At 40.6% G+C, this 71,885-nt stretch overlaps 4 protein-coding genes across 8 annotated transcripts; 3 read left to right on the top strand and 1 right to left on the bottom strand.

Annotated features, from left to right (window-relative positions):
* Positions 1-42,501: 42,501 nt before the first annotated feature.
* On the top strand, positions 42,502-48,712 carry LOC109219239 (chlorophyll a-b binding protein of LHCII type 1). 2 transcript variants are annotated; one of them, XM_019383681.1, is made up of 6 exons: positions 42,502-42,723; positions 42,792-42,958; positions 43,343-43,489; positions 44,008-44,206; positions 46,314-46,406; positions 48,100-48,712. In XM_019383681.1, exons 1-6 carry the CDS (start codon positions 42,607-42,609, stop codon positions 48,400-48,402), a joined length of 1,026 nt encoding a protein of 341 aa, XP_019239226.1. In that variant the 5' UTR covers positions 42,502-42,606; the 3' UTR covers positions 48,403-48,712. The 2 variants fall into 2 exon arrangements, with proteins under 2 accessions (XP_019239226.1, XP_019239227.1); XM_019383682.1 differs by having other exon boundaries at positions 42,505-42,723; positions 44,074-44,206.
* LOC109219240 lies at positions 48,448-51,241 on the bottom strand. Its single transcript, XM_019383683.1, has 2 exons — positions 49,599-51,241; positions 48,448-49,460 (listed from the first exon to the last, which is right to left on the bottom strand). The coding sequence occupies exons 1-2, from the start codon at positions 50,065-50,067 to the stop codon at positions 48,955-48,957; spliced, it is 975 nt and encodes a 324-aa protein (XP_019239228.1). The 5' UTR covers positions 50,068-51,241; the 3' UTR covers positions 48,448-48,954.
* Positions 51,242-61,248: 10,007 nt separating this feature from the next.
* On the top strand, positions 61,249-64,228 carry LOC109219241 (galactan beta-1,4-galactosyltransferase GALS1). Its single transcript, XM_019383685.1, has 2 exons — positions 61,249-62,509; positions 63,141-64,228. Exons 1-2 carry the CDS (start codon positions 61,434-61,436, stop codon positions 63,499-63,501), a joined length of 1,437 nt encoding a protein of 478 aa, XP_019239230.1. The 5' UTR covers positions 61,249-61,433; the 3' UTR covers positions 63,502-64,228.
* A 1,912-nt stretch (positions 64,229-66,140) lies between these two features.
* Positions 66,141-68,322, top strand: LOC109219242. Of its 4 annotated transcripts, none has more exons than XM_019383687.1 (4): positions 66,141-66,329; positions 66,654-67,070; positions 67,574-67,612; positions 67,718-68,322. In XM_019383687.1, the coding sequence occupies exons 2-4, from the start codon at positions 66,672-66,674 to the stop codon at positions 68,024-68,026; spliced, it is 747 nt and encodes a 248-aa protein (XP_019239232.1). In that variant the 5' UTR covers positions 66,141-66,329; positions 66,654-66,671; the 3' UTR covers positions 68,027-68,322. The 4 variants fall into 4 exon arrangements, with proteins under 4 accessions (XP_019239232.1, XP_019239234.1, XP_019239231.1 ...); XM_019383686.1 differs by lacking the exon at positions 66,141-66,329 and adding an exon at positions 66,352-66,455; XM_019383689.1 differs by lacking the exon at positions 67,574-67,612.
* Positions 68,323-71,885: the final 3,563 nt, after the last annotated feature.

The following is a 71,885-nucleotide window of genomic DNA, read 5'->3' as shown; positions in this document are numbered from 1 at the left end:
GGGCCGTTGGATGGGGAGTGATGGACGGCCAGGATTGTGACCACGAAACGACGTCGTTTTAGTGGTGCAAGGGGCAGGCTGGGTTTGGGAGATTGGGCTATGGACAGGGGTGGGTTTTAATTGATTTGGGCTTGAATTAACGGGTAATGGAGCAAACTGACCTGGGCTCAACAAGATCAAATAGAGAATGGCCCAATTAATTCCTAAAACTGAATTAACTAAAAAGAACTAATTAAACCCAAAATGACAATTAACACAATTAATTAAAAACAAATTGAAAGAAAAATCACTAAAAATCAATGTTAAAATTAAAGAGGTGCACATTAAACTATTTTTGTGATTTCCCCTTTTTTATATTATTTTATAAAATAACTCAATTACTCAATTAATCCTACCATGTCAAATTGAATCCAAAATGCAAATGCCAAACATTTTTTGTATTTTTATGAATTAAAATGCACAAACAAAATGCAAACATAAAATGCCACAAAAATTCACAAAATTGCAAATAATGAAAAGAAATTATTTTGTTTTGAATTTATGGGAGTAGTTCATATAAGGCAAAAATCACGTGCTCACAGGGGGTGGCCACCGAGGCCGAAGGAAGTGATGTGCCCAGCCGACGCACATTCCATTCATGGCCGACGCTATTCGGTCTGGGAGATCGGCTCGTCAGAGGAGTGCTGCTCCCGGTGCTGGTTCCGCACCTGCCGTTGAGGGGGTGTCGTCGACCAACGTCGAAGGACCAGGCGAGGAAACGGAGAGATCGGACTCCGACATCGCTCAGGAGGATGTCGACGAGTTTGTGGGTGGCCTCACCCACGTGGAGATGACGTCGGATGGGTCCGACCGCCGCATTACGATTCCGGCGGCTTACAACTTGCTGTTAAACAGCGAACAGGCTGCTTCGGCCCTTACCCTGCTGTGTGCCGCCTCCGAGAGCAAGACGCTCAGTACCGTGGAGGATGCGGAGCTGTCACAGAAGGTTTCTGGCATGGCTTTGCAGGTAATTCCTTATTCCCTTTTGTCCTTCCGCGTGTTGTAAGACTTATTCGAGAGGGGACGCCGTGAGCAGAAACGGACGACCCTTTACAAGAAGATGCTGAAAAAGTATCGAAGGTATCGCTCTAAGCGTAGAGCGGTGGTTGAACGGGGGCAGTCCCAGTTGGAACGTAGGGGGGCCGAGCTGGAGGAGGCGGATAGCAAGTTGATGAAGGCCATAGCCCGCAACAGCGAGTTGGAGGAGCTTCTCAAAATGAAAGATGACGAGCTTGAGCTGAGCCGTGGGGTGGCAGCGGAGAACGTCGACCTGCAGCGGAGGGTGGCAGATTTAACCACCGAGCTCGACGCTAGGATGGCAGAGAATAATGGACTTTCTCAGCCTTCCTCATCTCGTCCTTCGCCTGGTCGGAGTATGCGTCGTAACGCGCATGAGATGTGGGTATTTGCGGAGGCCAAGCTCGACGTGTATAGGGAGCTTCATGCCGCGGGCCGGGCGATGGAGGAGGAGGTTCGGGCACGACAAGATGAGGCTCGTGCTACTCGTGAGGCTTGTGGTTATTACCCCGACTCTCCTGAAGGGGAGGGGCCTGCTTCTGAAGACGTCAACCGGCTCGACTCCAGCTCCTGGTACAATGATGTTTACTTCCCAGGGGGTGACGGGCAGTTGTGAACTTGTGTAGTGTATATTTTAGGCTTGTATAGCGTGTTGGAGCTCGTCCACGGGGGTGAATGTAAATATATTTTTGTTGCAATATAAATTTTATTTCTATTGCCTCGTCCATTTGGTGCTTCCCCTTTATTTTTCTTTTGTAATGTTTAACCTCCGTAGAGATTGTTCTTATCGTTCGTCGAAGGATCGTGTCGTGATTCGAATGAGGTTGAACCGATGTTCGACGGCCTTGGCCATAAGGATGTTGCTTCGACTGTCGTCGAAGCAGTATCCGTCGAAGTTCGAACGAGGTCGAACCGATGTCGATGGCCTTGGCCATTAAGATGTTGCTTCGATTGTCATCGAAGCGGTATCCGTCGAAGTTCGAACGAGGTCGAACCGATGTCGATGGCCTTGGCCATTAAGATGTTGCTTCGACTGTCGTCGAAGCAGTATCCGTCGAAGTTCGAACGAGGTCGAACCGATGTCGATGGCCTTGGCCATTAAGATGTTGCTTCGACTGTCATCGAAGCAGTATCCGTCGAAGTTCGAACGAGGTCGAACCGATGCCGATGGCCTTGGCCATTAAGATGTTGCTTCGACTGTCGTCGAAGCAGTATCCGTCGTAAGATGGAGATTCTCGTTCATTCATTGGAGACTTCTGTTCATTCAATGGAGATTTTTGTTCATTCAATGGAGATTTTTGTACATATAGTGGAGATTTTTGTGCATACAATGGAGAATACTGTGCCTATATTGGAGAGTAACGTGCCTATAATGGAGAGTAACTAGTGTAGTCCCTTCACTATATTGGCCCATGGCTCGTGTCGATTGGCCGATATGGTGAATCTGCGCTCCTGTTCCACCGGGTATCCCCTTTGCCGCCTCGTTAAAAACCTCCCCGAGAAAACCCAATTGGGACAAAACTCGGGTCAGGGAAAAACAGTACGACTCAGGAGATGCCTTTCAGAAGTGGAAGTATTTGAGGTGGGCGACGTTCCAATTGTTTTGGAGCGGTTTTCCTTCCATCGTTTCTAGTTGGAATGCCCCTTTGTTCGTCGCTGCAATGATTTTGTATGGTCCGTCCCAATTGGTTCCCAATTTCCCTTCGTTCGGATCTCTTGATGCTAGTGTTTTGGCTTTGAGGACATAGTCGCCAACTTTGAGTGATCTTTACTTTGGCTTTCATGTTGTAATATCTTTCCGCTTGCTGTTTCTGAGCTGTCATCCTTATATGAGCCATGTCTCTTCGTTTTTCGAATTCGTCTAGATCTTGTAACCTGCTTTCATCGTTATCCGCTCCACTGGTATGGGAATATCTCAGGCTTGGCTCTCCGATCTCGATGGGTGTGACTGCATCGGTCCCATAGACCAATGAATACGGTGTTTCTCCCGTGCTGGATTTGGGCGTAGTCCAGTAGGCCCATAATACTTCAGGTAATAATTCGGGCCATAACCCTTTAGCGTCTTCGAGCTTCTTTTTCAATATGTTCAATATTATTTTGTTGGAAGACTCGGCTTGGCCGTTGGCGGTGGGATGATACGGGGTGGAGAGTATCCGTTTGATGTGCCATTTCCCGAAGAATTCTGTTGTTTTTCTACCGATGAACTGGGGTCCATTGTCACAGCTGATTTCTTTAGGGATGCCGAAGCGGCATATGATATTTTTCCATATAAAGGCGATGACCTCTTGCTCGCGTATTTGTGCGTACGCACCTACTTCCACCCATTTAGAAAAATAGTCAGTCAAAACTAGAAGAAAGCGTACCTTTCCTCGTCCTGTCGGTAGAGGTCCGATTATGTCCATTCCCCACTTTATGAAGGGCCATGGCGAGGTGACTGAATGGAGGAGTTCCCCTGCCTGGTGTATCATGGGGGCGTNAAAAGTAAATGCAAGAAAGAAACAATTTTTCGGGAATTTTCAAGTTTTCGTTAATAACAACTGCAACTACAAAGCTACTAAACTATTTGTGTTTTTTTTCTTCGGAAAAGAGAAGTACAAAAACCAGACTCAAAAGCAGAAAGACAGACTCGATTATCTAGGAATACATCAAAGCTTCAAATCCTGGGGCCTGCGGGGCATCTCTCGGCATCGTCGCGGGCCTGCGTGCGAGACCCTTTTGCAACTGATCCAAATCATTCATGACCTGGCGGACGAATATCATCACGGAAGCGAAGAACGTGGTACGACCCATCCGCTCACCAGCTTGGCACTTCATGACAATGTAATTGGCAATGTTTCTGATTCGTTCCCTGATTTGGCCCTTTTCTTGGTGCAGCCAACTTATCTGTTGGGTACGAGGCTCTAGTACCTGTGAATCCTGGAGGTGAAGGTCTTGTAACAACTTTATTTCCTTTTCCATCTCAGCGATTAACCCATAACACTGTTCTCTCTCGGCCCAAAATTCTTTGTCCTGCTGGGCGGCCTTTTCTTCAAGAGTATTCATTTTTCTTTTCATGTTAGCAATGGTTCCCTCATAGTTCTTCTTCATTTGTTGTACAAACTGGGCCCTTTCCTCGGTCTTCTTTGCCCATTGTGCCCGAAGCTTTGCCACGTTTCCCTCGGATTTTTCCAATTCCTCCTGACAGTCCAGAACTTGTTTCTTCAAACCTTTTATCAATCTCTCATCGGATAGACTTCTTTCCCGATTCCTGGCATCTATTTTTATTTGCTGAATTTGGGCTTTGAGAGCTTCATTCTCCTGGGCCAATTTCTTCTTGTCACCTTCATCAGCGGCGGCCTGCAAGGTGTTTTCAAACTGGAGCTCCTGAACCTGTTTTTCCAATGCTCCTATTCGGGCCCTGTACTCTTTTTCCTTAGCTAACCAATCCCACTGCACCTGAGACTCGTTAGTAAATTGTTGCACATGTGGCCTTTTGGCGGGTCCTCGGGAATTTGAAATCTCTTACCAAACCAGACCTAGTATTTGGGATCTACCTCACCTTTGGCTCGGTCCTGTACTATAGTCTTGGGTTCAAGGTACCTGCACTCATTCCAAATTTTCCGAATTCTGCCTTCAGGGAATGCAGCTTTCGGGCCTAGCTCGATGACTTGCTCACTCAGATCTTTATCGTTGTGCACTGTCTGGAATCTTCCAAATTGCCGTAGAACTCGGTAAGGAGCATAAGGCTGTATGCTTCGAATACCGATCAAAAGAATATAAGGGACCTCCGCTGAGGTGTATACAACTTTAGTAGCAGGGAGCCATCCATAAGCCCTTTCAACTTTATCTGCGCTCAAGGATCTTAAGCATGACGACCAAGCCTCAGTACCCTCAGGGAATTCAATACCTGTCACCCGGGTCTCAAATTCTGCAATACAACTCAATCCAGTCAAACCGTAGTTCATATAGCCTGTGCGATGACAGAGGTGTTCCTGTATCCACAATTGTAAGAGCAAATTGCAACCTTGAAAGAATTTCTCCCCTTCCCGACATTTGGTCAAAGCTCGGTACATTTCTGCTACAATAAGGGGAACCACCGTGCTAGTAGGTTTTTTCATGGCAACATCTAGAATCCCTACCAAGCCAAGGTCTATGTGACCATCTTTTCTCGGACAAACCACCACTCCCAGAAAGGCTACCATGATGGCTAACCCCCGTCGAGCTTCCCATTTGTCTTTATTTCCAACATGTGTCAATCCTGTGTTAGGTTCCTCGAAACCTTTAGGGTTACCATACTGGTGATATAAGAAATGCAGTGTACAACACCCCTCGGCCAAATGCGGGTCTTGAATATCCCGGCTGATGTTCAATAACTCCAAGAACCTATGAAGGGTTACTGGTCGTGGGGCCAGTGGGTATCTACCTCGGAGGTTCCCATTGAGATCGGCATATCCGGCGATTTCTTCTAATGTAGGTGTGAGTTAAAAATCGAAAAACCGAAATACATTACGGTTCGGATCCCAGAATGGTATCAATGCCTCAATAATATCTTTCCTTGGTTGGATGCTTAGCAAATCAACGAGACCACCCAAACTTTTGACCACGGTATCTCTGCTTCCTTTTCCCAAATCACGCCACCACATGTGAAGTTTCAAAGGGATCTCGCTCAGGACTGAGAAGGTTTCGATGTTACTTGAATCCATCCTACACATTTATTAGGGGATTTTAACTATTTGTGCAAAAAGTCTTTATTTAGAAAGCAGGACTTGGATTTGCAAATACGGCCTTTCAGCACTTCTAGGAGGAAGATTTTAAGGCTGTGCCCGCAAACCATTGAAAAATGATTCAGGGTGGCTGTTCTTACAAAAACGGCCTTCCGGCGCCCTTTTGGGGACATTCGGCTTATTTTGACAAGAATAGCGTCACCCGACGAAATTAAAAATTTTGCATTTTGGGCTATTTTTGCAAAGGGAGGTTGGACCCGATAAGGGTTGCCTACGTATCTCACATACGGTGAGAATCAAACCAGCGTAGTTCGGGCAAATAAACCTATCTATTTTGAAAATAGGACTCTTTGTTTTCGTTGGCAAATACACTATTTCTGAAAGCAAAGTTCATTTTTTATGTTTTCTTGTTCAGTGGCAAATAAACAAACTGATTTGAAAAATAAAATTCTTTTTGGTTTTTCTTTTCCATTGGTAAACAAAACAAATTAAAGAAACTACTTTCTTCTTTTTCTTTCATTTTCTCAAAAATCCGGCAGCATTTCGGCACTACTTGGATATTGGTTTTTCACAACAAATGGTCACCCTCACTTAGTCCTGACACTGCTTATTTTCATACTTCACTCATTTAGACAACCCGGTCAACATGCAAAGCCGAGCAAATAAATGCGCAAGTAGCACGTAAGATGCATCAGGATGGTCCATTATTTCAGGTCACCTGTCCTAGACGGACCCAACCCCTGTGTTGAGTCCCCTAAGTCAAATGCACATGATGCAAACAAGTGTCCTACTAGGGATCCGGCATGAGGTTTTGTTCTTCTAGGTTTAAACCCTAGGTTTATTGGTCAAGACCTGGCTTACCCGAGCGGACGACTCGGGCCGAGGGGGAGGCAGCGTACCGGGGATACAGAAGCTCCGCCGGCTTTGCAACTTATCCCAACCTTGTTCTAAATGGGAAAAGACTTTAAACAGAAGAGAAGCTATACGAAGTGCACCCTTCTCCATGATGTAGAAGACTCAGAGAGAGGAAGGGATTCGCGACAGTTTATATACAATTCAACAAATATCAAAGCGGTAAAACAATTAGCACACAAGGCATGAAACATGTAGGAATATCAGATAAAGCCAAATATAACAATTCAACTGAGCTCGAATTCTTGAACCCTGAACCGAAATTCTGGGTTCTTGTTCCCCAGCAGAGTCGCCAGAGCTGTCACACCTCCTTTTTCACTTACTACACCCCGTGAAAGGTATAATAAAGGAGTTTTTCCAATTAAAGGACAATCAAAACGGGATTCGTTTATTAAGAGATTCAGAGTCGCCACTTGGGAGATTTATGGTGTCCCAAGTCACCGGTGTGAATCCCGAATAGAGGAAAGGGTTTGACTCTGTTTAACAGTCGCGAACCAGAAATCCGAGCAAGGAATTCTGTTAACCCGGGAGAAGGGGTTAGGCACACCCGAGTTCCGTGGTTCTAGCACGGTCGCTCAACTGCTATATTTGGCTAAAGTCTGATTTTAATACATGTCATCCTATGGTGCGAAAAAAAAATTGTTTAACAGCTTTTAATTAGTTTTTTATGAAAGTGAACGCCGTTTAAGAGTGTGTTTTTGGATCGCGTCACATGAAATGCACCCGGATCCTCAACACCTCTTATTCAACGTTTTAGGACTTGGATTTGGGTCACATAAATGTGCACCCGTATTTAAGAAGGTAAAATTATTAAAAAGCGCGCCTAAAGTGGCTAGCGTCTTCTTAACTTTGCGGGAAGCCATGAAAATTCGCTAAATGACATGTCCCGAATTTCTAAATATTTTTAATAAAGCATTTAATGGGGGGCCCGCAATTTAGACATTTTTATTTGGCGAGGCTCATCCCACTTTTTATTTAAAGGCCAATCCTAAAGTGGCTATATTTTTCTATATTTTTTCTTTGTCTCTAGTAATAAAGAAAAAGTCCTAATTGATTAATATTATAACATCCGGGCCCCAAGCTCAAGTCCGGATTCAAACAAAAGGAATAGACCGTTTAATNTTTTTGTCGTGTGGAAGTGTTCCGTCCTGCAGGTAGGATACAAACTGGTTGCGCCAGTCCCAAGTCAGGTTTAAAGAGAATACCTCGACATGGTCGATGGCCGAATGGAGGAGAGTCACCACATTTTCTTTGTTGATATTCTTGGTGGCTGCGGCTAGTTTAGCTAGGCTATCTGCCTCAACGTTTTGTGCCCTGGGGATTTGTTCGAAGCGACATTCGTCGAACTAATGCATCAGCTTGCGAATCTCTGACTGGTATTTTTGTAGCCGTTGTTCTTTGATTTGGTAAGTTCCGGTGACTTGATTTACGACAAGTTGGGAGTCGCAGTGGAGGATGAGCCGACGGGCCCCGTATTTGATGGCTAATTTCATGCCTGCAATCACAGCCTCATACTCGGCCTCGTTGTTAGTCATCTCGGGACATCGTATGGACTGGCGAATTACTTCGCTCGTGGGGACCTCGAGGACGAGTCCCAGTCCCGATCCTGAGGCATTCGCAGCGCCGTCAGTGTAGAGGGTCCAGAGGTCAGTACGGGCAGAAGCGCGGAGGGCTTCTTGTTCCACCTCTGGCAGTATCCCTGTACTGAGATCGGCGACAAAGTCGGCAAGTACCTGCGACTTGATGGCGGTTCTTGGGTGGTAGGTTATGTCATAGTCGCTGAGCTCTATGGCCCATTTGGCGAGCCTACCCGAGAGCTCGGGTTTGTGTAGGATGCCTCTTAGGGGGAAGGTTGTTATTACCTTTATGGGATGGCATTGAAAATAAGGTCTGAGCTTTCGTGAAGCCACGACTAGTGCCAGAGCCAATTTTTCGAGGTGGGGGTACCTCGTTTCGGCATCTACGAGTGTTTTTCTGATATAATAAATAGGGGATTGCTTACCTTTATTTTCGCGGACCAAGACGGCGCTGACAGCGACTTCGGATACTGCTAGATACACAAGCAGGCACTCGCCTGGGTCTGCTTTGATGAGCAGTGGTGGCGAAGATAGATATGCATTTAATTTCTTCAGGGCCTCGATGCATTCTTCGTTCCATTATAGTCCATGGTCTTTCTTCAGTACACTAAAAAATTTATGGCATCTGTCCGAGGACCGCGAGATAAACCTTGATAAGGCGGCTATTCGCGCCGTTAATTTCTGTACCTGTTTCTTGCTGTGCAGCACCTCGGGTATTGTGTCTATAGCCTTAATTTGGTCTGGGTTGACTTCGATGTCTCATTGCGATACGAGGAAACCTAGAAATTTCCCCGAGGCCACGCCGAAAGCGCATTTTTCTGGGTTCAGCTTCATCCCATACTGCCTCAGTATCTCGAAGGCCTGCTTTAAATGGTCGATATGGTCTTCCTTCTTAACCGACTTCACTAGCATGTCGTCGATATAGACCTCCATTGTTTTACCGAGTTGTTCCTTGAACATCTTGGTGACCAACCTTTGATACGTTGCACCCGCGTTTTTCAGTCCGAAGGGCATCACCTTGTAGCAGTACGTCCCTTGATGGGTGATAAAAGTTGTCTTTTCTTGGTCCTCTTCGGCCATTAAGATTTGGTTATAGCCAGAGTAGGCGTCCAAGAAACTTAGCAGCTCGTGCCCCGCTGTTGCATCGATCAGCTGGTCGATATGGGGCAACGGGAAGGAGTCTTTTGGGCATGCCTTGTTTAGGTCGGTGAAGTCTACGCACATTCTCCATTTCCCATTTTTCTTTTTAACCATGACCACGTTGGCGACCCATTGGGGGTACTTTGATTCCCTGATGGAACCGTTGGCTAGTAGTTTATCTACCTCTTCACTGACCGCCTCGTTGATTGCGGCGTTGAATTTCCTTCTTACCTGCCTTACGGGCGGATAAAGTGGGTCGACGTTTAGCTTGTGAGTGGTGATGTCTTTCGGGATCCCCGGCATATCTAAATGGCAAATAAATCTGCATGGTTAGTTAAGAATTCGTGGTACTTACCTGGGTCGGAGAGGTTGTGTCCGATGTAGGCTTTCTTTGAACTATCAGTACCGTCCAGTTGGACAGGGTCGAGGTTCTCGACTGTCGCCTTGCAGGCTTCTATGACATCTGGGTCCCTAATAACCTCTGTCGTTGGGTTGATTTTGGTTCCCGACATTGCTAATTGCTATGTTTTCGCGCTTGCTCCCTTCAGCTGTTTGGTATGTGTGCAGTCTTGGGCAATTCGGTAACATTCCTGGGCGGTACGTGGCTCGCCTCGAATGCTGAATATTCCCCATGGGGTGGGAAATTTGATTACTTGATAGAGGCTCGAGGGGATGGCCCGCATGGCGTGTATCCATGGACGTCCCATGATGACGTTGTAGGCCGTTTCCTGGTTCATGATGTGGAACGTGGTTTCCAGCGTGACTCCCCCCGCCAGGACTGGCAGTGATATCTCTCCGGAGGTTCGCTCTACTGCATTGTTAAAACCCGTTAGTGTTATGCAACGCGGTATTATCTTATCTTCGAGTCTCATTTGCATGAGGACTCTTGGGTGGATAATACACGCGCCGCTTCCCTCGTCTACCATGATTCTTTTCACATCGGTATCAGCAATGCGTAAAGTTATAACTAATGCATCATAATGAGGGAAAGACAAATCGTCGGCATCAGACTTATCGAAGGTGATACCATCTTCGAACTCATCATACCGTTCGTGAGCGATCGTGCATTTCAACTTGTGTGTGGTGGTGAACTTTACATGGTTGATTGCTGAGTCGTCGCCGCCGCCGACGATCATCTGTATGGTGCGCGCCGGAGAAGGTGGTTTTGGTGGTCCTTGGGATTGGTCGCGTCCTCTGGCGAAATTAGTCCTTCCTTTATCGCTGAGTAGCTCCTTCAGGTATCCCTGGTTCAGCATTCTGACCACCTCCTGCCGTAGACCTATGCAATCTTCGGTTTTGTGTCCTCTTTCCTGATGGAATTCGCATAGGACGTTCGACCTTCTTGCACTAGGGACTGATTTCATTTTTTGTGGCCACTGTACCTTCGTGCCCAGCTTTTCCAGTGCGTACACTATTTCTGAAGGGGAGACACAAAAGTTATGAGTGGATAATAATGGGGGCATACCTCTTTCATTTCGAAGCAGGGCGGCATGTCGCTCCACGACATCTGGATGTCTTGGAGGAGGCGGGTTAGGAGTTCTGACGTAGGGCTGGTGCCTTTCTCTGTTGAAGCGTGGGAGTGGTTCCCGTCGCCTGTCGTTGCGTCGGTCCCTCCTTACTTCTGATTGTACGGACGTTAGTCGTTGGGTTGGGCCGTTAAGGTCGTCTTCATCCGCTCTGACTTCGGCGCAATAGGCATTGTGAATCTCTTCCCACGTGGTGGGGGATACTTCATGAGCCGATTGAGCAGCTTTTTGGTTGCTTTGGATCCGTCTATGTTCAGCCCGTTTTGGAAAGCTGCCACCGCCATTCCTTCTGATACGTTTGGCAGTCCCATTCTTACCCTGTTGAATCGCGCCAGGAAGTCCCTGAGTCCTTCGCCCGTTGTTTGCCTGATGGCGAAGATATCGTTGACCCTAGCTTCGGCTTTCTTTGCTCCTGCGTGGGCGGTGGCGAACTTGTCCGCCATCTCTTCGAACGTCGATATCGATCTGGCCGGTAACTGAGAGTACCTTGTGAGTGCTCCTCTCGTCAAAGTCTCCCCAAACTTTTTCAGCAACACAGATGGCACCTGTTCTTTCGATAGGTCATTGCCTTTTACGGCGGTCACGTAATGAATCAGGTGATCCTCTGGATCTGTGGTCACGTCGTATATTTTCAAGTATGGTGGCATCTTGAAGGTTTTAGGGATTGGGTGAGGAGCAGCTTCCTCATTATATGGTTGCTCGACGAATCTTCCCATATCGCGTTTCGGCAGTAGCTTAGGGGCGCCAGGTATCTTGTCTACCCTCTCCTGGTGCTCCTTCATTTGATCACGAAGTGCTTTATTCTCGTTCTCCATCTCTTCCATTTTCTTAAGGATGGCTGTGAGCGCATCGTTGCTTGTATTGGAATCAGTGTGGGCGTTACCTGTTTGTGCAACGCTGGGCTCTCCGATGGTGGCGGCGATTTCTGCCATCGATGGATCTTTGACATTTCCCTGAGGTGGTTTCTTGAGCATGCTACTTAGAGTGTTCGTCAACAATTCCTCTAGTAGCTTTTTGACTACTGGGGGTGTTTCTTTTGCTGCAGATGTAGAAGTCCCTCTTTCATGCAAAATCGTTAGATCTTCGAGTGAGGAGGGTGAGATCTCCCCCTCCGGCATGTTACTTGGTGTTATATTCGCGGTATTTTCTCTACCGGCTTCGTTGAGTGGGCCTATGAGGTTGGTTGAGACGTCTGCTACCATCTTCAACCTTGACTCTTTGTCTGCCATTCGTTAGTTTCTATGAGATTTGAAGAACAACGATGGTTGTTTCTGATATCCTAGATATGAACTATGATTTCGTCTATCGAAATTCCCACAGACGGCGCCAAATTGTTTGACCCAAAAGTAAGTTAAATTTAAGCAAATCCATCAATATAGATGAAGGGGTAAATCGTAGTTGAAGATAATGAACCCTAGGATGATCTTGAATATAGAATCGGATGACAATAGTGTAAACAAGGTTAATGAGAGAAAATGATAAACTCTGAAAGATCCACTACAAGAAATTCGCTATTTTCCGACTACCAAAATAGTCGGAAAGTAGTCGGAAAAGTACCTATTCCGACTACTTTCCGACTGATTTAGAGTAGTCGGAAGAAGATTGGTCGGAAAATATTTTCCGACTACTGTAGTCGGAAATTTTCGACTACAGTAGTCGGAAAATATTTTCCACCAAAAATTAAAAAAGCAGCTACTTTCCGACTGAAGTAGTCGGAAAATAAGATTCCAACTACAGTAGTCGGAAAATAAGATTCCGACTACAGTAGTCGGAAAATATTTTCCACCAAAATTAAAAAGTAAGCTACTTTCCGACTGAAGTAGTCGGAAAATAGAAAAAAATATTATTTATTTTANCGCTGCACGGCATCTGGATGTCTTGGAGGAGGCGGGTTATGAGTTCTGACGTAAGGCTGGTGCCTTTCTCTGTTGAAGCGTGGGAGTGGTTCTCGCCGCTCGACGTTGCGTCGGTCCCTCCTTACTTCTGATTGTACGGACGTTAGCGTTGGGTTGGGCCGTTAAGGTTCGCTTCATCCGCTCTGACTTCGGCGCAATAGGCATTGTGTATCTCTTTCCATGTGGTGGGGGGATACTTCATGAGCCGATTGAGCAGCTTTTTGGTTGCTTTGGATCCGTCTCTGTTCAGCCTGTTTTGGAAAGCTGCCACCGCCATTCCTTCTGATACGTTTGGCAGTCCCATTCTTACCCTGTTGAATCGCGCCAGGAAGTCCCTAAGTCCTTCACCCGTTGTTTGCCTGATGGCGAAGATATCGTTGACCCTAGCTTCGGCTTTCTTTGCTCCTGCGTGGGCGGTGGCGAACTTGTCCGCCATCTCTTCGAACGTCGATATCGATCTGGCCGGTAACTGAGAGTACCATGTGAGTGCTCCTCCCATCAAAGTCTCCCCAAACTTTTTCAGCAACACAGATGGCACCTGTTCTTTCGATAGGTCATTGCCTTTTACGGCGGTCACGTAATGAATCAGGTGATCTTCTGGATCCGTGGTCCCGTCGTATATTTTCAAGTATGGTGGCATCTTGAAGGTTTTAGGGATTGGGTGAGGAGCAGCTTCCTCATTATATGGTTGCTCAACGAATCTTCCCATATCGCGTTTCGGCAGTAGCTTAGGGGCGCCAGGTATCTTGTCTACCCTCTCCTGGTGCTCCTTCATTTGATCACGAAGTGCTTATTTCTCGTTCTCCATCTCCTCCATTTTCTTAAGGATGGTTGTGAGCACATCGTTGCTTGTATTGGAATCAGTGTGGGCGTTACCTGTTCGGGCAACGCTTGGCTCTCCGATGGTGGTGGCGATTTCTGCCATCGATGGATCTTTGACATTTCCCTGAGGTGGTTTCTCGAGCATGCTACTTAGAGTGTTCGTCAACTATTCCTCTAGTAGCTTTTTGACTACTGGGGGTGTTTCCTTTGCTGCAGATGTAGAAGTCCCTCTTTCATGCAAAATCGTTAGATCTTCGAGTGAGGAGGGTGAGATCTCCCCCTCCGGTATGTTACTTGGTGTTATATTCGCGGTATTTTCTCTACCGGCTTCGTTGAGTGGGCCTATGAGGTTGGTTGAGACGTCTGCTATCATCTTCAACCTTGACTCTTTGTCTGCCATTCGTTAGTTTCTACGAGATCTGAAGAACAACGATGGTTGTTTCTGATATCCTAGATGTGAACTATGATTTCGACTACCGAAATCCCCACAGACGGCCCCAAATTGTTTGACCCAAAAGTAAGTTAATACTTTCTAAGCAAATCAATCAATGTAGATGAAGGGGTAAATCGTAGTTGAAGATAATAAACCCTAGGATGATCTTGAATATAGAATCAGATGACAATAGTGTAAACAAGGTTAATGAGAGAAAGTGATAAATTCTGAAAGATAAGACAGAGATAATGTTAGAGAGAGAGAAAAGAGAGAGATTGTATTTCTAGTAGTCCCAAAATCCTCCGCTTTACATGGCTTGGATCCTCTTTATATAATAGAGGATCCTTGCTCGAATATTAAAAGGCAGAAAATAAAGTACATGCTATGGAGTGGCCGACGTGATCATGAAGTCGTCCCTCTTGTTGCTCATAAGTCGCCCTTCTAGCCGGACTTACGCACACTCGGTCGGTCGTGCTAGCTTGAAGAACGTGATTGGTCAAATTCGACCCCATACAGAGAGGAGCCAGAACATTCCCAGGTTCCACATTCCACTATTCACACGAATTCTTCCAAACTAAAAAAAAAAAAAAAAATAATATCACATGAATTCTTCCAAACTAAAAAAAAAAAAAAGAATATCACATGAATTGATACGGAAAGAGTACTTAATTGTTAATCAATTATATAAATTTAGATCTCAGTTTATTCTAATTGCATAGATAAATAAATGATTTTTTATCCCAAAATATGCAATTTTGGTTGAAAAATTCCACTAGTGCCTACTTTTTTTGGAGAATCCAAAAAGTGTGCATAACTCATATATAGGGGTTGGCAAAATGGTTAAAAGAAAATTAACCACCCATATTATCCACTAAAAAATGGGTTGGATAATAAACTTTTTTAAAACGGGTCAAATATGGATAAGAACCATAATGGATAACCAAATGGATAGTTAATGGATTTAACTTTTAAATTTGTAAAACCTCAAATTGGGGATTCATCAAATTTGGGAGACTAGGAATTCTCCCAAAAGTAATCATATTCATGAAGCCATGGATAATATGGTTACTCATATTATCCGCCGGTTAACCCATTTTTTATCCATATTAAATATGGGTCGGGTCGGATAATTTATTCGTTTTTTCATTACCCATTTTTGACCCGTCCCATATCCGACCCGACCCGTCCGCTTGCCACTGCTACTCATATATAAATGTCATTTTACATTTATATGTGTTATAAGTTACCGAGGAGACAACGATAACTGAGCTTAATCGCAAAATTAATTGCAACTTATATTATACATGACATTTGGCATAAGACTTATAAATCGCATTCAAGCATTGCGACTTATGAATCGCAATAATCATCGTCGACTTATATATCGCTCCAAATATTACTAGCCTGGGCTTACTCTTTCAAGATTCAATCTTTCCCCTTCCGGTCCCGAGGAATTGCTCTTATAGTAGGAGGTTTACTATGTCCCCCTAACTTCTCTTTATTATATTTTTACGACTTATAAATCGCATTTCAGGCTTGTGACACATAAGTGCATAACGAGTTATAATTTGCATTTTATTATTGCGACCGCCAAATTATATTTTATCAATGCACTTATAATCGTATTTAGTATTCCGACTCATAAATCGCTTGTATTATTCTGATTCATAAATTGCATTGTATTATTACTACTTATAGCCTGTTTGGCCAAGCTTCTCAAGAGGCCAAAAGTGTTTTTTTTTCAAAAGCAATTTTTTTCCTAAATTGAGGTGTTTGGCCAAGATTTTTTGGGGAAAAAAGTGCATTTGGGAAGAAGCAGAAGCAGTTTCTGAGAAGCAGAAAAAAATAGCTTCTTCCCAAAAGCAGAAGCAGAAGTAGTTTTGACTTTTCTTCTTACCAAAAATACCCTTAACAAAATATAGTATATACCAAAATAACCATTAAACCTAATACTTAGGATATTAATGTATAAATATTTCTTATTATTTTTAGGATAACTTTCTAATATATAGTGACTTTAGGGGTGAATGCTTTTATATTTTTTTAATGATGTTTAATAGATTTAACTTATATTAAAAGAATTAAGTACTTTTAAATTTTATTTTCATATTTTACTTAAATAAAATGAAAAGATTTAATTATTTCATGTAATAACAAATTTTTAAGATTATTTATTTACTTATAATATTAACTATTAAGTAAATCTATGCATGTCCTTATTCGTAATTAGATACTTAAAAGCACTTTCTGAAAAGCTTGGCCAAACACAAATTATTTCTTTTCAGAGTGATTAGCCAAACACAAACTACTTCTCTCCAAAAGTACTTTTTGCAAAAGCACTTTTGTATACGGTTAAAATCGGGCCTACCCAATTGTGCTATTTGATCGAGATCAGGGGACTACATCGAGGGTTAGCCTCGTAATGGATCCGACGAGAATACGAAGACGAGGTATCGAGTCCAAGGATCGAGGTGCCTGTCGAGATCGAGGCCACCAGCGATCGAGACCAAATATGACAGACTTAGAGCAAAGCGCGATAACGGAAAAGCGAGATATCCATTACCAGCAGGAGATCATGGCATAAATCTCGGAACAAATCAAATCAGGGGCGGTTATCTAGCTAATCATGGGGTTTACTTTCGGAATTAGAATTGTACCATAAATAGGATTCATCTACTATATAAAAGGGATCCTAATCATCTTGTAAACACCTTACATTCGCGCAGATCAAAGCAATATAATATTCTGCCTTTAATTTATATTCCCTTGTTTATCAGTTTGTTGCATTTTAACTGTTCTTGCACAACTAGCTCGAGGGTACTCGTGCTTGGGGGATAAGCTCTGTTCAAACACTGGTTCGCCTCATATTATTGTTAATTTCTATTATTACTCTTTGCATTTGCTAATTGGTACTAGGTAAAATCACGTATCCTTAAAACCACATTATAAGTTTAATTGTTATCCGGTTTTTAGGGTAAACAGTTTGGCGCCCACCGTGGGGCTAAGGATAATAGTGATTTCCTAGTATTAATCCTCATACCACATACTGCTTTTACGCTTGTTCTCATAAGTGTCTTTGATTTCAGGAATTAACATGTCAAACCCTCAAGCAGTGCCCACTCACACAGACGCCGGCCTTGGTCTTCATGGCGAGAACGAGAACATAGTCGCCCCGGGAAACGGAGTACCTCCAGTCAATCCCGATGGACCACCGGCCGTAGATCTAGTCGATGTCGGTTCTCGTGTTGCCATTCAAGGAAATTTAGGCGCCGATCCTGAAAATAGCGTCCGTAGAGATGCCCGGGCTGTCGGCCATAACGCATAGAGCGGTGAAGAAGGCGGGATTAGCCTACGAATGATATTTGTAATGTTGCAGACTCAGCAAGCTGCGATAGCGCAACTCCAAAATCTGAATCGAGCACCAAGCAGAATTGAGCTCGATGCATCACAGGAAGTTATTCACAGGATCGAACCTGTACCGGAGAAATCAAATGATAATGGATCGGGAATTGATCCCGCCATCATGAAGATGCTCGAGGAGCTCACTAAACAGATTTAATCAGGAGAAAAGAAATTGAGGCTAATGATAAAAATGTACAAACATATAACTCACATATATACCGAGGGCACCCCGATTCTAAAGGGTTTAGATTCGAAGAAGTTCGTACAGAAGCCTTTCCCACCAAGTACGGCTCCGAAGCCCATTCCAAAGAAGTTTCGAATGCCAGAAATTCCCAAGTACAACAGAACCACGGATCCTAATGAGAATGTCACTTCTTATACATGTGTAATAAAAAGAAATGACTTAGAGGATGACGAAACTAAATCTGTTCTGTTGAAGAAGTTCGGAGAAACTTTATCGAAGGGGGCGATGATATGGTACCACAATTTGCCGCCCAATTCCATCGATTCCTTCGCCAAGCTTGCTAATTCGTTCGTAAAGGTACACGCCGGAGCAATAAAGGTTGCGACTAGGAAGTCAGACCTCTTCAAAGTAAGACAAAAGGACAATGAAATGCTAAGGGAATTCGTATCTCAGTTCCAGATGGAACGCATGGATCTACGCCCGGTCACCGATGATTGGGCTGTCCAAGCCTTCACTCAAGGTTTGAACGAGCGAAGTTCGGTAGCATCACGACAACTAAAGCTTAATTTGATTGAATATCCAGCTATGACCTGGGCCGATGTACATAATCGATACTAGTTAAAGATCAGAGTCGAAGACGATCAATTAGGAGCCCCTTCCGATTCCGTTTACCCAAATAGATCCGAAGGCAGGATTCAAGGAGACATCAACAGAGAGCCCCGATCAAACAGAGATCGATACCAACATTCGGAATGATCGAAGGACAAAGTTCCTGAGGGCTCATGAGTAAGAGCGTCTTCGATAAACATGTCGAGCCCAAAGAAGCGCCACAGTTATCAGAATACAACTTCAACATCGATGCATCGGGTATTGTATCAGTCATTGGATGAATCAAGGATACTAGGTGGCCCAGACCCATACAGACCGATCCCGCTCAAAGGACCCTAATCAAATATGCAAATACCATGGAACCCATGGTCACAAAATCGAAGACTGTAGACAGTTAAGAGAGGAGGTAGCTCGTTCATTCAACGAAGGTCAACTTCGAGAGTTCTTGAGTGGCCGAGCTAAAAATCACTTCAGAGACAGGGATGTAAACATGAAAAATGAACATGAAGAACCGCAGCACGTGATCCATATGATCGTTGGTAGGGTCGATATTCCTCAAGGCCCGATATTTAAATGCACCAAAGTGACAATCACAAGGGAGAAGCGTACCCGGGACTACTTACTAGAAGATACCTTATCTTTCAACGACGAGGACGCAGAAGGGATCGAACAGCCTCACAACGGGGCACTGGTTATATCTATCCTAATGAATAAAATTCAAGTTAAACGTGTGTTGGTTGATCCAGGTAGCTCGGCAAACATTATTCGATCGAGGGTGGTAGAGCAACTCGGCCTCCAATATCAAATCGTGCATGCAACTCAAGTACTCAACGGTTTCAACATGGCAAGCGAAACCACCAAAGGGGAAATCATGTTGGCAGTAAATGTGGCCGGGACTATCCAAGAGACAAAGTTCCATGTAATCGAAGGTGACATGAGATACAACGCACTGCTCGGAAGACCTTAGATTCATAATATAACGGCAGTAACTTCGACGCTCCATCAAGTCTTGAAATTCCCAACGTTGGGAGGAATCAAAATGGTGTACAGCGAACAACCCGCAGCCAAAGAGTTGTTTGCAATCGATGAAGTAGTATCGGTATCAGCGCTTTCATTAGCAAAGGGATCAGAGCCAAAGGGAAAACAGGAAGTCAAATAGCAACCACTAGTACCGGCCTCCGCCCGGTCGGAGGAGCAGGAGATCTTCGAGGATGAAGATTTTATGATACCGAACCTTCATGACCCCCGATGATTCTGATGCAACAAAGTCAATGGTCGAGGATCTGGAACAAATCATATTGATCGAGCATCTTCCCGATCGAAAGGTATACCTGGGCACGAGGTTAACTCCCGAACTCAGGAAAAAACTCATTCAACTCCTTTTAAATAACATGGATTTTTTTGCTTGGTCCCACCTGGATATGACAAGAATCCCACCGGAGATCACAACTCATCGATTGAGCCTGGACCCGAGGTTCAGACCGGTAAAACAAAAGAGAAGGCCCCAGTCCGAGGTAAACATGCATTCATTAAGAACGAGGTAACTAAGCTTCTCAAAATAGGGTCCATCCGGGAAGTAAAATATCCCAAATGGTTAGCAAACGTAGTTGTAGTCCCCAAGAAGGGGAACAAACTTAGAATGTGTGTAGATTATAAAGATTTAATTAAAGCATGTCCGAAAGAATCTTTTCCTCTACCGAATATCGATCGCATGATCGATGCCACGGCCGGCTACGAGATCCTTAGTTTTCTCGATGCCTATTCCAAGTAAAATCAAATTCAAATGAACCCGGAGGATCAAGAAAAGACTTCCTTCATCACTAAGTATGGCACCTACTGTTATAATGTAATGCCGTTGTTACACCCCATGTTTTCGTCCATGAAAGTATGCCATAAGCGAATTGATGAAAGCTCGGGAATGAGGTGTTACATCCCGCATTTTCGGACGTTAAGGTTTCGTCGTAAAGTTAATCGACACAAGCTCGGGAATGAGATTATTTTGAGGTTTAGAAGTATTATGCTATTTCAAACAAGGGATAAGTAAATTCGTGAAGGTGAGAGGGTAAGCAAATCGAAGAAAATGAATTTCGTCGAAATTTGACATTTAGGGGTAAAATACGGTCCGAGTTATAATATCCGATATTTATGGACTAGTACCATACAAGGTACTACATGACCATGATAGTAAGGTGTACTGATATTAGGCTATATAGACAATGTTTACACCTTAATATTACCATGCTTTATTGTTGTTTTATAGTCAAATTGCCAACAAAATGCTCTAAATGGTGTTCTTTTGTTTCGCAGGGAATAGTCAAAGTGAGGAAGCACAACGGAGTGTTTTGGAGGCAATAATGTGAAGAAAACGCCCACTCGAGAGTACCTGAGCACAAAGAAGCGGGAAATGGTTTGGGCAAAAATTCCACCGCGACCGCGGTGGACCGCTGTGCAACCGCGGCGGATTAAAAGAGAAAAACAGAATGGTCAGCTCTCACCGCGGTCGATCGCGGCCTACCGCGACCGCGATGCACTGTTCATGCACCAGAAAATCTGGGGACCAAAGTGTAATTTCGGGGAAACTTTTGCCAAACCCTTATAAGCTTTAGAAACTCGCCCAAGATTGTTTTTTTAAGATTGTTTTTAGACCTAAGGAGGCTAAGGAGACCGGGGATTCGACCTAAGGAGTCAAGAACACAGTGGGTGCAAGGCGGTCAATATTTGGTCACGCCCAACTCTAGTCCTAAAATGGATAAGCGGTCGCTGCAAATATAATCCGGTCTAAAAGTCCGGAGTCGAATCCCGCAGAGAACTAAGGCTTAGCTATATCTGTTTAATATCACTAAGAAGACAAGTTTGAACAATTTTCTAAATTATAAAGATTATCAACTAACGAGGCAAAGGGTTGGAGACTAAATTAAGGAGGTCTAGAGTTATGATTTTCCCAATTGTCGGAATCCTTCTAGATATGTTCCCTACAATTTCGCCAATATATTCTTTACTGATCGTGAGCACTTTAGGTGCCGTAATTCTCTCTCGAGCAACTACAACAATTTACTAGACATATTCTCTCGAACTACGCTAGCTGGCTTTATCTAACCGCTCATTATGACCACGTCAAGGCTTTGTTATTTCTAAACCTACCTTTAAACCCAATATATTGATTTCTCACATACGTTAGGAGTGACGTTGTTCAATAACTACCTAAATATGTACTCTCTCTCGAGCAGTACACACTAAATAGGCACAATCAATTGATGGCCATTCAATCAACAACAATAAACACGTAGTTGAACAAGTAGAGAAATCCAACGGCTCAGTTATATAAAAACATAACACGAATTTATCCTACAAAAGGTTCCATCAAAACCCTAGATAACAAATTAGTTATTCATAATAGTATGTAAAATTAAAATGCTAAAAATCATAACCAACAATGAAAAATAGGAAGAGAAAGGAAAAACTCGTTAAAGAATTCTCCGCCTTGCTCCCAGTGTGTTCTTGACTCCTTAGGTCGAATCCCCGATCTCCTTAGCCTCCTTAGGTCTAAAAACAAGCTTAAAAAAACAATCTTGGGCGAGTTTCTAAAGCTTATAAGGGTTTGGCAAAAGTTTCCCCGAAATTACACTTTGGTCCCCAGATTTTCTGGTGCGTGAACAGTGCACCGCGGTCACGGTAGGCCGCAGTCGACCGCGGTGAGAGCTGACCATTCTGTTTTGCTCTTTTAATCCACCGCGGTCGCGGTGGAATTTTTGCCCAGGACATTTCCTGCTTCTTTGTGCTCGGGTACTCTCGAGTGGGCGTTTTCTTCATATTATTGCCTCCAAAACACTCCGTTGTGCTTCCTCACTTAGACTATTCCCTGCGAAATAAAAGAACACCATTTAGAGCATTTTGTTGGCAATTTGACTATAAAACAACAATAAAGCATGGTAATATTAAGGTGTAAACATTGTCTATATAGCCTAATATCAACACCCCACACTTAAATCATTGCTAGTCCTCGAGTAATCCACCACACTCTATCAAAGTTCCTTCCCTAAACTTTTCCCTTAACGACTCACACCTTGAACATTTTACCAAAGTTGCACCTAGTAGTGAACAACCTTTACCTCAAGAGTCACATCTTTCGTACCATGCAACATTCGCACTTACTCAAACCACTTTATACAAGAGCCCAGACTTACCTTTCATTTGTGAATCACATGCCCTCGCATCACACAAGAGAGTAGTTCCACATATAATGAGGTTTAAAACAATTAGGAACTAAGATAGACAGAATTCGCTCACTCTCAAAAAGAACATTCACATGCCACAAAGATGCACCATAAGCTTGCCCGTAGTGTAATACTCTACTAATCGAGCCCACTCAGTCTAAGATCAATAGGACTTCACTTGGTTGTAATGTAGGCTAAGGGACGGGTAGGATATATTTAGAAAGTGACTAACCTCCCTAAGCACTTTTAATACAATTAAATTAACCTTCAAGATCATACTTGTGTCAACCAAACACTCCACCACATTTATTTACAACACCCCCATCCATTGGGTGCAATTTGTACAAACTACCACTTATCAACCACTAGAATTATTTATAACCCCTTTTCTTTTCATTTTTCTTTTTTTTCGTGATGCTTCTTCTTTTATGCTTCAAAATTCAGCACCTTTCTTTATTTTAATGGTTCCACTCAAAAACCAAACCACCACCCCACACTTTTGCTTTTGCATATTTTCGATACTATTCAAGTGCTTATTGGGAGGTAAAAGGGTTCAAACAGCAAGCTATTCAAACAATTGGGTAAGGTTCGCAATGTGGTTGCCAAAGAAACAGGCTTATAGGCTTAACATGGTTAACTAAGATGTAATGCATTCAGGTGGGTTTATTATATATGTCTGGCTCAACAACAAAATGCCTATATCACTTCTAAACTGAATAGAACTACTATTTCGCTTTGCAAACACACAGGGCAAGTTCTAGGCATCAAATGTGAATCATGGAATACAGTAAAACTCACTCACACATGGCACATGCCTCACTCCGGATTAGTTTATCAAGACATTCTCTTTTGAGTGTTCAAGTTAGATACAAACATACAATTTGAAGGCACTTAAACAAGATTCAACCCTTGAAGTTAAGCGTTACACTCTAGTGTCTATTGTGTTCAGGTGTAAAAACGCTGAGGGTTTTTCCTTCGATTTTAACTCGTAGCCCATTAGTCCTAATCTGAAACTAAAAAGAACAAACACAAAAGCTACCTAAACCTGGTTCAAGTCAAACCCTTGGAAAAGAACCGCGGCACAAAGAAAAACCAAGGGGGAATTATTACACTACCTACAAAGAAAATCTTTTTTTTTCTTTAGACTTAAATCCCTCAAGAAAATTGTCTAATAGATCCATCTTCGGGAAAAGTCCAATCTTTTCTATTTTAAAAAAAATATTCAATTAAACTAACACAACTAAAATAGCATAGAAAGTCACCCAGACAATCTCCTCACCCCACACTTAAAATTGTGCATTGTCCCCAATGCACACCATAACTAATAAAAGGATAAAAGAGACTCCCTGGTAGGCCAAAGGCCGAAGCACTAACAGCTCATGGGGTACTCAGACTTCTCCCAAGCTTGGTCCTTCGTGCGGGTACCTCACACTTAGTTCCAACCATATGGTTTGCTGTTGCATCCTTCCAATACCTGTGCTTTCCATGCTCCTAGAAAATAAAAAATTGACACTAAAAAAATAATACATAAAAAAATAAAATAAATAAATAAAAGAAAGCAATAAAGCTGGGTTGCCTCTCAACAAGCGCTTGATTTAACGTCACGGCACGACGTGAATCACTTTTTGCCTCCACCTCGAGCTTATGAATTGAACCCCAAGTTTTGCTTCAAGCTTATGATTATGCTCTTGGGGCGGTACAAATTCTTGCGAGCCAAAAATTAGATAAAATCTTATGCACTTTTTGGCTCTCGACCGAGGAGTGTCACCTTGCCTAGATGGCCTTGAGAATTTCAAAATATAAGGCTCATCTACCTCTTCCTTGGACTCCTTTTTATGCTCGTAAGGATCCATTCCCTTTTCACCATCCGAACATAATGTAGAGAAGTGTTTGGAATGAGGTCCAACGCGCTCAAATACATGAACTTCATGATTTTTGACCTCCTTAACACTATTCACACTAGAGTCAACTAAATTTGTATCTTCAATGTCCTTAGCTGACTCTAGTGTTACTTCTTGAACATCGGCATCCTCAAATTCTAGTTGGATAGATTGTTGGTGTTCTACTCTAACCTCCTCTCTTAGCACCTCAATTTCAGTGTCTAATTCATGCTCTTCTTGACTACTATCGCCAATATAGGCTTGTTGAGCATTAAATGCTTCAACTAGTTGACTCATTTGTGCCTCCAGATTGCGAATAGTAACATCTTGCCTTTCTATCTGCATTGTCTTTCATCATTTTGTTCCACAAGGTACTTTATCATATCCTTGATCTCTTTCAGATTATCATCCCCGGGTTCTTTGTTCCAATTAACTTCACAAGAAAAAGTAGAACCACCAAAGTAAGGGGTTGGGGAAAGATAAAAAATATAAGCACAACCATGAAAGTGACCCTCTTGACCACCACACATATCACATACATTCCACACATAAGATTGAGTTGGTGCACATAACTCGCTCTCGGGAATATTTTGACTATTTTGACCCAGGTGGTTTCCGCCACAATTCACACAAGGAAGATCAACAATAGAACTACCAACATCACAATTCCCATAATTCCAGGATGTCATGTTTCTCAAATTAACAAGTAAAACAAAAATAAAATAAAATAAATCAAATACAAGAAAACAAAAATAAAAGTTCAAACTTGTAACCTAACAATATGTACACCTACAGCTACACCGTTAGTTCCCCGGCAACGGCGCCAAAATTTGGTCACGCCCAACTCTAGTCCTAAAAAGGATAAGCGATTGCTGCAAATATAATCCGGTCTAAAAGTCCGGAGTCGAATCCCACAGAGAACTAAGGCTTAGCTATATCTGTTTAAATTAAGAAGACAAGTTTGAACAATTTTCTAAATTATAAAGATTGAGATTTATATTTCTAACTAATTAACTAGCAAATACTACAAAACGGTAAAATTATCAACTAACGAGGCAAAGGGTTGGAGACTAAATTAAGGAGGTCTAGAGTTATGATTTCCCCAATTGTCGGAATCCTTCTAGATATGTTCCCTACAATTTCGCCAATATATTCTTTACTGATCGTGAGCACTTTAGGTGCCGTAATTCTCTCTCGAGCAACTACAACAATTTACTAGACATATTCTCTCGAACTACGCTAGCTGGCTTTATCTAACTGCTCATTATGACCACGTCAAGGCTTTGTTATTTCTAAACCTACCTTTAAACCCAATATATTGATTTCTCACATACGTTAGGAGTGACGTTGTTCAACAGCTACCTAAATATGTACTCTCTCTCGAGCAGTACACACTAAATAGGCACAGTCAATTGATGGCCATTCAATCAACAACAATAAACACGTAGTTGAACAAGTAGAAAAATCCAACGGCTCAATTATATAAAAACATAACAAGAATTTATCCTACAAAAGGTTCCATCAAAACCCTAGATAACAAATTAGTTATTCATAATAGTATGTAAAACTACAATACTAAAAATCATAACCAACAATGAAAAATAGGAAGAGAAAGGAAAAACTCGTTAAAGAATTCTCCGCCTTGCTCCCAGTGTGTTCTTGACTCCTTTGGTCGAATCCCCGGTCTCCATAGCCTCCTTAGGTCTAAAAACAAGCTTAAAAAACCAATCTTGGGCGAGTTTCTAAAGCTTATAGGGGTTTGGCAAAAGTTTTCCCAAAATTACACTTTGGTCCCCAGATTTTCTGGTGCGTGAACAGTGCACCGCGGTCGACCGCGGTGAGAGCTGACCATTCTGTTTTGCTCTTTTAATCCGCTGCGGTTGCACCGCGGTCGCAGTGGAATTTTTGCCCAAGCCATTTCCTGCTTCTTTGTGCTCGGGTACTCTCGAGTGGGCGTTTTCTTCACATTATTGCCTCCAAAACACTCCGTTGTGCCTCCTCACTTAGACTATTCCCTACGAAACAAAAGAACACCATTTAGAGTATTTTGTTGGCAATTTGACTATAAAACAACAATAAAGCATGGTAATATTAAGGTGTAAACATTGTCTATATAGCCTAATATCATCTACAAGGTATGTTAAAAGCGAGTAATATGTTAAGTAATTTGATATAATTCTTAATTATGTGGATGATTGGTTAATTATTGGATAATAGGATATTACCCAATTAATTAAGGAGTTATATTGGATAAAGATTAAGGGCGTGAGGTGGAAGCCAAACATCTCTTGAATTATGACTCAAAAACCACACTTTAAGGTGGCAAAATCTTGGGAACTAATGACTTAGTCACCTTGCCAAATTGGGGCCCACATCATATATATGACTTATCAAAACTTAAGAGACATTCTAAAGTAACGTGAAGACTTTCCAATTTAAACTTAACATGAAGACCTTCCAATTTAAACTTACTTAGAAAGCCTCTCTAACTTGGTAACGTGAGAATTTTATCATCTTCCACAAATTCAATAAGATTTCATGGCAATTCAACGAGAAATTCTTAGTATCTTAGCAACGTGAGATTTTGCGATTCTAAGGGAGTACGGTGCAATCTTTCTCAAGAATATCATGCGGATTTTCCCCTACTTCGATCCGTCGTTTCGTGTTGTCGCAATCAAAGGGTGTTAAAGGGATTGTCAAGAAAATCGGTTCAGGTATGTTAAGACTATCCCTTCTTTCTTTTTGGCATGATCTATACGACAAGAACAAAATGAGCAAATGCACAAATTCCATAAATGACTCTATTCATAGAAGTATTAGAGATGTCTATGTTCTTGAATTCCCATATGTCTTATTATTCTATCGTCTGTTCATGGGTCTCAGAAAATACGTAAGTTGATAAAGTTTGTTTCATGATATTAATCAGAGATATAATGGTCTTATGACGTTCCGAGAGGTTTTATTGACATACTTCTCATGCATTGTATTCATTTATACATGTACATTGACCCATGACCAGACGACATTATATACGCATATATATGTATATTATATATATGGGGGATATGGGAAAAGGTTACGGCGTTATATACGTACCACCACCTGATCAGCTGATATACGTTGATGATTTGCCCACAATGGCCGAGATGATATGATGGGATGCTCTCAGAGGTTTGATGATGCTATGAACACATGTACCTATGCACGACATTACATTCATAGGCATATATGTATGACACTATGAGTATTCCATTATTTACAGAGTTATTCAGACTTACATGTCGAGTCTTTACTCCATGTTTCTCTCATGTCTATTATTTATTGAATTTTATTCCTTACATACTCGGTACATTATTTGTACTGACGTCCCTTTTGTCTGGGGACGCTGCGTTTTATGCCCGCAGGTTCTGATAGACAGGTCGAGAGTCCTCCAAATAGGCCATCAGATCAGCAGAAGATGTTGGTGCGCTCCATTTGCTCCGGAGTTGCTTCTTTGGTCAGTATGATTTAGACGTGTATTGTTTGGTATGGCGGGGCCCTGCCCCGACCTTTGCGATAAGTATGTACTTTTAGAGGCTTGTAGACAGTTGTCATGTATAGGGATACTTGTATGGCCTTGTCGGCCTATATTTTAAGTATATAATGGATCACATTGGCCTTATAGGCCCGTATGTCACATATATGAGATTTTATATCAGGTCGGGTGGTCCTGTATTGTGTATTCCTCTATGTTTATTCTGGTTAGCTCATGATGGCCCATTTTGCCCATTTGCCAATGAAAGTACGATAAGAATGATATGTTATGTTGGTACTCGATTGAGTATGGTACCGGGTGCCCGTCGTGGCCCATAGGTTTGGGTCGTGACAAAAGTGGTATTGGAGAAGTTCCGTCCTGGGGAGTCTACAAGCCTTGTCTAGTAGAGTCTTGTTTATGGGTGTGTCGTGCACCACAATTATACGCAGGAGGCTATAGGGCATTTAGGACTGTCACTCTTTCTTCTTGCTCTAGGTCGTGTGGTAGAGCTCAGTTGTAAGAACTTAATTTCCTAAAATCTATCTTATTCGTAATGCAACGATGCCTACATCCAGAAAGACGGTTGGTAAGAGATATAGTTGTGGAAGAGTTGAGTAAGAGGAACTCAATTTTTGCATCATGCTTATGATGGATAAATATGAGGTATTCTGCAGATCATGTGTATACTAAGATGTGTAAGCTCCTTGTAAGGATCCCTAAGGCAAGAATACTTATCCACTCTTACGGTAAAAAGGAATAACAGAATCGGAAGGAAGACACAAGTTTCAGCAAGTAAAAGAAGCAAGGTGAAGAAGGGTACGAGGTACCCAGTTAATAAAGATTATCATTATTTACCACTCAGGAAGGGGGATATAAGCATTTTGAGTTACCTTCAACAGTGACAGATGTACGTACAATCGGCCACACTGATTTCAGTTATGCCCTATGGGAGCTAATAGATATAGTTTAAGAGAAGGATGGGTTATCAGGATCCGGCTGGGGTTAGAGTAATCCAAAATAGGGGATGGATTGGTAGAGTTAGATGACATTCCAAAGGATAGTCCAAACGTGGTAATGGATTTCCTTGTGAGACACCTAGATGGTGCACTCTAAAATAGTACGGCTAGATATGAATGCTACAAAGATAGGCACTGGAAGCCTGAAAAGGATAAATATTATCTTAGTATGACTCCCGTCCCTAGTAAAGAGAGAATGTTAGGAAATTCGAAGAGCCAGTGGATGGAGCAAGGGCAGCTAAAAGCAAAAGAATGTCTTGTTCGAGATTTCAGAATAAAGTAATAGACATAGATGTTAGCGGGAAATAAGAAGAGAGTTAATGAAGTATTATGAGTAAGATGTGATACATGGATGACAACGGTAGGTCAAAAAATGACAGTATTACAGAGTCTACAGTCAAGTGAAGGAAAAGACGAAAGGTGACAGGCCTTGAGACAACAAAAGAGTATAGGCCATAGAGTCATATCCTCATTTCGAGGAATAAGTTCATGACTCCAACGCGACTACCAGAAGGGAGAGTTAAATCCAGAGTAATAGAAATCAGTATGGACTGGTGAACAAGATAAACTAAACATAAATTAGGGACCGAGTGATTTGATAATAGTCAACATCATGAAAAATTCAGATTGTGTTCCGGCGATAATAGAAGGGACAACAAAAGAAGATTCATGAGAAATTCAGAGAATGATCATTCAGGAAGACGCTTCCTAAAGCAAGCAATGTGAGTGGAGTTAAGCTTAAGGGATTGTATTTCCAGTTATACGAAGTGTCATCCTCGCGAGTAAGGATTTTTGTTATCCTTGGTACAGAAGGATTACCACAAGGCGAGTAAGGGTAATCGATGATGTGAAAAGATGCCAAAAATGAAGAGGTAAAACATCTATAGGTAGATTGTCGTAGCTCCAACTCTTAGTACTCCCTTAAGGGGGGGGGGGGATATGGAGTGACGTGATATTAAATCAGAATTAAGTGGTTCTAGTAACTATGGAATGGTAAAGAAGGAATGCGATAAAAATGAGAAAGGGATGAAATTGCACTTATTAAAAGCCTACAGATATGCTACGATTCTAGAACATTATGCAAACACGACGTCAAGGAGAGGAAGTAAGGGTTCCTGCCCGAGATGTTATTGGTAAATAAGGAGCCAGCAGGAGACGTAAGTTAAGACAAAGGAAATAACCCAAGAAAGATTACGCGAAATATTGATATGAGAATGGGCCAACGAGTAGTTAGTAGTTGATTCAGGAAGGGCCTAGTTATGGCTAGAAAAAGGATATAGACAAATCAACAAATCGAGCAATATAAACATAGTGAACTCCAACGTGGGGAATTCAGTCTCGTAGATATGACATTGTAATACTTGAGGTATATTCAAATAAGTGTTGGCAAAGTTAAAGGTACCGTATGAGTGTTACGAAAATAAAAGAGGATGCCACTGGGAAGAAAGACAAATATTAGTTCAGCAGCAACCCTACAAGCACAGGGGCATGGAGGTAGGTAACTACGGTCATAATAATAGGTGAGGAAGGACATCAAAAAAAATTCCTTCGGATACGATATAATAAGCTCGCAGCTTTACAAGAGTCAGAAGGTCCTCCCTAAGTACTACAATGAAAGACTAGTTGAGCAAATAAGGAAGAGGGCTTCAACCTGAGCACAGTGACATAAAGAGGAAATGGTCATGTAACAACAGTCTCACAACAATATTGTATGCACCCTATAAGAAAGTGGCACATATCGTGGTCAATACGCGTGGGCACTAAGATAAACCGAGTATTCATGCAACAAGTGGCAGAACGATCAGGAAAAGAAATTGCTTGCATTTAAAGAAAGTTGAGAAGGAATGAAAGGAATTATTCGATCAATGATCCAAAAATAATTACATTATGAAACAATCACACAGCTATAGAAGACTCTGGTTAAAAGAAATAATTGAGTCCAGGTTGTAGACAAAGGATTGAATTGTCAGATGATGGTATCACAGATATTCCATTGCGTCCAGGAAAGGCTAAAGTAATAACTAATACCATGAGCCGCAGATCGAAAGATAGCTTAAACCTACATAAAGGTTGATCAGAGGGAAGAGGAAACTAAAGAGTTACACCAACTAAGTAAATCAGGAGTCTGATTGTTGGACCCAGAAAAATTATAGACCTCATGATTGAGAACATTGCAGGATCACTCTTAAATATCATAGGTACAAGAGAGATAGTACAGTAGCCATATACTATAAGGGCGCTAGAAGAATACAGCCTCATGACTAGTCAGTATGAAGCTCCCACCGGATTGTGTATGCAGCTGAGGGGCAAGTATTATAATAGAGCTCTAAGTTGTGATGTGAATCATACCTATGTGGAAGGGAGGTTATGAAAGATATAGAAGTTGTGATGCAAGATTTTAAGGTAAGTAAGGTAAAGATGAACAACGTACGAGATACTCAAATACAGAAGGTTGTGAATAGTCCATACTTCGAGAAGGCTAAAAGCACGGAGATTCAGTATCTAAGAATAATAGCAGCATCGTCAATGATATATTTTCCAGCCTATGGTTTCTAGGTATTGAGAGGCCTAGTCAGGAGAGCAAAGAAGAGTTAGAGACGATGTGATATCTCGCTTGATGTTCCAGAATAACATAAGGAAATCTATGGTGCAAGCAAGTTGAAGGAAGGTTGCAAGTAGTATAGATTGATATGTGTAGGTCGCAAGCTAAAGTTTGGTAAGCGACAAGGTTTTAGGAAGACAAGAGTAAGGATAAGAAAAGGCAAGTGAGAAGGTGACGAGAATGAATAAGTTCTTGGGATTAAGCCCATGAAAACAAGAGAGCTGATGGTTCTCTAAGTTATAGAAAGCTCAGTATAGCCTGAATGAACCCAAAGGAGTCTAAGACTAGTAGCATTTAGAAGAGATGGAATGTTGCCTTGGTAGTGCAATGATGGTGTAATTGTGATAGATAAAGGATGACGTTTGGGCCTTCGATTGAGTAACGATTTGAAGAGGATTTCATGAATTATACGGAATTAAAATACCCACGTAAGGTGAATCACATTGGGATGCTACAAAATGTGATTATGGAAGTATAATATCGCCTCTACGTGGATCAATCTAATTACTCCAGATATCCCCGATGAGACGTGAGCCCTAGTGGCAGTGTCACGTAAGAAGTTTCAAGTTATCGGTGGTATATTGTAGATCAATATTGAGGCAAATCATAATGGATGGACAAAAGTCACAAAGTATGAGCTGAGATTAGGTCGTCATTCTTAAGATGAACAGTAATGAGGAAGCATTAAAGGACATAGATTTATACATATGGGGTAAGCAACGAAAGTAACCTGGAGTTTGGTAGCAGACCTCAATAAATTGAAGTAAGAGTTATGGTATATTATGACCTACTTAAATGCAGTAAAGTCATGCGGATAGATAACCGGGCCTATGAAATAAGATATAGCAATATTTGTAAGTTCGACAAAGTACCGAGCGAAGAACTTCAAGTATACCTATAGATGCCCAGAGGGACATCTTGTCAAGCTCTGTATATGTTTACAAAGTGAGGCCTAGAGATTGGCTAAAAGCTGGAGGGAAAAGGAGAGAAGAGTCGCATAGGCGCACTTACAAAGTCAGAGTCATACAGGGTGCATGACAGGAGGTAGCAACAGTTACGAGATTGGAAAGATTTCAACCACAAGTCATGGTATGAGAAAGAGGACTAAAGGGGGGAAATACCCTAGACTTTGGAATTATTCACAGAACGGTTGCCTAGATGGCAAGGAGAGTACTAAAGTATTCGATAGACATAAGTTATGAAAATGATAAGTGCATCAGTCAACATTCGAGGACGAATGTTCCAAAGGAGAGAATCATGTTACACCCCATGTTCTCGTACATGAAAGTATGCCATAAGTGAATTGATGAAAGCTCAGGAATTAGGTGTTACATCCCACATTTTCGGACGTTAAGGTTTCGTCGTAAAGTTAATCGACGCAAGCTCGGGAATGAGATTATTTTGCGATTAGAAGTATTATGCTATTTCAAACCAAGGATAAGTAAATTCGTGAAGGTGAGAGGGTAAGCAAATCGAAGAAAATGAATTTCGTCGAAATTTGATATTTTGGGGTAAAATACGGTCCGAGCTATAATACCCGATATTTATGGACTAGTGCCATACAAGGTACTACATGACCATGATAGTAAGGTGTACAAGGTATGTTAAAAGTGAGTAATATTTTAAGTAATTTGATATAATTTTTAATCATGTGGGTGATTGGTTAATTATTGGATAATAGGATATTACCCAATTAATTAAGGAGTTATATTGGATAAAGATTAAGGGCATGAGGTGGCAGCCAAACATCTCTTGAATTATGACCCATAAACCATACTTTAAGGTGGCAAAATCTTGGGAATTAATGGCTTAGTCACCTTGTCAAATTTGGGCCCACATCATATATATGACATATCAAAACTTAAGAGACATTCTAAAGTAACGTGAAGACTTTCCAATTTAAACTTAACATGATGACCTTCCAATTTAAACTTACTTAGAAAGCCTCTTTAATTTGGTAACGTGAGAATTTTATCATCTTTCACAAATTCAATAAGATTTCATGGCAATTCATCGAGACATTCTTAGTATCTTAGCAACGTGAGATTTTGCGATTCTAAGGGAGTACGGTGCAATCTTTCTCAAGAATATCATACGGATTTTCCCCTACTTCTATCCGCCGTTTCGTGTTTTCGCAATCAACGGGTGTTAAAGGGATTGTCAAGAAAATCGGTTCAGTTATGTTAAGGCTATCCCTTCTTTCTTTTTGGCATGATCTATACAACACGAACAAAATGAGCAAATGCACAAATTCCATAAATGACTCTATTCATAGAAGTATTAGAGATGTCTATGTTCTTGAATTCCCATATGTCTTATTATTCTATCGTCTGTTCATGGGTCTCAGAAAATACGTAAGTTGATAAAGTTTGTTTCAAGATATTAATCAGAGGTATAATGGTCTTATGACGTTCCGAGAGGTTTTATTGACATACTTCTCATGCATTGCATTCATTTATACATGTACAATGACCCATGACCAGGCAGTGTTATATACGCGTATATATGTATATTATATGTATATGGGATATGGGAAAAGGGTATGGCATTATATACGCACCACCACCAATCAGCTGGTATACATTGATGATTTGCCCACAGTGGCCGAGATGATATGATGGGATGCCCTCAGAGGCTTGATGATGCTATGAACACATGTACCTATGCACGACATGACATTCATAGGCATATGCATGACACTATGAGTATTCCATTATTTACAGAGTTATTCAGACTTACATGTCGAGTCTTTTACTTCATGTTTCTCTCATGTCTATTATTTATTGATTTTCATTCCTTACATACTCGATACATTATTTGTACTGACGTCCCTTTTGCCTGGGGATGCTGCGTTTCATGCACACAGGTTCTGATAGACAAGTCGAGAGTCCTCCAAGTAGGCCATCAGATCAGCGGAAGATGTTGGTGCGCTCCATTTGCTCCGGAGTTGCTTGTATGGTCGGTATGATTTAGACGTGTATTGCTTGGTATGGCGGGGCCCTGCCCCGACCTTTGCGATAAGTATGTACTCTTAGAGGCTGTAGATAGATTCGTGTATAGGAATACTTGTATGGCCTTGTCGGCCTATATTTTAAGTATATAATGGATCACATTGGCCTTATAGGCCTGTATGTCACATATATGAGTTTTTATATCAGGTTGGGTCGTCCTATATTGAGTATTCCTCTATGTTTATTCTGGTTAGCTCATGATGACCCGTTTTTCCCATTTGCCAATGAAAGTACAATAAAAATGATATGTTATGCTGGTACTCGGCTGGGTAAGGTACCGGGTGCCCGTCGCGGCTCATAGGTTTGGGTCGTGACAGCCGTTTGGGCTAAAAAAATGTCGGTGCTACTTACCAACGCCTAGTGAATCGAATGTTTGAAGAACAAATAGGTAAATCAGTGGAGGTATATATTGACGATATGCTAGTTAAGTCCCTGCGCACAGAGAACCATTTGACACATTTGCAGGAAACTTTCAACATATTAAGAAAATACAACATGAAGCTCAATCCTGAGAAATGTGCATTTGGGGTAGGTTCGGGCAAGTTCCTCGGCTTTATGGTGTCAAACCAGGGAATCGAGATCAACCCTAATAAAATAAAGGCAATCAAAGGTATCACAGTCGTGGACAGCGTTAAGGCCATACAATGATTAACAGGGCAAATAGCCCCTTAGGCCGGTTCATCTCGAGGTCTTCAGATCGAAGTCACAAGTTCTTCTCATTACTAAAAAAGAAGAACAATTTCGCTTGGACCCCGGAATGCCAATAGGCGTTGGTAGAGTTAAAGCGGTATCTTTCGAGCCCACCATTGCTTCATACTCCGAAGCGGACGAGCAACTCTACTTATATTTGGCAGTCTCGGAAGTCGCGGTAAGTGGTGTCCTAATTCGAGAAGAGCAAGGTACGCAATTTCCTATTTACTATGTTAGTCAAACTCTAGGTGAAGTCAAGACCTGGTACCCACACTTAGAAAAATTAGCGCTTTCTCTAATAAGTGCCTCTAGGAAATTAAAACCATATTTTTAGTGCCACCCAATTTGTGTGGTCACCACTTACCCTCTTCGTAATGTTCTGCACAAGCCCAAACTCTCGGGCCGATTGGCTAAATGGGCCATCAAAATCAGTGGGTATAATATCGAGTATCAACCCCGAACAGCCCTCAAGTCTCAAATCTTGGCAGACTTCGTGGTCGGCTTCACGCCAGCCCTCGTACCCGATGTCGAAAAGGAACTTTTGTTAAAAACGGGTACATCTTCGGGGGTGTGGACCCTTTTTACCGATGGTGCTTCTAATGTGAAGGTATCCGGGCTAGGCATCATTTTGAAGCCGCCCACAAGCAAAACAATTAGACAATCTATCAAAACCCCTAAGTTGACTAACAATGAGGCCGAGTATGAGGCCATGATTGTAGGTCTCGAGCTGGTTAAAAGTTCGGGAGCAGAAGTCATCGAGGCCAAATATGACTCCATACTTGTGGTTAACCAAGTCAACAGGACTTCGAGGTTCGAGATGATCGATTGCAGAGGTACTTGGACAAGCTGCACCGATGCCCTTGCCAATTTGGGGTCATCAGTCGAAGACGACGAAATTAGCTCGGGGACTGTCGTACAGCTTTCAAAGTCATTAGTCGAAGAAGGTCAAGCCGAAATAAACTCCATAAGCTTAACTTGGGATTGGAGGAACAAATATATCGAGTATCTAAAAAGCGGAAAGCTTCCATCGGACCCTAAGGAATCGAGGACTCTGCGAACAAAGGCTGCACGATTCACATTGGTCGAAGACGGAACATTGTACAGAAGGATGTTCGATGGACCGTTAGCAATATGTTTGGGTCCGAGAGACACCGACTACGTCCTACGAGAAATTCACGAGGGTACTTGCGGGAACCATTCCGGTGCCGGATCACTGGTTCACAAAGTCATCAGAGCAGGGTATTATTCGGCCAATATGGAAAAAGATACTAAGGAGTTCGTCCGAAAATGCGACAAATGCCAAAGACATGCACCCGTGATCCACCAGCCCGGAGAGCAACTTCATTCAGTCCTATCCCCATGGCCGTTCATGAAATTGGGAATGGATATCGTCGGCCCTCTGCCATCGGTCCAAGGTAAAGCTAAATTCATTCTATTTATCACTGACTATTTCTCTAAGTGGGTTGAAGCACATGCTTTCGAGAAAGTGAGAGAAAAAGAATTCATAGACTTCAATTGGGATCACATTGTACGCCGATTCGGGATACCCGCCAATATCGTATGCGACAATGGAAAACAATTCATCGGTAGCAAAATAACAAAGTACCTCGAAGATCACAAGATAAAAAGGACCATGTCAATGCCATATCATCCTAGTGGGAACGACAGGCCGAATCGACAAACAAGACCATCATTCACAATCTAAAGAAAAGGTTGAACGACGCTAAGGGAAAATGGAGAGAAATTTTGCCCGAAGTCCTTTGCCGTATCGAACAACGACAAAATCCAGTACGGGGGAAACACCATTCTCCTTAGTATATGCGCTGAAGCACTAATTCCGGTCGAAGTCGGGGAACCTAGTGTCAGGTTTCGATACACAACGGAGGAGTCAAATCACGAGGCTATGAAATACAAGCCTCGAATTGCTAGATGAAAAACGGGAAGCCGCCCTTGTTCGAATGGCCGACCAGAAACAGCGAATCGAGAGATATTACAATTGAAGAGCCAATCTTCGACACTTCAAAATTGGGGACTTAGTCCTGAGAAAAATCACTGTCAACACTCGAGACCCAAACGAGGGAAAGCTCGGTCCAAACTAGGAGGGACCGTTTCAGGTCCTCAACCTCGTCGGAAAAGGATCTTACAAACTTGGCACGATGAACGGCGAACAATTGCCAAATAATTGGAACATATCACTCCTCAAACGATATTATTGCTAAGGTATGACCTTCTCCTTTTTCATTTGTATTTTATACTAACTTGTTGCAGGTGTTCGATCGAAGACATCGAAGTTCTCTCCAAAAATGAAGTCCTTAGGTCTGAAAGCACGCGGTGCGCTCTTTTTCCCTTCCACCGGCTTTTATCCCAAATGGGTTTTTACAGCAAGGTTTTTAATGAGGCAACCATTGTTCGTGATAACTTATAGAAATTCAACAGTATCCGAGGCTTCTTTACAATCAACCTCGAATACTGGGGAGCATCACCCTCGGATGTTACGTTTTCAAGGAAAATACTTCGTGTCAACAGGGTCTCGATAGGTAAATTTTGTAAAGGGCCAAACAGTCAAATGAACCTTGTCCATGTAGATTACTCGAGACCAAATGAAAAAACATGTACGCATGAATGATCTATTGAAAGAAGTATTGTTTTCCTTACCTGATGTTCCATGCCTTAGTGAAATTTCTACTTTACAATTTCATACTTATGATCTATTGCGGAAACTGGCTCAAACGCTGATCGCAACTAAATCTCGAACAATCAACCCCGTACTCGGGGACTGCCATCCAAAAATTGACTTTGCTCGAATTATTAAACTTCAAGATTATAAGACCTTAAAAAGGCAACCCTCGTATTTAGGGGCCACGACCATCCCACTCGGGGACTGATGCTTCGATCAAGTTTGAAGTGTAATTGAGAAACAAGCCCAAAGGGCAAATCTCAAGTTAAAGGCTATGACCGAACTAACACGGTTCGGAGACGTCCAAATTCCATAATAAAACAGGCCTTCCAATATTTTCATAAAACCGAATAAAGAAGGCTACCCTCGGCAAAATTACAAAGGTTTCGGTAACATCAACCCTCAAAAACCTCAAGGGGTACCAAATTGTTCGAACTCTCGAACAAGCTTATGCTAAGGTATAACAAAGTAAAGGGTTTCAATAACACTAACCCTCGCAAAATCCTAATGAGTACGGATTTACCTCGTACTAAGGCATAGCAAATTTATATGATTAAAGTTTTTAAGCCGAAAAGGGAAAAAATCCACTCTTTTAAGGCCATATCAGCCCAATCAAGAGCCTAAGGGCCATTATATTTTTTGAGTTCGAGAATACGCCCTCACTCAACTAAAACCTAAGGGTTTTTCTACTTCGAGTTTGAGCAAGTACTCACTCGGTTATAGAGACTATGTTAATCTGACTTCGATCAAGTTGCCTAAGTTTTGGATTCATAAACAAAATTTTCACAAGACATGAAGTGAGTTAAAATTCTCACAAGGTACAAAGTGTATCAAAATTGTCATAAGGTGAAAAGCAAATTGTAATTTTTGCAAGACAAAAGTCGGGATAAGAAAGGAAACGTTTTATAGATATATATGAAAAAATTTACATGGATCGGTCAGGATCCTACACAAAAATCCAAGAAGAGGAGAAATCCTAAGTGCTTAATTTTCCTCGGGAGCTGCGTCTTCGTTATCAGAATCCCATCCACTCGCGCTCCAGAGTCATCATCATCAGAAGAAAGCAACGCTTTAGCTTCGGCCTCGAGTACTTTCGCGTTCTCGATATCGACAGCAAGGTCAAATCCACAAGCATGGATCTCCTCGAGAGTCTCTCTTCGAGATCGGTACTTGGAATGCTTAACAGCCCAATATGATCGAGTCTGAGCGGTGCCAACCACTTCTCTCGCTCGAGCTTGAGCAACTTCAGCATCCAGTATATGGCCACGATCGCCTCCGCTTCAGCCTTTACTCTTTCTACCTCAGATGTGGTCTTTGCAAGATCGACAGCTAACCGAGCCTCGAGCTCCTCAATTTTCTTGGCTCAGGCCAAGCTTTCCTCCTTCATGCTTTGGAGTTGTCATTCGACCGATGACAGTTGAGCTCGAGCAATATCCTTCTCCGAGGCAAGACGGTCCATGTTTTGCTTCCACCCCAAAGTCTCTGCTTCATCATGTTGGCCTCCTCATGGAGTTGCTCGATCTTTCGGCCTTCTGTTGAACCTGCAGGATCAAAGTATTAGTCGTCGTTCCCGAGTTGATACATTGAACTTCTAAGAAAATTCTTCATTACCTGCTCAATCAGGTCGGTCTGCTCTTTGTGAGCTGTGGCTAGTTCAGCTCGGTGGTCCTTGATCTCCTCTTCTTTTTGCCCACTGAGAAGTTTGAGGGCATCTCACTCCTCCATGGGCCTTTTAAGATCGGCCTCACACCGGTTCAGCTCTGCCCGAGATTTAGATAATGCTTCCCGATGAAGCGAGAAGAAAGAAAGGAAATCAGGCAAGAGGAAACAAAGGCAAACGTAATATTGATAAAGGGATCTAAGGCTTACCTGGCTGAGGAGTCGTTGAGCCTCATCGAAGATACTCGATGCATCACCCATATCGGAAGCACATTCGACTCTCGTGAAGCAACCGTGAAAAAGGTCCTCCCCTTCATGGGCCATTCCCACATCAGGGGTCTCTATGGCCTGGGCTTCCTGAATTTGCCCCTCAAAAAATGCGGGGAGGGGCAGCGAATTGTCAACGTCTATTGCCCCAAGCAACTCACTTGGGGCATTCACTTCTTTCGAAGGGCCTCGGAATCGGCCCCTTCAAGCACATCCGCCGATTGCTCATCACGACGGGAGGCATCTTCAGCCTCTGAGGACTCGGGGTCTTTGCTCGGCCCTCAGAGATCTCCTCGATCCAAGGCTGAACCTCTTCGATCATCACTGGCTCAGTGGCCTTGGGGGCCTCGACGCTCCTCTTAGTTCGAGCTACTAGCTCGAAGTCAGCATCTTCATCTTCCTCTTCTTCCTCCCTTAGACGATGAGCTACATCAGCAGGCAGGGCGGCAGTGTCCTTTTTCGACTTGCGAGCCTTGTTCTTCTTGGGCTTTGGAGTATCGGAGGGCGAGACCCTTTTTCTTTTCTTTTGGCTTCGGGATCGGGGGCGAAACCTCTTACTCCCCGGACGGGGGCCTCATGACGACATCTTTCCCAAGGCCTATATGAAAGGAAATCAAGTAAGTATAAGATGGAAACATTTAAAGGCCATCAGATACGTAAAGAAAATGCTTATCGTTATTTTTTGCCTCCCATCGGCCCCTTGCTAAATCGCGCCATGATCGCTCAGCATACAAGGAGGTCGAAGCTAGGGTCCGAACCCAGCTCTCGAGGTCCGGAATAGCACCAGCATCCAAGCGACCGCTACATCACAGAAAAGGATGTCAATGAAAAGAAGTAAAGGAAACAAAATAGTAAATAAAAGCTAAAGGAAGGATCGAACTTACGCTCTATATTCCACTTCTCGGGAAATGGCATCTTCTCGCCCGGAATTAGGTCGAAAGTTTTCACTCGAACGAACCGATCCATCCACCCTCGATCCTTGTCCTCATCTATGCTCGAGAAAAACACCTTGGTGGCCTGATGCTGAAGCTTTATCAACCCACCTTGAAAAAGACGGGGCCTATACAGCCTGATGAGGTGGTCGAGGGTGAACGGCGTCCCTTCTTTTTTGCTCGCAAAAAATTGGAACAAAATGACAATCCTCCAAAAGGAAGGGTGGATCTGGCCTAGGGTTATTTGGCATTGGCGACTGAAGTCGATGATGATGGGATCGACAGGGCCCAACGTGAAAGGATAAGTGTAAACACTTAGAAACCCTTCCACGTAGGTAGTGATATCTTCCTTGGGAGACGGAATCACCACCTCTTTCTTTCGTCTTTCTTGACCTGCTCGAGGTCGCTCTCAGTTATCGAGCACATGTACCTAGACATTGGATCACACCGGCCATGGACAGAAGAAGTTTTCTCGACTTTGAAGTCGGAAGAAAGATCACACCCCATCTCCGGAACGCACTCCTCAGGGCACGGCTCCACCGGTGTTTTGTCGCCGGCCGGCCGCGATGAAGAGGCTTTCTCCTTTTGAGGAACAGTTTTTAATGTCTTCGCCATTTTAGTGTAAAGAAAGAAGAAGAGGATAAGGTTTGGTGTTTTGAGGAAGGGTTGGTAACGGAGCCTAGGAGACTATGCAGAACGGGAAGACTTGAAAGATGTGAAAAGCTTTGAAGATTTGCAAATAGACTTGAAGAACTCAAAGGGATTTTGGAAGATTAGTACAAGAAAAATTCAAAGTAAAGTTTGAGGAAGTGAGAAGAAGACCTATTTAAGGATTCATGGCGACGGTTCAAAGGCACTGGTAGTCGACCGCCAACTGACACTCATTAATGATTTTGGGAACTGTACCAACGGGACGTTTCGGTCTTTCGTCGCTTACGTCACGAGAATGATGTCATGATAGATCGAGGTACAAAATCGAAGGCTTAATTCGTTTCTTCTCATTACATTCCAAGAAACGAGGGGACTATCTGTATACGATTAAAATCGGGCCTACCCGATTGTGCTATTTGATCGAGAACAGGGGACTGTATCGAGTGTTAGCCTCGTAATAGATCAGACCAGAACATGAAGACGAGGTATCAAGTCCAATGATCGAGGTGCTTGTCGAGATCGAGACCAACAGCGATCGAGGCCAAATATGACAGACTTCAAGCAAAGCGCGATAACGGAAAAGCGAGATATCCGTTACCAGCCGGAGATCATGGCGTAAATCTCGGAACAGATCAAATCAGGGGCGATTATCTTGGTAATCATGGGATTTACTTCCGGAATTAGAATTGTACCATAAATAGGATTCCTCTACTATATAAAGGGGATCCTAATCATCTTGTAAACACCTTACATTCGCGCAGATCAAAGCAATACAATATTCTCTCTTTAATTTATATTCCCTTGTTTATCAGTTTGTTGCATTTTAACTGTACTTGCATAACTAGCTCGAGGGTATTCGAGCTCGGGGGCTAAGCTCTGTTCAAACACTGGTTCGCCTCATATTATTATTAATTTCTATTATTACTTTTGCATTTGTTAATTAGTACTAGGTGAAATCTCGTATCTTAAAACCACATTATAAGTTTAATTGTTATCAGGATTTTAGGATAAACAACTTTTGAAAAAAAACACTTATCAAAATAAGCTCATTTCTCTAGCTTGGCTAAACAGGCTATTATAAATGGCATTGTATTATATTAGGACTTATATATCACATTCTCTTATTGCGACCGGTCTTCTTTTGCGTTTTGAGGTACGGAAGGAACCACGTCAGAATCGCACACAAAAGTAAACGTAATGAATCTGAAGGGATGAAGAGCAAAGGGTAGAAGCCATGACTCTGCTCCAGCTTCCCCATCCTTCATCCTCCACTTTCATAACCCTCCCAAAGTTTTCTCCCAGTCGAAGTATACTCAATCCCTTTGCGCGCCACAAAGCTTCATGGCAGGAGGTCTGTGTTTTTTGTTGTTTTTTGCTTCTTCTGGTTGTAAATAGCTAACCCGTTTTATTGAATTGAAGCTCGCCGGCGTTTTGGTATTCTCAGCGATTCCATTCACCGCCGTCAAAGCTATCGCCAACAGTACCTTCGGCGAAACACTCCGTAAACGCTTGGAAGAGAAAAAGAAGGCAGCAGTAGAGAATTCCGCAAAGTTCAGGGCACTTGCACAAATGGCGAGAAACGATAGGTAATCATCCTATCCCTATGTCGTGGTAAGCCATGCCCCTTTTTTTTCTACCCTCTTACATTTTACTGTATGTACTTATTTTGCCAAGAGTTATTTCCTGCTGGAAGTGAATTATCAACTGTATTAAAAGCATAGTACAATATGGTGGAGAAAACCATGAAAAGGAAGATGCAGACTTTCTTAAATGTGACAGTAGTACATTTACTGCGTTCAGCCGTGTACTTTTCAAGACTATGATAACCAGTCTTTTGTTAGATTATACTGTATAAATCTCTCTGCCCATGCTTAGAATTTTTTGTCTGCCTACATTAGATACATATCCACTTTGTTTTTACAACTGCAAGGAATTCACTAACCTGTAAATCTATTATCTCTACTTTGCAGTATCTGGTATGGAGAAGATCGCCCCCGCTGGCTTGGTCCAATTTCTTATGACTACCCTGCTTATCTTACCGGGGAGCTACCGGGGGACTATGCATTTGACATCTGGGGGTTGAGCAAGGATCCCATGGCCCTCCAGAAGTACTTTAAGTATGGAATTAGCCTTTTGCTTCTATTAGTTGGTTCGGAATTGCTTTTGTTTCGAGTAGATACCGATGATACAGTGTTTTTATCAACAAGAGCAGCAGCATATTTCATAAGTTGAATTTTGACTTTTTACTCTTAGCTTCCCATTAAAGAAATGAACATTGTCAGTGCTTTCGATAAGCTATTAAGAAATATCCATGATAGTTAGCGATTAGGTGATTGGTAAAATTTCCTACCCTCTTTTAGTGGAAATAAAGTAGACATGTTTCTTGAGAAAAAGTTGTAGCCAAAACATGTTAGAGATTGTTATTTGTGGGGAAGGGGCAAAAGAGTTGCAAAATTTGTACGTGATAAGGATTTAGGGCCATGCATAGACATGAAAGTTGTCTACTTCCATACATGTTTGAGATGAGAGATTGAATATTTTCCAGCGTGGATGTTTAGCAGAGTTCTCGATTTATAACCTTTTGGCATTCTCGAAATATCAATAACACACACTCACACAAACTATTCTTGTTCAGTAACCATGGAGAAGCTCAGTTAAATTGCTCTTGGAACTTATTTCAGTTGTCATGGTTGCTTCACAGTTACGAATTATTACACGCCCGGTGGGCTATGCTGGCTGCTCTTGGTGCTTTGATTCCTGAACTGTTAAACCTGACAGGACTCTTTCAGTTTGTGGAACCTGTTTGGTGGCGTGTGGGATATTCAAAGCTTAAGGTTGGTATCTTGTATGTATCTGCTGTTGCTAGACTTCCCTAGGTTAACAGGTGATGCTATCATTAGCTATTATTAAGAGTCCCGATACCCCCATGATTAAGCTTTGGCCTGCTAAATTAAGGACCAAATGATCACCCTTTCTCCTACAAACAATTTGCTAAAGTGTGATGCAAAGTATAATTCTGGTAGTTGTAACATATTTTACACAATGTTTAGAGATGAAACAGTTGTTAGACTCTTTACTTGTCTTTTTCTCCAAATAGTCTAAAGTTTCCTTTAGTTTTGATGTACTCAAATGGTCCAAACCAAATTTCTCTTTACAAGTTTGGGTACACTTCTTGCTACTTATCATGCACTTTTTATTTTGACTGCTGAAAGGATAAACCATCTTTCTTCTGCTGGGGGCTTATGGTGGTATCTTTCATTTAACGCAATGATTTAGTTGGTAGCTTAAAGTTTTTAGCTCAATTAGCAGCCACTGCTGACTTCTTCATAGGAAGCGTATATAAGCAGTTTTCCTGAGGCTCAGATCTATAAATACAGATAGCCTTTTAATGGAAATGTTCAAATAGAGCGGCACTAATATAGAGGATTCATACAGTCGACCCCTTGGTGTGTGTGTTTGTAGGGGGGGGGGACAATATATGTATTGGTAAAAAATAGAGAAGGGATGAAGGTTAAAAACTTGCTTAGTGTGTAAGTAAGATGGAAAAGAAGACGGTAGGTTAAAAGAGGAAGTAGCTGCAGCAGTCGCGAGAATAATATGGAGGAGAAGGAAGAAGATAAGAGAGCGGAGATGATATTAGAGAAGGATAGCAAAGCAAGGAACTGAAAGAGGTGGAGGAGGAGAAAAGAATAAGGTTTGTCATATAAAAGTATAAGTGGCTGGAAGCAGCAGTACGGAACTAAAAGGGGAAAGGAGCAGAGCAGAGAAAGGAGAGAGATGGACATAATAGTGAAATATGGGAGTGGAAAGCAATGGCAGGTATCTGGTGGTGTCTCTAAGTGTAGAAATAGCAAAAGGAATTCAAGGAAGAGAATGTTCGCCAAGTCAGAGAAAGAAGGGGAATTTAGAAAGATTTGAGCTAGTGAATTACAAGGAGGAATAAAAAAGAAGAAGCGGTAGTTGAAAGAATAATGGGAAGGGTGCGTGAAGTAGAGAAGAGGAGGAGAGGATGAAGAATTTCATTAGCAGCTAGGGAAATGGGAAAACAGGAGAATAGGTGAGGAGAAGAGTCTGAAGGAAGGAGATGAGGAGTACCAGAAAAAAGGAAAGTGATAACTGAAGGCACTAAGTTCCTTAAAAGTTAACCTATTGAATCTACAGTTTATATATATCACAGAAGTAGCAAAACTATACTGGGATTTTCCATTGTAAAAATACTATAACAAAGAATTAGATTGTGGTTGTGTCTAGACTTGTATTAGGTGTGACATACTAGGACCAAACTCCCTCCCCAGTTAAAGGACCTTTGTATATCGTCCCAAACAACTCATGTCTAATGTGCAAGTAGGTGAGAATCAGATGACCAGACAATGATATAATCATGCAACAAGTAAGATAACAACTAGAGTAACATATTCCAAAAGCATCTTAATGTCTTCCCAACTATTTGTATGGAATGGTTTTGTTTTATGATGAGCCAAAGGTCCACTGGAGATTGCTATTCTTGGCAAAATTATTATTCAACGCTTCCTTGTTCTGGGTTATGAGTAACATAATTTAAAGAGATCTCACAGGAGTTTTGTTCTAGCAAGTATAGAAAATTTCACTTTATAATTCTGTTCAAGTTCTAGGAATTTAGTGGTTAACATGCAAGTACTCATTGATATGTATCATCCACCTTCATATAAGTTGGCATTTGGCAAACTTTGAGGTGTCTGTTTTGTGCCTTAAGCATGGACAAACTTTTGTTAATCTAATTTGTGCATATCATTGTTTTGTACTGAGATATATCCGTGGGACTGGGACCTGATTCTGGTGATTGCTCGCTATTTTATCAAATATCCGTTGGATTATTGAACCCCTAATGACCTGATGAATTCAGTATCCAGAACTTATGGCGTGTGCCTTTTCTCTTATTTACTGCTCCCCATCTTTTTCCAGGGAGATACACTTGACTACCTAGGGATCCCTGGACTCCATTTAGCTGGAAGTCAAGGAGTCATTGTCATAGCCATTTGCCAAGCCCTTTTGATGGTGAGTATAAATACTTGCTCTGTGTGTATCTTTCTAGTAACAATTTTGATGCCTAATGCTTATCAGTGGCGTTCTCAATTTACTGCACTGCAAGTCCGCAACTGGCTGCCAGGAATAGAAGTTCGGTTTAGATAATTCTGTTGATTCATGAAAACCTTTTAATACGCATGATACTCCAGTCTAAGGTAATTTTCCTAATTTCTGTTTCGATTGTTCCAAAATCGTTTCCTCTTCTTGAGGTGGACTCCCTACAATGCTTTTGCTACAACTTATTTATTTAAAAAGTAATATGGGATTTGCTTTTAAACTAAATCAGTTAAACTCCTCTAAGGGTTAGTTCGAAATCAACTTTTTAAAGGTCTACTTCAAGTTATATACAGTAATTACTTCTGACCTCAAGTGCTCCGTCTAGTAAAAGCAGGATACTTGGAAATGGGACACATCCCAGACCCTCCTTGTGGGATTTCGCTGGTTTTTTTTGTTGTTGTGTTTTTGTTGGATATGGGACACAAAGAGTAGTTAATTGTGTGCACAACTCCATCGGAAGTCTTTATCCACGTGAAACTTTGCCCAATTTTATCTACCAAGGCATATGCCACACAAGATTTTATCAAACCCTAAGTGAGGAAGAATGATAGAGATCGGCCTCAATGCAATAATTAGCGGTTTCTGGTGGTTGAACCTTTCTATATCTCTGATAGTTGAAGTTTATAGACTCTTATCTGGCAAGGGGTATCGGTGGAGTCTTATTTTCTTTTCAATATCTATTTGCTGGTTGCCTAGGTTCATTTTTTAAACTTTGATGTAATCTCTTGGCTCCTTTTATCCTTCTTTAGGCCATTGGTCAATATTTGTTTTGAACTATAGTGTTTCAGATTACCTCGAAGATCCTGCTTCACATTGCTAGACCCAGCTTTGTGATGAAAGTTTTAGTGGAAAAAAAGGTTTTCTGGTTATCTTAATTCTTCATGTCAAAGGTGCAGTCTGTTTTGCAATGCACTCAATGTGTTAAAAGGTAGGCATTTTGCTGTCAAGGAGATGATTGAGAGTACAGTGAATCTATGAGCCGAAGGTAATCTGAGCTTTTGGCTCATGTTACTATTCTCCAAGATTAAGATATCAACCCTATAGATCAAGCTCTTTCTAGAAAGGGAAGTACAATATAGCTTTATGTTCAAATTTCATTCATACAGCTGATACTTGATTGGTTAAAATGATTGATGAATTGCTGCTTTCATCTGCCATATTTGTCATGATAATTTAATTGTGCCAGTCTCAACCAATGCAGCTGGTTGAGAGAGTGAAGATTCTGTTGCAAACTTTTAATGCTGCGTTGACATAAAGGAGAAATGTTGATCTTAAGTTCCAATTGAATATGTCTCTGTTTTTGCAATCAAGGAACAATTTGCTACTTATTTCCCTTAAAATCCTAGACTCCTAGTGCCTGATGACATATTGGATACTTACATGTTTGCCATAGCTGGTGAACATGTTGAAACAATTTTCATGGAGATAATCCCACGCCTAGGGAAGAATTTAAAGGACAAAAAATTTCCTATATAAGAAGAAACCACTATCTGTAGGAAGTGGACTTGAGAAGTGTGGCTTTTTTCACATTACTAATGGGGAATGTGACTTGACTTTCTTCTTGCCTTGTAATTGCCTGTTCTTTTCATACTTTTTGGGTGCATAGGTTGGACCAGAATATGCAAGATATTGTGGGATTGAGGCTTTGGAACCCCTAGGGATTTACCTGCCTGGTGATATCAATTATCCTGGAGGTGTTCTTTTTGATCCACTGAATCTCTCTGAAGATCCAATGGCTTTTGAAGAGCTAAAGGTGAAAGAAATAAAAAATGGTCGCCTTGCTATGGTTGCCTGGTTAGGCTTTTATGTCCAAGCGGCTCTTACAGGTAAAGGCCCCGTGCAAAACCTTCTGGAGCATATTTCAGATCCATTTCACAATAACTTGCTCTCTCTTCTAAAGTCTCTGTAGATATTTTAGAGTTCACTTACCCAAGTTGACTGCCAGCTATATTTGTTTTGTCTTATTTGTATTGTAACACTGTAATACATGAGCTCCCTAGTTTATCTAAACTATCTTCTAAAAATAACATCGTACATTGAAAAGGTAAAAACATTTTGCACCAGAAGAGTATTCGAGGTTGTCTGTATCCAGCACAATTAACCTTATATGATCTTGTTTGTAATGGGGTGTAGAAAAGACTCAAGTTCTGGAATTAACCATATAGCTTCTGTTTATGATGTGATGTAAATGATAGGGAAGAAAATATACTTCTTTTACATGTGTGGCACGCATCCTTTTTTGTAATATGTAGAAATTTGCTCATTCTGTATCACTTGAAAGTTTCAATAAGTTAACTTACTAAACAATTTAATGAATTATTGTTTTCAAGTCCTTTAAGAAGAATATTAAGGAATTTTTAATTAGCATTTTTCCCACTTTCTTGAGAGTGAAAGAAAATGGGAAAGGGGGAAGGGGTTTGGAAATATTAGTTGGGAGATAAGGGGGCTCCCTATGCATCCTTCATGCAATCCTTCTTCTGCTAGTGCTTCTCCTTCCTCTCCCGATGTTCTGAACCAGAGCTTCTCCGACGCCTTCTCCTAATCCTTCAATAAGACCTCCAATAAATTCAATAAAAACTTGAGAAGCAAGACGAGCAGCAGTCCCAAGCACATTGGGCTTTTCAGGAGGCTTGATTCCATATTCTTGGAGGCCGTTGATCATGGATTTAGCACACATTGCATGAAGATGGTAGTCACAGACTGTGCAGCTGTACACTCGACCTGATGATCTTTTCTTCTTGCATGCACTGCAGACCATTCCTGATTGATCATTACCACCTGATAAAGCATTTCCTGGTGGTAAGACTTTAAGTGGGTGTGGGTGAATGGGAAGTTTAACCTCGGTGGAAAGCATGGCACAACAGGGATGCATTTGGAAATTGCAGGAGTTGACTCTGCATCTAAATGTGAACCCTTTGGTGGATTTGCCGCAGACATCACACCTTGGCCACGTTATTCCAGCTTTAACTGATTTGTTTAGGAAAAGAAGATATGGAATTCTGGGGATGAGAAAAGTATACCAAAGAATATATATAACGCATTTAAGCTTGTAGAAGCATATATCTTAACAAAAAATGTACCATTTTGTTCAGGAAACATGTGTACCTTGTTTAGGTTTAGCATGGAAGACGAGTTGGTGTTGGCCATGGAAAGGATGAGCCTTAAGAGAGGGTGGAGATAAGGCACAAAAGTGATGAAGCTGAAAATCACAATCTTGGCATGCATACCTACGGCCAGCGCCAAACTCCCTGCAACCGGAGCAAGTAAATAGTTCCGAGAGAGTAATCTCAGCAAGTGGGTGCTTTGAGTGAGTATGATGAACAATGGTTCCATTGTGATTAGCATGAATCCCGTCGTGATCATCAGGTGGCTGGGGCGATGTTGGGAACTCTATGTAGGTTGGAGTGGGAGATGGCTGGTTACCACCCTTGGTCTTTGCAGCCGAGGAATGAGCAGAGGCAGCTGAGAGTGGAGCTTGTGTCAACGAGAACGAAGAGGTATTATTGAATCTTTTCATTGCTACTAGAGATGTCCCTGATCCCCTCAGGGGCTTTATGTTGTTGTTCTTCATCATGTTTTTGTTTGGTTCCAAAAGTGAAATTCTGAAGAACCTTAAGAGTTGAGTGTGAGCTAGCTCATATATTTATGCTTGGTCGGATGCCTGGCTACAGAGAATTTCTCTTGGCTTATCAAGTTAAATTAGTCGTGGATACAGTAGGTTGATTGACAACGTAAAAATAATCTAATTACGACGAATCATTTTTGAATGAATAGATATAGATGAATCATAAAGTTGATACAACTAATTGGAATTGAGGCATAAGGATTGATTTATGAGGTGAAACCAAAATGAAGCAATTACATTTGGTCGATAAAGTCAAAGATTAGCTTTTAAGGATTTCTTTGGTAGTGGACAAGTTTGAATTTTGAGGGAAAATGAGGCCCCTCTACCTAGTCCCTTTTATTCTCTGCAACAACAGGAGCAATATTTTCCAATCAAGCCTGTCTTTTTTTTTCTTCCTTTTTCTGTCTTTCTTACTACACCAGTAGACAACAAGAGCCATGGCACGAATCAAAATCCTTTCTGGGAAGATACTTATTCTGGTATAAAGTAGAGGTGTTGAAAATGTAAATAAAGCTGCCTTCTGAATTTTCTTTCGGGGAATTGCTTAAAAGAGGTGGCCACGTTCAACAAGGGGATTTCATTTATATTGTAGATTAGAGATCAAGATTTCTATCTTATTCTAATTTGCATAAAAGCTAAAAACTATTATTGTAGATGGTAGATTTTAGCGGTCTTTTCCTCTGTTGTCGAATCTATAATTCTATATGATCAATAATTTATTGTAGTTGGTTGGACTTTGTGTTCCCTATGACACCCAATTATTGCTAATTCCATTCCGGATGCTTCATAATACTGCTATTTTCTCATACGTAGATTCCAATCACAAACTAACAACATATATCGTTTTTCTTTATTTTCCTTTTTAGTTACTTGATTTGAAGGTAATATATGACATTTAATTATGTCGTATGTACTTCCAATATATCTGCATAATGTAACTGTAACGATCAGGAATTTCAATATTAGTCTTTTCAAAGTTGTATTATTCGCAATTTATCCCTCTTTCTTCCATTGTTGATTGTCATCTCTCATTCCCACTTTGGTTACGTAATTGTGTCATTTGGTTCTCAAATATGTAAATGCCCAAGGGCCAAAACTGTCGATCATTATCTCCCTTTAATGTCGTACCAGCTACCCCCCCCCCCCACCCCCACCCCTCATCACACACAAAAAAAGACTATTGTATGTGTAATTTATCTTTTTTCTTATCCAGCTGTTTTTCTAGTCCCTACATTAATTTAGTACGAAGTCTAAAATATTGTAATTAACTTTTTGTTGTATTAGTAGTAGTAGTAGACGAAACTATAAAATTGTTCATACAAACTAGCTTGAGAAGGAAACAGCACTGTTCAAATTCATCCCAATCAGTTGAAATTGATAAGAGAATAAGCAAATAAGGAAGAAGGAGAGAGTGCCGAACAGTTTTCTCTCATTATCAAATGAATAGAATGCCTAATCAGTAAGCTATACAAGTATATTATATACTAACTCTAGCTGCTATATTTAAGTTAATGGACAGTTGTCAACTAACTAATACCAGCTGTCAACTAAGGCACTAAGGCACAGTAATGCATGTTACTAACTCCTCTACACCCTCCCTCAAGCTAGGTGAAATGAAGATGTTCTTCATTCCTAGCTTGGACACCAAGTAAGAATGTTGCGCCTTTGTAAGACCTTTAGTAAGCACATCGGCTTGTTGCTCAGCAGAGGAAAGGTAAAGAGTAGCCACCAAACCTTGCTGCACTTTCTCCCGAATAAAGTGACAGTCAATGTCGATATGCTTAGTGCGCTCATGGAAAACAAGATTAGCAGCTATTTGAATGGCAGACTTGTTGTCACAAAATAGAGACACAGGGAGTTGAAAATCAACAGACTATTCCTTGAAAGCCAATGATCCAAACAATCTCAGCCACCGTAGAAGCGAGACTCCTATACTTTGCTTCAGCAGAGCTTCGAGAAATAGTTGTCTGTTTCTTGGAATTTCAAGAAATCAGGGAGTCACCAAACTTCAAATGTAACCAGTGATAGACCTCCTTGTGTTGGGACAAGAGGCCCAATCAGCATCGCAATATGCAACCAACTTATTAGAACCAGTCGCAGACAAGAAAATACCAAGACCAGGCTCTCGTTTGACATATCTCACGATTCTGTGAGCTGCCTCCATGTGAGACACCTTAGGAACCTGTATGAATTGACTCAGACATTGCGCAGCAAAAGCAATGTTTGGTCGAGTAATGGTCAAGTGGAGAAGCCTGCCAATTAATCTGTAATAACTGGAAGGATCGAGCAGAAGACAATCAGCTGATTGACCGTAGTGTTGATCGTATTCAGCAGAAATAAGCTTGACATTTATATCTATGGGTGCACCAAGAGGCTTAGAACCAGTCAGCCCCATGTCTGAAATAAGCTCTAAAGCATATTTCCTCTGATGCATCACAATACCAGTCTTGTTTCTAGCGAACTCAATACCTAAGAAGTATCTGAGTTCCCCCAGATCTTTAATCTTGAAATGTTGCTGCAAAGCATCCTTGGTCTCTTGAATTAGCTGAGCATCATCTCCAGTTATAAGGAGATCATCGACATAGATCAGAACAACCACCATCTTGCCAGCAACCTTCTTAGTGAGCAAGGAATAATCGAAATGACTTTGAGAAAACCCTGAAGAAATCAATGCAGTAGTCAACTTAATGTTCCATTGTCTAGAGTCTTGCTTAAGTCCATAGAGAGACTTATGCAGCCTACAAACAGAATGTTTCCCTAAGGGAGCAAAACCTTGAGGGAGCTCCATATAAACTTCTTCATGTAGGTCGCCATGTAAGAAAGCATTAAAAACATCCATCTGATGTATGATCCATCCCTTAGAGGCAACCAAGGAAATCACAGATCTTACAGTAACCATCTTCACCACGGGTGAGAATGTCTCTTGATAATCGATACCCTCTTTTTAGTTGTATCCCTTTGCCACTAATCGTGCCTTGAACCTCTCAATTTTACCAGAGGCTTGAAACTTGATTTTATACACCTATTTACACCCTATGGCCTTCTTACCTTTGGGAAGAGGCACCATTTCCCAAGTTTTATTGGCCTCCAATGCCTGTATTTCAGCTTTCATGGCATCTCTCCATCTACTATCTTTAGTAGCTTCATGATAATTTTTGGGTTCCACCTCAATGGAAGATTTGGCAATATAGCTTTGATAAGAGGTAGACAGACCAGTGTAGTATAGCACAAAGGAAATAGGGTAGAGACAAGTATTAGTAGTAGGGCGACCATTATCTGGTCGGACGAAATCCTTGAGCCAAATAGGGGGTCTACTAGTTCTGTCCGATCTTCTCAAACTAGGAAATGGTATGTCTTCGTAAGCTGGTGCAATAGCTCCCTGGTCGGCATTAGAAGATGGTGGTGGTTCACCTGCAGTTGAGATTGCATCTGACATCGCCTCTCGAGACTGTGGAGGTTCTTCTGCTGTTGTAACTATAGCCGGCAGCACTTCTGGAACATCCTGGGTGTTCTGAACTGGAAATAAATTAAGAGGTTGGCCATCAGATAAATGCTTCTGAACAGGACATTGCATCTGTTGAATACCCGACATCATTTGAAAAGGATACATATCTTCCTAAAACACAACATCCCTACTTAAAAATATAGTTTTGTTCACCAAATCTAACAACTTGTATCCCTTTTGAGCAGCCACATAACCCAGCACAACAACCTTAATGGCCCTTGGAGCAAATTTGTCTCTTCTAGTCAAGCTAGTAGCATAACATAGACATCCAATAACCCTCATATGCGAAAGATTAGGTGGCTTCCTGAATAAGGCCTCATATGGTGAAAATTTCCAAAACTGTGGAAGGTATCCTGTTAATCACATAAACGGCATCTTCGATACAAATACCCCAAAACCTGATAGGTAAATGACTCTGAAACTTGATAGCCCTGGCAGTTTCTAAAATATGTCTATGCCTCCTCTCCACTACTCCATTTTGTTGTGGAGTATATGGACAAGAACTCTGATGTACGATACCAAACCTGTTGAATAACTCAGTGCAATGGCTATTAGAAAACTCTGTCCCACTGTCCGGTCTAAATGACTTAACAGCTTTGCCAAATTGAGTGGAAACCATGACGATAAAATCCTTAAGCACAGTAACAACATCAGATTTTAGATTCAACAAGAAAACCCAAGTATATTTGGAAAAATCATCTACAACCGTAAGAAAATATCCCATTCCATTATAAGTGGGGAGCTTGTAAGGACCCCAAACATCCATGTGCAACAATTGAAAAGAGTTAGCTGTTCAACTACGACTAACAAGAAATGGTGCTCTAGTTTGTCTAGCTAGTGGGCAAATAGCACAATGGTGTGATATAAAGCTAGACTTATTCCCAAGCATGGAAATCTTCCTAAGAACTGGCATAGGTACATGACCCAATCTCTTATGATACTTCAGTTGTTGCAGCCAAAGACTTGATAAGACTCCTGGCATCTTGTCGTTTCCTTTGTGACTTCAGCGCGTACAAGCCATCCTCCTCTCTACCAATCCCCTTCACCTTCCCAGTGAAGAGATCCTGAAAGAGAAAGAAATGAGGGGAAAATGTGGCATAGCAACTCAGTTCCTTAGTCAGCTTTGATACTGACAAAAGATTAAATCTAAAGTCCGGTACATATAACACATGACTTATCACATCACCTCCAGGCAACTCACAATTACCAACTTGTGTTATCTCAGTTGAATCTCCATTTGGAAGTTGTACCTTTCCTGAATTTCCTACTAATCCATCATTATTCAATAAAGATGCATCATGTATCATGTGATTTGTCGCTCCGGAATCAACTATCTATTTAGAAACATCTACAGAGGAAGACAGTGGTTTACCTGCCATGTTAGCAGTAGCCTCACTAATGGAAGATTTACCCAACATGCTCAAAATTTGATTGTATTGATCTTGTGTGATGACTGGAGCTGTAGTCAGGTTAAGTTCTTGTTGCACATTAAGACCTCTCAGCACATTGTCACCTCCTTCTAATGGAGTGAGACATGTAGTCACTAAATTCGCCTTCTTCTTCCCTTTGAAATCAGCTGGATACCCTATAATTTTGTAACAGTTTTCTTTCAAGTGCCCTTTCATGCGACAGTGCTCCCAAAACATCAACTTAAAGCAGCTTGTTCTTGTGTGACCTTTCATATTGCAATGGTCACAATATAGGTTTTTTTTTCCTGATTCTGTCCTCCATTTCTAGCAGCAATTGTGTTTTGGGATCAACTTTGTCCGTCAAAATATAAGTGCACAAGCCACTTTGTAATAACTCTATTACAATGACTTTACAACTCGACTAACTCTAGCCAAGACACAAACACATGGGTTTATGATTTACAAAGAGTTTCCTACACAATGCTTCTAAGTAAGCTAAGTAGGAATTACAAGTAAGAGCTTTTACAAAGATACAACTCAACTAAAGACATACAATAACTTGATATGGGGAACTGGTCCGTAGTAGTGTTGTTCTTTGTTCTTGATGCACTTGAGAATTGTTCTCTTGATGATCAATCACTATTGAAGTGCTTTAACAAAGGTATAACACAACTAAGGACATGTAATAACTTCAATACATGAAACTGGTCCTTGGTTATGTTGTTCTTCGTTCTTGATGCCCTTGAGAATCACTTGTTGGATTGACACAGACTTGAGAAAATGCTTGATGAGTTCTTGAATGTGCAAGTGATTTGTTTTTGCCTTGATTGATGTTAATAATTCATTTGTGACATCACTTGAATGATGTAAGCAAGTTAAGTAAAGGGCATTCCCCATAAAGTTGACTGATGCACTGTAGCGTGTGCAGGTAGCAACTTTACAGCTGTAAAGATTTGACTTGTATAGTCACCACGAGAACTGGTAGCTATCTGTTCCCTCTACTGTTCCTTTGACTCTGAAGAGTTGAATAGTGTTCCCAACTGGAGACTTGGTGATCTTGAGTTCTTGAGGATATGTAACAGGTTCCGTATCTGATTCTTTAACAGTAAGTTTGTTAGATCATCAAAACATAACAAGGATACACATATAACCAATCAATTTACCCCTTTTTGATGATGACAAACTTATAATTCAAGTTCCCCCTAAGAACCAGAATGACATTCGCATTTCCTGTATTCCCCCCTGAATCTGTTCCCCAACTTGTTCCCCCTCAATTATTCCTCCCCCCCCCCCCCCCTTGGCATCATAAAAAGATTAGTAGCAAGCATTAAGCAAAAAAGAAGTCCAGCTTAGTTAACTCCTGCCACATATGTGCACACAAACATGACTAAAAACAAAGCATAAGAGCAATGTATACGCACCAAAAGGAGAAAGCTTTCATTAATATTTGGATATTTAAGCAGGGAGTAGTTCCATTGTTGCCAACACATTTACAAAATAAACAACAAAAACAAGAGTACCAGTCATAAACATCATCAGAACTTGACACTTGGGAAAGGGACACTATTTAGGGAACACTAGAAGGAGAAGGCCCAGATGAAGAGGCAAGGGTTCTAAGAAATACGTCAATTTTAGAATTAGCTGACACCTGCTCGTTGAGCAGTCTCTACTTTGAGTCCTCAACCTATTTCCTGAGGTCGGCATTTTCTCTTGTCAGATAGGCAACCTCCGTGCTTTGAGAGCTGCTGGAACCAGGTTCCTCCTAAATGGCATTCCTTGCCTTCAGCTTCCTTATGTACGGCCCCACAATACCTTTTGGTTTTTCAGTTTTTCCTTTCCAGCGTCTTGGGTATCACCAACCTTGGTTTTCTTGGAAGAACCAGGCTCCTCACTGGCATCAACCTTCCTTTTCACTGATTTTCTAACACTCTTGCCTTTCTCTGCAGATTTCCTGGAGATCTTCTCAGCAGACTCCTCAGCCACTTTTCCACATGACTCCTCAACCATTTTCTCATCCTCTTTCTCACCAGATTTTTCACCCTCAACCTTCCTCAACTCCTTTTCACTCACAGATGACTCCCTCTTGGACTTTGGAACAATAAGTTTCTTTGAGGACTTACGAACCAAGGGACCAGGTTCCTCTTCTACCTCATCATCCACATTGACGACTAGTGTAGAAGCCACTACATTCTCATTGACAACCTTTTCATCTTTCACCTATCTCCTCTTCTTCTTTTCCTTTTTACTTTTCCTTAAGACGGACTCAAGTTCTTCCTTCTTTTGCAACCTCGTGATGGGTCTCTGAGACATTGACCCATGGGGAGGTGCCTTTCTACTCCTAGCACTAATAAAGCTTGCCAGAGCCACATTATCATAATCTTCTTCACTATCCTCCTTCTCCTCCTCAGACAAAGATCGCATCTCATGAACCATAATTGTTAATGGCTCAGTATAGAAATGAGGAGAGGGAGCAGGATCAGTACTGACCTAGGTTCTTGTGGAGAACCAGGGGTTTTATCCCAAGTGGAAGCAGAGGGCTCCTCTTGGGCGGAGGGATCAGGTCCCTCGATTGGTTCCCCAGCAATACTATCAGGTGCTAAAGTTTCGACAGGCACCAGTTCCCTACCCTCGACCTCTGCACCATTTTCTTCCCCTGAGACTCAGACACAACCTCATAACCTCTAACCAGAGTTCCCTTAGCAGCTATTGACATCATATTTTCTTTAGCTGTTGTTCTTGTAACTCCAAACTAACTTCAGAAGGCATAAGAGGAGCATTATCTGTAAAAACAAGGCCTGGGGTTGTCATTGTTGCTTTATCACTGGTATGAACCACATCCTGTCCTTTCTCAAATCGTTCCTCTACTGGTTGGCTAGAAACTTCTTGATTGTCTACTTCCTCCATTGTAACTTCTTCGACCTTTTTTTTTCGGCGAGGCAGAAGGAGAGGTCGCAACCACAAATTTCTTGGGAGTCGAAGTTTTGCGACTCCGATGAGAACCTGTACTCGACTGGGTTGGAGAGGAAGCAGAGGGTGGTTGTGACTCTGGGTTAGGGTTTGGACTAGTCGGAGTGGGAAGTGTGGGCTCTATCATTGGTGCTTCAATAGATGAAGACACAGTGGGGACGCTCTTTGAGTATTCTGGGTTTCTTGATTGTCATACGTGTTGGAAGAGGAGAGTGTTTGGTTAGAATAATGAAAAGTGGAATTTTGGATTTTTTTATGTGAACAATTATGAGAGTAATCGTGAGAGGAGCTATTTAATAAGGGTGAGGAGCCGATTAGGAATGGGTATCAATTTTGGGTAGTCGGGTCGCTTCAGGCGGGTTCAAAAAGCGGGAAAAAGAGAAACTGACAATTTAATGACGTGGCACCGTTTCAGCCATTTAAAAATTATGCATGAGAATACAGAGGAACTACTAACCTATGTCAAGGGAGCCAGGTTCCCTGACAGATTTTGTAAATGTAAGCCTCATCCTTTGACCAATGTGCAATGCATTAGCTACTTGTTTGCTCTATAATAGTCATGCGTGTCTACCTATAACGGTATAGAGATGAGTTAGACTTTGCTAGAAAACACTTTTTAGCTATTTTACCTGTACATTTCTTTCATAGTCAATCATCGAGGGACCGGGTCAGATTGGATCGGACTTGTAGAGTTCGGTTTCGGATTAATCGGTTTGGATATTTTGGATTTTCAGTTTTGAGCTTATAAGTTGAGATGTTTCTTATTTTCAAAAAAATAAATATCCAAATGAAGTACTCGTGTTAAATTGCCTGAAAGGCTCTCCATTTTCACCATAATCATCCAAATAAAGTATTTAAGTAATGAAATTACTATAAAAAAAATACAATAGAGACACTATTACGGCCGATAAGGAGTAGAAATAGTAAAATCATGTCCAAATAGAAAGTGTATTTCACAGTAACTTAGTAGTTAATATTGAATATATGAGATAATATTTAATAGGTAGGGTATTGAACTTATTACTATTGACATATGGATAATGGACTAAATAAAAAGTATAAAAATATCGGATTTTCAGATATTCTAAAATTCGAAGTACCAAATTTAATATTCAATCCAAAATTCAAAATTTTAAAAATTAATCCGCAATCCGAAGATCCAAACGAAAAATTTAAAAAAAGGGATTTTTTCCTTCCTATACCATATATGAAAGTTTATTACCAAAAATGTGCATATTTTGTATATTACCCGCCCAGTCCACATTTTACCTACAAAATTTGTACCATTCGACTATTAGGCATTAAAGGAGCAGAATATTCCCTAGAAAACGCGCTAAAATTAAGGAGAGAATCTTGATGATAATTGATTCTACATTAAATTCAATTTTTAAAAAGGGAAAGGAGATTTCTCATCTGCGTTTTTTTCTCCAGAACTACAATTCAAATTCTGAAAAAAAAAAAAAAAGAACGAACAGCTCCTAAAAATAAGAACAGATTCAACTACTAAGAGTTTCGACGAGCTGAATTCAAATTGTAGAATTCAAAATTTTCGAGTTTCAACAACTCAAAGTTGAAAAAATCTATTCTTAGTCGTTGCTTCTATCAAAATATCGATCAGATATATCTATTCTTCATCTTTTCTTCTTTCAATCTAGAAATCCAAAAAAAACATCAACATCAACAACAAATCATGTCCAAAATCGCAATCATGCTACAATTTAATGGGGATTGGGATAATTATGACAGATTTAGAGATTTTGAAGTTGATGCCATTGTGGTAGATGAGAATGCAGCTACAGTATCCTGATTTCTACAATTGCAGAACAAGTATCAATTGATACTACAGAAAAAATTGTAGAAATCAAATACATCGTGAAATCAAATAGTAGATTGTATATAATTTGTAGACAAATTGTAGTTAATTTGTAGATTGTAGATAATTTGTAGATATAATTGTAGATACGTTGTAGATAAATTGTAGATAAACTATTTTATGATTGTAAATATTTTTATTGCTGTTTGTTATGTAATTCTAGGTGAGGGCTTCAACAGATCATATCCATACTGTGATAGATGGTGTGAAGCGGTACATGAATCCTACATTATAACTACTATTAACTACAACAACTCTACAATTATGTATAAAACCAGTTCTACAATTCAAACAAATTTACCTACAGTTTACCTACAGTGAATGTACAAATTACCTACAGTTTAAGTACCTAATATAAGAATAACTACAATTTACCTACAGTTACAGGGCAAACAGGAAACACATCATCCACAATCATGTCTACACTATATCTGCATTTTAGACTACAATTAATCTTGGAATGTTCTACATAAATTACAAACTAACTACAATTACACTACAAACAGTAAATCTAGGTGAGGGCTTCAACAGATCATATCCATTACACTAAATCTACAATTACACTACAATTACACTACAATTACACTGCAATTACACTACAAATATACGACAAACAGTAAATCCAGGTGAGGGCTTCAACAGTCAGTATTTCTAAGTCGTTTGGAGAAGTTGTCGGCAGCTTTTCATATTAGTCTCTTTACCAATAAATTTCTCATTTTTGACTTTTCCAGAAGAGGGAATTTTGTTTGGTACCCTAAAAAAAAAACTACTAAAGTGTATCTGTTTTCATTGTTTTGCTAGTTCGTGGCGTATTAAAATGTTTGTTGCAACTTTTGATTTCATGTAGACTTTCAGAAAATCAGATCACATGCCACAATTGTTGCAGATGAAATTGGCACGACATTCAAATATAATGAGATTTCGCTGGCTAATGCATCTCAAGGACATCTTTCGTTGATTGATCTTGCAATCGTGGATGAAGAACAAGAAAGAATGTGGGGTATGGGTAAAAACGTGAGTGAGGGGGTGAGGGGTAAGGAGAGAGAAACGTGAGATATATGGATACCTTTAATTAATGAGTAAAAACTGCCCATTAATTAGATATGGATACCTTTAATTAAGGAGTAAAAACAGCCCATTAATTAGACCCTTAATTAAGTATGGTATAGGATTGGTAATTTGGTATACTAAGTGTAATTTACTCAAACCTTAAACATGTAGGGTAAAAAGGTTTCCTATGTGGTATAGAAATGTAAAAATTCATTAAAAAAATTTGAATTTTGGGTTGCCCAAACTATGGCGACCCTGCTCTCCGGCCCTGCGTTTATGTGGTAGTACTATAATATTTCCAGATCAAGAAAGAGAAATGGCAAAAGCGGTAATAAAGTAAAGATCCAAGTGCCTAGTGGTAAGAGGAGGAAAGCGTGGACAGAAATGTTGATTGCATAGACGACAACTCAATACAGTCTCACACTCACTCAATTAAGTGCCGGTCCACCATCCCCATTAGACCCTTGTCTTTCTGTCTCTTCCACTTCACTTTCCTCTGTTTTCAGCTTCAATGGCTAAAGACCCAACTCTCTCCGCAGGGAAAATGTCCTCCTGCTTCGACACTAAGCCTTTAATGGCCACATTGCTTGCCTTCACCCTTGTTATGCTCATTTGGAATCTTCAGCCTTACTACGATACCATCATTAATTCCCCTGCCTCTCCCACTCCCACTCCCTCTTCTTCTAAACTCTCCATTTCCGATCCTAACAAGAGAACCTTCCGTGCCTACGGCAATGCCGCCTCTCTCTTCGTCCAGATGGGCGCCTATCGCGGCGGTCCTACCACTTTCGCCGTCGTTGGTCTCGCTTCCAAACCCCTTCACGTCTTTGGCCGCCCTTGGTATAAGTGCGAGTGGATCCCCAACAGCAATGGCAATACCAATGCCAATGCCTCCTCCTCTGCTTCTAAGAACCTCAAGGCCAAAGCCATTAAGATCCTCCCCGACTGGGGCTACGGCCGTGTCTACACTGTAGTCGTCGTAAACTGCACATTTGCCGTGAATCCTAACATCGATAATAAGGGAGGGAAGCTCATTCTCTACGCTTACTACAGGGAGTCACCTAAAAGATATGAGAAAATCACAGCATTGGAGGAAGCGCCGGGGTCTTACGATGAGTCCAAGTTCAGCCCGCCATATCCCTACGAGTACTTGTATTGTGGTTCGTCCTTGTATGGCAATGTGAGTGCGTCCAGGATGAGGGAGTGGATGGCCTATCACGCCTGGTTTTTCGGGCCCAGCTCCCATTTCGTGTTTCACGATGCCGGTGGGGTGTCACCGGAGGTAAGAGCGGTGCTAGAACCGTGGATACATACTGGCCGGGTCACGCTTCAGGACATAAGGGACCAGTCCGAATTCGATGGGTACTACTACAATCAGTTTTTGGTGGTGAATGATTGCCTCCATCGCTACCGACACGCTGCCAATTGGACCTTCTACTTTGATGTGGACGAGTACATTTATCTTCCCGACCGCAACACTCTCGAATCTGTGCTAAGACAGTTCTCCAACAATACACAGTTCACGATTGAGCAAAATGCCATGTCCAGCATGCTCTGCTTCAACGATTCCTCTCAGGACTATTCCAGGTATATATTCTACAAGTTCCAACTTCTCCTTTCTCTACTTGTACTACTCCGTAGACTTCATCACTGAGCTGATTAATATTTTGCTTCTTTTCCATTTATATGCCTTTAGCCATTGTCGTTCTTGTTTTCCTATTACTATGTCGCTTCATTAATTGCTTCCAATTTTCTTTATTGGGCAACTAAAAGGCATTCTGTTAGAGCCTCCATCTAGTTGAGCTAATCAGGAACTACAACTTAATTGATCTTTTAATTCCTATTTGCTTATTAGCTGAGAGGCATTTTTGTGCTTCATTGGCGTCATCAGAATTAGGGGTTGCTGCTCTAGTTTCGTACCAATAAATGCCTGTGCTGTTTGACTTTGATTGTTAGTCAACCATTTGACATTATGAACGAATGTACAAGAATCTCAAGCTTTTCTTACTTAATTTTCAGTGCATTTGGTGTTTGCATTTAGAAAATATAGGATGCAGTCAATAGCATTGTTCAAGTAGTCACACTTCTTTCTAGGACTGACCATCAAATAAGCAATGAAACTAAAAACCATAGACAGTTCTGTGCTCCTACATACCCTCCATTTGATAACCTTGGGTTGGTTTTTCTTTCCTTTGCTCATGTATGGTGGTTGATACAGGCAATGGGGCTTCGAGAAGTTACTGTTCAGGGACTCAAGAACTAACATTAGGAGAGATCGGAAGTATGCTATTCAGGCAAAGAATGCATATGCAACAGGTGTACACATGTCCGAAAATGTAATAGGGGGGACGTTGCACCAGACAGAAACCAAGATTCGCTACTATCATTATCACAACTCCATCACTGTACACGAGGAGCTCTGTCGTGAGCTTGTACCCTTGTCTTCTAAGCATAACATTACCTGGTTCGATAAGCGACCATATGTATACGATGACAACATGAAGAAGCTCGCCCAAACCATCAAGGATTTTGAGCGCCATACCATCAATGTAGCTCCCGACCATACCACCAACTCATAGGAGTACATTAGTTCTTCCTTTCAACATCACATACAATATTAAATACTTTAGTCTGATTATAGGTTTTTACCACATTTACCACAATGAAGAGAAGGAACAACCTTGAATTACAAATCCCGATTGGTGAAAAGTATTACGTAGTAGAGTAACAGATATTGGCAGAGCTCTTCTTTTCCTCTTTGTGGCTTGAGTGTGTCTGTCTCATCTGGAGTGCTGTTGAAGCGTGCCCTACTCTTCAATGTTGTGGGTAGTTGGTTCTTGCCAGCAAAGCAACACTCCCCTCCTCCTGTGGGGTTGGGACATGAGGCTCACCACAGTTCTGCTTCCTCTGTGGCTCGATTGGTTTAGAATATGAAATCATTTGTATGCACAAATTGCCAAAAGGGAAAGAGTTAGGTCTATTGGTTGATTTGGGGAAAAGAGGGAGATCAGGGGCCTCCAAGTCCCCACCAGGATTTGTCTGTAAATGGTAAGCGTTCTTGTTTCTTATATATGACTATGATGTATTGAACTTTTCCTTGTTAAACTTGTCCAGATATCTCATATAGCCACTTAAGTTGTTATTGTAGTGACTATTTTCACTCATGTAAGTTGCAGTTTGTGGATTTAAACAAGTTACTTTAAGAATAAATGCCACTGCTATAGGAAACTCGTTGGCCTTTTGTCTGTGTAGTACAGTACTGAAAATATAAATTTTAACGTGACTATGTAAAGTTCGTAGCATTCATTATGCATCATTCTTATGTCTTCATTTTTAAGGAACCACTGTAAAGATTATTATTTGTTTAATTGAAGAAAAAGTTGCTCCATTTGTATGTACAACTAATGGATTTTAATGATTGAAAATGGGTAGGCGATTTGCTCTTTCTTAAAATATAAAGTAAAATAATTATATAGGTCCAACAAATGATGAAGGCGCACATGTCCTTTTGCATAATTATTTCTCTAATCTTTCCAATTAAAATGATGCAACCAACTTTTTGTGGTTAATAAGTGTAGCCTATAAAGCTTTAGCCTGTTGGTTAAGACAAGACTATGCTCTCATGCTTTGGAGTTTAGATATCATATTATAATTATATCTCTCCCAATATATTAATTCGAGTATATAACCACCCAAATTTAGCAATTTGGTGAATTATTGAGAGATAAACTATTAAAATGAGCTTTCAGTGACCTGTGAGATGAGTTGGCTGGGTTAGGTCAACAGGATGTAACCCGATAAGGGTTTAAAAAAAAGCTTTTCTTTTATTTGTCAACGGTTAAAAAGAACTTAACCGTGACATTTTTTATTAGCAAATCGTCCACGTGAAAAGGAAAAAACTTGCACGAATTTAATGAGAAACAAATAATTTTGTCGTGTCACTATGGTTAAGTGCCATGCATTCCAATTATAATTTGTAATTGTTTTGATTAATTAATTTGATTTGGTGCAAATAATTATTTTCCATGGAAGACCTGGATGATGATATGGCAAAGTCATGTTCTGTTTCCCCTCTATATTTCTCTGGAACGAATGTTATCCTCCACCATCACTCTATTAATATCAATTTGTCACAATGTAAGTGAAAGAAACAAATTAAACACACAAATTTTTGGCAATCTATGATGTGGTAAAGATAATCAAACTATAATTACTTATTGAAACCCACGGGCGATCACGATTTTATATTATTTTAACTAACAGTAATTAGGGATGACAAAATTTATTGACGTATTCATCAAATTGTTCATTATGGTGTTTCCTATTACAAGCATCAACATGATAAAGTCCATCGTGTTACATGTTGTTCATGGGATAACAAATATCTTAGACTTCATCTAAACAAATGGTGAAAAAATAAAATCCATTAATGTTGAACATTCATGACAAACTTTAACCTTACAAGTTATTTGCATGACTGATAAACAAAACAAACGAAAAAGAAAAAACATGCAGGGCTCGAAATCGAAATTGATAATTTAAGATTATGGTTTTCTTTGGGTAGGCTCGTCGTTTATGGAAAGAGAGCAAGCCCATTCCGACATGGATGCCTCTTATTAGCAAGTCCAAAAAATATCGGGTTGTGATCCACCCAAATACCTAGTTGGACATCGCTTCTGCCCAACTATTGAAAACAAAAATGTAATGACTATTACTGTCAATGATCGTCTGGTTCGTAGGGGTAGAGAATCAAATGGCTTATCCTTAAAAACTATTTTTATATATGGTTGGAAGGGGAAACAAATGCTAAATTATTCACTTTGAACAAAATGACTAACTACACTGAACTACATGTTAAGAGACCTCCCTTTTAGTATAAAAAGATTTTCTGACCTTCCCTCCATTTTTTAACCTTTGTTGATATATACTGCATCAATTTTATTCTTAAGAAAATACATTTATTTATATTGGATTGCAAGTGTAACTTTAAACTCTTACTCACGTTGGTATATTTCTGCTCCTCTTTTTGTCAACAAAACATATACATACTAGTATTTGTTTGTTCATTTAATATGGGAAGCAATAGATGATGCAATGATATAAATAAATATTTTATGAGACGATCATTATCCTTTCTATTTTTGAATTTTAGTACGAATAGTGAATTATTACATGGTGGTTAATAAAAGCATATTTGTATCAAATTAGTGACAGACCGCCTTACAAATGTCTTTTTTGAGTCGCTTTCCTTCTAGTCTTTCCCTCTTCCCTCACCACCGTCTCTGCCTTTCATTTCCCTAACACAGACAGTCACATCATTGCTCACCTCTTCCTTTACCTCTTAATTAACCCCTGAGACGTTATTGTTCTTCCTTTAGCTCAATTATCCATCTCTTGCTTGCTCAAGGTTCCTCTCCTCTCTTTCTTTTTTTACTTCTTCTTGAAACTAGTTAAGTATTAATCTAGCTTTGCTCCTCATCCCCCAAACCAATTTTCCTTTGACTAATTGTTTATTGAGTATCAAATTATCATGGTAATTTATGTGTGACTATTATCTTTAATCCTGTGTATTTCTTTAATTTGTTTTTTGGTTTTTGCTACAACCAATACGGAATAGGCTTAGCTTGTTTTGGTGCATTTGGGTTTCCTTTCTCAAATTATTTTTCAAGCATCACTAGTTATGAAGACTTAATTACTTATCTGTTATTTGTTCTGTGTTGGTGCCCAATAGGTGAGTGAAGTGATTGGAATGAGGAACGATGATTTTGGACCGCCATGGTTGAAGCCACTGCTCAAGTCTAACTACTTCCATACTTGTCCAGTTCATGAGGATTCAAGTAAGAGTGAATGCAATATGTATTGCTTGGACTGCATGGGAACTGCTCTCTGCTCTTACTGTTTGAGCAATCACAAAGACCATCGCCTTGTTCAAATAAGGAGATCATCGTACCATAATGTGGTGAGGGTGAATGAAATTCAGAGATACATCGACATTTCATGCATTCAGACATACATTATCAATAGCGCCAAGATTGTGTTTCTCAATGAGCGGCCGCAGCCCAGACCTGGAAAAGGTGTAACCAATACTTGTGAAATCTGTGGCCGAAGCCTACTTGACTCATTCAGATTCTGCTCCCTAGGCTGCAAGGTAAATTCTTTTGTCTCGTACATGTTCTACACTTGCTGCATTTTTTGTGCATTTCCTACATGTTTATATATGGACAGTTTTTCTGGTTATAGCTGATTCAATCTGATACTATTAATCTGGAAAGTTGGAAGCAGTTATCGTTTCTGTTTTCCCTGTTTCATATGACCCCAAACTTAGTGTAAATGTTACAGCATGCTCCCTAGCTCATCCAAGATGACTCTTGGCCAAGATTTCAATATTCAATTCAATTTTGTTCTAAATTGGTTATATATGGAACATTTTGGTTAATTAAGAACGTTATTTTACTCTCTTCCTGTTATATATTTTACTAGTGGAGCAATTAGTATGGAGGGATGCAGGGCGGAGCTAGAGTGCGGGGAGCGGGTTTGGCCGAACCCAATAACTTTGGTTCAAACTCTATATTTGTCTTAAAAATCTATTATTTATTTAGAATCCAGTAACTTAGACACATAAGCTTGAAATCCTGGCTTCGCCTGTGGCAGGATGTATTTATCTTCTCTGGTAGCTTCACCTATATGAGAGTGAGTATGTATTACTTTGCTGGGCTAGAGTAGTGTTTGACTATTCCTACGAACTTTACTCCTACTAACAATAAGTAATTTTAATGCGATTTTGGGTTGGAGCAGCTGAATGGTATAAAGCGAGGTGATGAAGAGTTGACATTTACAGCGAAGGTGAAGCCTAATCAAGGCTTTGAATCAGATGAATCATCGACCCCTAAGAAGAGGCAACGCAGAGTATTTGGGTTTCGTCATCTGAATATTGAGGGACATAATGCATATTCCGATCCTCTTGAGACGGACAAATCATTTGGCTCTAATTCTGGAGATGAAGAAGCATTCCGCATCTACAATATGTCTCCTGATACGCCTCCTATCTACAACCACAGGAATTCAAGCAGGAGGAAAGGCATCCCCCATCGTGCCCCTTTTTAATACACAGCAAAACAATAAGCCCCTGTCACACATATATACACCTTAACTATACATACAAGCATGTGCGTTAGGTAGCTAGGAGAAATTTGTATAGGAGTGTATGATGCCCCGCTATTTGTTATGCATGTTTTAATGGATCCTTTTATGTTAATTTACTAGCAGCGGTGAAGGAAACAGGAGCAAAGAAGAAAAACACTTGTAAAAAGATGATATACGTAGAAAATGATGTATATATTACTGTTTGGTATATATTGTGCCTCTACTAGAAGGATATTTATACATTTCTATTCAGTTCTTCTTTGCCCTTATGGAAATGATGGATCTTGTTATCACTAAAAGTTGTTACTCCCTGTGTTCCAATTTAAGTGAACCTGTTTAACTAGGTATGGAGTTAAAAAAAAATGAAGATTTTTGGAATTTATGGTCCTAAACAAATTAAAAAGGAGCTTAGAGTATTTGTGTGATTGTAAAATCTTTCTCATTAAGATAAAATTGTAAGTTTAAGCTAAACTGTCTTCGAATTTTGAAACGGACCAAAAAGAAACAGATATTAAAAACTTAGATCCTCAATGGCCTAGTTGTTCGGAGTAGCTCTTTGAAAGAATGGCGCGGGGAAAAAGGGACACGTGTATGATTGAGGTTAAAATTAGATGGTCAGCAAACGGCTTTGACATGAAGGGAAAAGCAAACACGCCGTCTGACCGCTTCACTGTGGCTGCGCACGTGCAACTTAACCGTTTGACCACTTCACAGTTGATGGAGCACAGATTACAAGACCAAAGAGTTCGGTTAATTATATATGTTGTGTACTCGTAATTGGCTCGGCAGCTGGGCTATTTTGTTCATAATTGTATCATCAGAAATAGTAACTAGACACAGATGGAATACTGGAGGGGCGTAAAATGGAAAGAGTGATGGCATCAAATTAAAATTCCTATTGTGTTGAGATGTGTATCCAACTATGGTCATACAGTTGTCCATAATGAAGAATTGATACAAAACTAAATATGTAGGCTACTACGTGAAACGTGAAAATGACACTGATTTTAAAGGCAAAGATGGATAAGGGGAAAGTAGTACAGTAGAAGACACTGGGGCCTATTTTATAAGCATTCATGTCAAACTAAGAGAAGCTTTGGGGGACACCTAACAGTGTTACGTTACGGCACCGAGGTGGAGTGGGGATGACTATTTCGAGTCTGGACAAGGACATGGCGCTTTGTCCTCATCCGCGTGGAGAAATTTTACTATGTGAGTTACATATATTCATGCCGGATTAATTTATCTCTTGACAAGTGGGATTCATATTCTTACTTAGTTATTATAAATATTAACTTAAGAAAGCAACGTTTAAGTCTACTTTTTGCCTAATTAAATGCTTAGCAGATGGACAACAAAAGAAAAATAAAAAGGAAAAAAAAATCTCACAAAATCGGTGATCATAGGTGTATGGGGTCAAATTCTGTCCACTATGGTAGCAACGACCCACGACTAAGCAATAGTCAAAGTGAGGGTACAACCTGAGAATGTCGGAGCGAAAACGTGCCCTTAGGTCTCGTCGTCTCCTCGAAAGCACGTGACCTCTCCCTGTATTATTTTATTATTTTTGAGGGGGTTCTATTATTATATAAAGGAGAATCCTAATGCTGTAAAGGGGATCTGATCAAAAAATAGAAAACTCTTTTTCTCTCTCTCTCTCTCTCTCTCTCTCTCTCTAAGCTAGCACTCCTTTCTCTTTCGAATACCCAAGTTGTTGAAACAATAACAAGCATAATACATATTTCTAGGTTTCATTATATTCGATTACGATTTACCTATGAATTATTTTGATTGTTTTTCGCTTATAAAGTAATTAGTATCTTTTGAGCAAAACAATAGGAATGGTAACAAATTCAGCGGATATTCTTTCATTATATTATTAGGTCTTCTCTTTCATAATAAATAAAATTTTAACTGAAAATCTTGCATTTTAGGATTCATTCTACTTTGAAGAATAAAACATATACTTTGTACTCAAAGAATATGGAGGATTTACAGTTTGATGGCATTGTGAATTTTGACGGAGAAGGTAAGCTTCAACCTGGACTTTATGCAATTTAGTATTCTCAATTGTGCATGTTCTTTGGATGGAAACTTGATCTAATTTATTTATATGATGTGTTGTTATATTTTACAAATGTATAAATGGCTCGTGCCCTTAATTTTTACTTAGATCCTAAAATGCAAGATTTGTTATAAAAAATAAAAGAATAAGAAGAGTACTGCAGAGAAAAGTAGTGAGAGAACTCTTATTGATTTTGAGATGAATTACAAAGGAATATAACCCCTCTATTTATAGGGGAGAAAGTGACTTATCCACCAAGTAACAAACCCTAAAATCTCTTTAAAATTTAGACATTCACCTTAAAATATAATTCTATTTATAACATTACCCTTTGAATGTCTATTCAACAGATAATTTGTCTATTTAAAACCAGTGGGAAAAAATTCTAGTAAAGGAGAAAGAGTACACATATTAGAAATATGCCTTTTGGTTGCCTCTTTAAAAATCTTGCAAAGAAAACCCAGTGGATTTACCTTGTAAGGAAAAAAGAGTACAATGCGTATTAACTGCCCTTGATAAGACAATCAATTCACATCTTTGAGCCTTCGCATTCAAATCTTCTTTACCATCTTCAAAAGATCGTTGGCAAAAATTTGATAAACAAATCAGTCATATTAACTTGAATAAATATGTTACACCTTGAAATCATCATTCTTGATAGATATGTAATGTCTTCATATAATATCGTGGAATAACCTTTTCAATATCTGCATAGAGGTATTCTCGGTATCACGTTATCATGCTTACAATTATAGCAAGATATATATGTGCACAAATTGCACTTAGGATATGGTACTTCAGGACCAAGAATTGTATATGCTTTAAGCGATTTAATTCCTTCAACAAATTGTCATAAGTTAAGTCATACAAGCCATATAAAATGGACATTAGATTTACATCAAGTTTTTATGTCATGCTAGACATATAAGATAAATAAAGCTGATTGCACACACCATTGACTTTATACTTTCAAGTGTTTTAACTACATGTCCAAAACTAAATATCTTTCGTATGAAACCAATTCTATTAGAATTTTGTCTCTTCCATTTGGCCAATATTTCTGTGGCTGTATTCGACAGATTTAAGATCCTCATCTACGCTTAGCGTTATCATAGATGTCATCGACGAACATTTCAATTTTAACCTTCCTTTTTTCATGAAGACATAACATAGAGATCTTTTCATTCATATTTTCGGGTACATATACCTCTCTTGAGATTTTATAAAGTGTAATATTATGTGATCTTCTAGATCACTTGCCTCCTTATTATGATCATTTTGATCATTTGCTCATCTTCTTTATCAAGAATTTTATTTGAAACTGATTTGTCTAACGCTTTAAGCATACCATAGACTTTGTCCTTCTAGGACTTGTTCAAATAAGAGCATTTGCAATGAGAATATAGTTACTTTCTTTGGGTTATCAAATGCGTTTGGAATGCTTTCAATATATTGCAGATGAATTATCTTTTTATGAATATCAAGTTCATATCATCTTATTCGAGGATCTAGATGTAGAAATGATAATTCATTCCACGTAATTTTTTCTCAATTGTTTATCATGTCTTCCCCTCGTGTTAGAAAAATTAGCTTGCTTCCTCAACTTTGAAAACACACATTTGTGTGTTATGGTATTAATCAAAATATACACCGCACGTCAATAATAATAAGAAGCAATTATTTGATTCCTTACCCTGAACCACTTGTGAGGGGAGAATATAATATACTTTCGTATATAACGCGTATCAAACTGAA

The sequence above is a fragment of the Nicotiana attenuata genome, unplaced genomic scaffold (assembly GCF_001879085.1).
Source record: "Nicotiana attenuata strain UT unplaced genomic scaffold, NIATTr2, whole genome shotgun sequence".
Lineage (NCBI taxonomy): Eukaryota > Viridiplantae > Streptophyta > Magnoliopsida > Solanales > Solanaceae > Nicotiana > Nicotiana attenuata.
This window is presented reverse-complemented; position numbering and strand designations above follow the sequence as displayed.

Bases quoted from the DNA above. Each gene is read 5' to 3' on its own strand.
- LOC109219239 (XM_019383681.1), top strand. From the start codon at position 42,607: ATGACTCTGCTCCAGCTTCCCCATCCTTCATCCTCCACTTTCATAACC. The intron at 42,959-43,342 runs GTAATCATCCTA...TCTACTTTGCAG, and splicing joins CAAATGGCGAGAAACGATAG to TATCTGGTATGGAGAAGATC. The intron at 43,490-44,007 runs GTATGGAATTAG...ATTCTTGTTCAG, and splicing joins GCCCTCCAGAAGTACTTTAA to TAACCATGGAGAAGCTCAGT.
- LOC109219240 (XM_019383683.1), bottom strand. From the start codon at position 50,067: ATGATGAAGAACAACAACATAAAGCCCCTGAGGGGATCAGGGACATCT. The intron at 49,461-49,598 runs GTACACATGTTT...TAAACAAATCAG, and splicing joins CCATGCTAAACCTAAACAAG to TTAAAGCTGGAATAACGTGG.
- LOC109219241 (XM_019383685.1), top strand. From the start codon at position 61,434: ATGGCTAAAGACCCAACTCTCTCCGCAGGGAAAATGTCCTCCTGCTTC. The intron at 62,510-63,140 runs GTATATATTCTA...TGGTTGATACAG, and splicing joins TCCTCTCAGGACTATTCCAG to GCAATGGGGCTTCGAGAAGT.
- LOC109219242 (XM_019383686.1), top strand. The intron at 67,071-67,573 runs GTAAATTCTTTT...CGCCTGTGGCAG, and splicing joins TCTGCTCCCTAGGCTGCAAG to GATGTATTTATCTTCTCTGG. The intron at 67,613-67,717 runs GTGAGTATGTAT...GGGTTGGAGCAG, and splicing joins GTAGCTTCACCTATATGAGA to CTGAATGGTATAAAGCGAGG.